Here is a 72,089-nt window from a genome sequence, read left to right as displayed (position 1 = left end):
CTCTTCACCCCTACTCTCCAACCCCCCTCACCCCAACTCCTCTTTCACCCGTACTCTCCAACCCCCCTCACCCCCAACTCCTCTTTCACCCCTACTACCCAACCCACCTCACCCCAACTCCTCTTCACCCCTACTCTCCAACCCCCCTCACCCCAACTCCTCTTTCACCCATACTCTCCAACCCCCCTCACCCCAACTCCTCTTTCACCCCTACTCCCCAACCCACCTCACCCCAACTCCTCTTCACCCCTACTCTCCAACCACCTCACCCCAACTCCTCTTTCACCCCCTACTCTCCAACCCCCCTCACCCCAACTCCTCTTTCACCCCTACTCTCCAACCCCCCTCACCCAACTCCTCTTTCACCCCTACTCTCCAGCCCCTCACCCCAACTGCTCTTTCACCCCTACTCTCCAACCCCCTCACCCCAACTCCTCTTTCACCTCTACTCTCCAACCCCCCTCACCCCAACTCCTCTTTCACCCCTACTCTCCAAACCCCCTCTCCCGAACTCCTCTTTCACCCCTACTCTCCACCCCCCTCACCCCAACTCCTCTTTCACCCCAACTCTCCAACCCCCTCACCCCAACTCCTCTTTCACCCCTACTCTCCAACCCCCCTCACCCCAACTCCTCTTTCACCCCTACTCTCCAAACCCCTCTCACCCCAACTCCTCTTTCACCCCTACTCTCCAACCCCCTTACCCCAAATCCGCTTTCACCCCTACTCTCCAACCCCCCTCACCCAAACTCCTCCTTCACCCCTACTCTCCAACCCCCCTCACCCCAACTCCTCTTTCACCCCTACCCTCCAAAACCCCCTCACCCCAACTCCTCTTTCACCCCTACTCTCCAACCCCCTCACCCCAACTCCTCTATCACCCCTACTCTCCATCCCCCTTGCCCCAACTCCTCTTTCACCCCAAATCTCCAACCCCCTCACCCCAACTCCTCTTTCACCCTTACACTCCAACCCCCCTCACCCCAACTCCTCTTTCACCCCAACTCTCCAACCCCCGCACCCAAACTCCTCTTTCACCCCTATCTCCAACCCCCCTCACCCCAACTCCTCTTTCACCCCAGCTCTCCAACCCCCGCAACTCAACTCCTCTTTCACCCCTACTCTCCAACACCCTCACCCGAACTCCTCTTTCACCCCTACTCTCCAACCCCCCTCTCCCCAACTCCTCTTTCACCCCTAATCTCCAACCCCCTCACCCCAACTCCTCTTTCACCCCTACTCTCCAGCCCCCTCACCCAAACTCCTCTTTCACCCCAACTCTCCAACCCCCTCACCCCGACTCATCTGTCAACCCTACTCTTCAACGCCCCCTCACCCCAACTCCTCTTTCACCCCTACTCTCCAACTGCCCTCACCCCAACTCCTCTTTCACACCTGCTCTCCAACCCCCTCACTCCAACTCCTCTTTCACCCCTACTCTCCAACCCCCCTCACCCCAACTCCTCTTTCACCCCTACTCTCCAAACCCCTCTCACCCCAACTCCTCTTTCACCCCTACTCTCCAACCCCCTCACCCAAACTCCTCTTTCACCCCGACTCTCCAAACCCCTCACCCCAACTCCTCTTTCACCCCGACTCTCCAAACCCCTCACCCCAATTCCTCTATCACCAATACACTCCAACCCCCCTCACCCCAACTCCTCTTTCACCCCTACTCTCCAACCCCTCACCCCAACTCCTCTTTCACCCCTACTCTCCAACCCCCCTCACCCCAACTCCTCCTTCACCCCTACTCTCCAACCCCCTCACCCCAAATCCTCTTTCACCCCTACCCTCCAAAACCCCCTCACCCCAACTCCTCTTTCACCCCTACACTCAACCCCCTCACCCCAACTCCTCTTTCACCCCCTACTCTCCAACCCCCTCAACCCCAACTCCTCTATCACCCCTACTCTCCAACCCCCTCACCCCAACTCCTCTTTCACCCCAACTCTCCAACCCCCGCACCCCAACTCCTCTTTCACCCCTACACTCCAACCCCCCTCACCCCAACTCCTCTTTCACCCCAACTCTCCAACCCCCGCACCCCAACTCCTCTTTCACCCCCTACTCTGCAACCCCCCTCACCCCAACTCCTCTTTCACCCCAGCTCTCCAACCCCCGCACCTCAACTCCTCTTTCACCCCTTCTCTCCAAACCCCTCACCCCAACTCCTGTTTCACCCCAACTCTCCAACCCCCTCACCCCAACTCCTCTTTCACCTCAACTCTCCAACCCCCTCACCCCAACTCCTTTTCAACCCTAATCTCCAAACCCCCTCACCCCAACTCCACTTTCACCCCTACTCTCCAACCCCCGTACCCCAACTTCTCTTTCACCCCAACTCTCCAACCCCTGCACCCCAACTCCTCTTTCACCCCTACTCTCCAACCCCCTCACCCCAACTCCTCTTTCACCCCGACTCTCCAAACCCTCACCCCAACTCCTCTTTCATCCCTACTCTCCAACCCCACTCACCCCAACTCCTCTTTCACCCCTACTCTCCAACCCCCCTCACTCCAACTCCTCTTTCACCCCAACTCTCCAGCCCCCCTCACCCCAACTCCTCTTTCATCCCTAATCTCCAACCCCCCTCACCCCAACTCCTCTTTCACCCCTACTGTCCAACCCCCCTCACCCCAAATCCTCTTTCACCCCCTACTCGCCAACCCCCCTCACCCCAACTCCTCTTTCACTCCTACTCGCCAACCCCCTCACCCCAACTCCTCTTTCACCCCTACTCCCCAACCCACCTCACCCCAACTCCTCTTCACCCCTACTCTCCAACTCCCCTCACCCCAACTCCTCTTTCACCCATACTCTCCAACCCCCCTCACCCCAACTCCTCTTTCACCCCTACTCCCCAACCCACCTCACCCCAACTCTTCACCCCTACTCTCCAACCACCTCACCCCAACTCCTCTTTCACCCCCTACTCTCCAACCCCCCTCACCCCAACTCCTCTTTCACCCCTACTCTCCAACCCCCCTCACCCCAAATCCTCTTTCACCCCCTACTCGCCAACCCCCCTCACCCCAACTCCTCTTTCACTCCTACTCGCCAACCCCCTCACCCCAACTCCTCTTTCACCCCTACTCCCCAACCCACCTCACCCCAACTCCTCTTCACCCCTACTCTCCAACTCCCCTCACCCCAACTCCTCTTTCACCCATACTCTCCAACCCCCCTCACCCCAACTCCTCTTTCACCCCTACTCCCCAACCCACCTCACCCCAACTCCTCTTCACCCCCTACTCTCCAACCACCTCACCCCAACTCCTCTTTCACCCCTACTCTCCAACCCCCCTCACCCCAACTCCTCTTTCACCCCTACTCTCCAACCCCCCTCACCCCAACTCCTCTTTCACCCCTACTCTCCAACCCCTCACCCCAACTGCTCTTTCACCCCTGCTCTCCAACCCCCCTCACCCCAACTCCTCTTTCACCTCTACTCTCCAACCCCCCTCACCCCAACTCCTCTTTCACCCCTACTCTCCAAACCCCCCTCACCCCAACTCCTCTTTCACCCCCTACTCTCCAACCCCCTCACCCCAACTCCTCTTTCACCCCTACTCTCCAACCCCCCTCACCCCAACTCCTCTTTCACCCCTACTCTCCAAACCCCTCTCACCCCAACTCCTCTTTCACCCCTACTCTCCAACCCCCTTACCCCAACTCGGCTTTCACCCCTACTCTCCAACCCCCCTCACCCAAACTCCTCCTTCACCCCTACTCTCCAACCCCCTCACCCCAACTCCTCTTTCATCCCTACCCTCCAAAACCCCCTCACCCCAACTCCTCTTTCACCCCTACTCTCCAACCCCCTCACCCCAACTCCTCTATCACCCCTACTCTCCATCCCCCTTGCCCCAACTCCTCTTTCACCCCAACTCTCCAACCCCCTCACCCCAACTCCTCTTTCACCCTTACACTCCAACCCCCCTCACCCCAACTCCTCTTTCACCCCAACTCTCCAACCCCCGCACCCCAACTCCTGTTTCACCCCTACTCTCCAACCCCCCTCACCCCAACTCCTCTTTCACCCCAGCTCTCCAACCCCCGCAACTCAACTCCTCTTTCACCCCTACTCTCCACCACCCTCACCCCAACTCCTCTTTCACCCCTACTCTCCAACCCCCCTCTCCCCAACTCCTCTTTCACCCCTAATCTCCAACCCCCTCACCCCAACTCCTCTTTCACCCCTACTCTCCAACCCCCTCACCCAAACTCCTCTTTCACCCCAACTCTCCAACCCCCTCACCCCGACTCCTCTATCAACCCTACTCTTCAACGCCCCCTCACCCCAACTCCTCTTTCACCCCTACTCTCCAACTGCCCTCACCCCAACTCCTCTTTCACACCTACTCTCCAACCCCCTCACTCCAACTCCTCTTTCACCCCTACTCTCCAACCCCCCTCACCCCAACTCCTCTTTCACCTCTACTCTCCAAACCCCTCTCGCCCCAACTCCTCTTTCACCCCTACTCTCCAACCCCCTCACCCAAACTCCTCTTTCACCCCGACTCTCCAAACCCCTCAGCCCAACTCCTCTTTCACCCCGACTCTCCAAAACCCCCTCACCCCAACTCCTCTTTCACCCCTACTCTCCAACCCCCTCACCCCAACTCCTCTTTCACCCCTACTCTCCAACCCCCCTCTCTCCAACCCCCTCACCCCAACTCCTCTTTCACCCCTACCCTCCAAAACCCCCTCACCCCAACTCCTCTTTCACCCCTACACTCCAACCCCCTCACCACAACTCCTCTTTCAACCCTACTCTCCAACCCCCTCACCCCAACTCCTCTATCACCCCTACTCTCCAACCCCCTCACCCCAACTCCTCTTTCACCCCAACTCTCCAACCCCCGCACCCCAACTCCTCTTTCACCCCTACACTCCAACCCCCCTCACCCCAACTCCTCTTTCACCCCAACTCTCCAACCCCCGCACCCCAACTCCTCTTTCACCCCTACTCTGCAAACCCCTCACCCCAACTCCTCTTTCACCCCAGCTCTCCAACCCCCGCACCTCAACTCCTCTTTCACCCCTACTCTCCAAACACCTCACCTCAACTCCTGTTTCACCCCAACTCTCCAACCCCCTCACCCCAACTCCTCTTTCACCTCAACTCTCCAACCCCCTCACCCCAACTTCTTTTCAACCCTAATCTCCAAACCCCCTCACCCCAACTCCACTTTCACCCCTACTCTCCAACCCCCGTACCCCAACTTCTCTTTCACCCCAACTCTCCAACCCCTGCACCCCAACTCCTCTTTCACCCCTACTCTCCAACCCCCTGAACCCAACTCCTCTTTCACCCCAACTCTCCAACCCCCTCACCCCAACTCATCTTTCACCCCTACACTCCAACCCCCCTCACCCCAACTCCTCTTTCACCCCTACTCTCCAAACCCCTCACCCCAACTCCTCTTTCACCACTACTCTCCAACCCCCTCACCCCAACTGATCTTTCACCCCTACACTCCAACCCCCTCACCCCAACTCCTCTTTCACCCCTACTCTTCAAAACCCCTCACCCCAACTCCTCTTTCACCACTACTCTCCAACCCCCTCACCACAAATCCTCTTTCACACCAACTCTCCATCCCCCTCACCCCAACTCCTCTTTAACCCCTACTCTCCAACCCTCCTCACCCAAACTCCTCTTTCACCCCTACTCTCCAAAACCCTCACCCCAACTCCTCTTTCACCCCAACTCTCCAACCCCCTCACCCCAACTCCTCTTTCACACTACCCTCCAAACCCCTCAGCCCAACTCCTCTTTCATCCCTACTCTCCAAAACCCTCACCCCAACTCCTCTATCACCCCTACTCTTCAAAACCCCTCACCCCAACTCCTCTTTCACCCCTACTCTCCAACCCCCCTCACCCCAACTCCTCTTTCTCCCCAACTCTCCAACCCCCTCACCCCAACTCCTCTTTCACCCCAACTCTCCAACCCCCCTCACCCCAACTCCTCTTTCACCACGACTCTTCAAAACCCCTCACCCCAACTCCTCTTTCACCCCTACTCTCCAACCCCCCTCACCCCAACTCCTCTTTCACCCCTACTCTCCAAACCCCCTCACCCCAACTCCTCTTTCACCCCTACTCTCCAACCCCCCTCACCCCAACTCCTCTTTCATCCCTACTCTCCAACCCTCCTCACCCAAACTCCTCTTTCACCCCTACGCTCCAAAACCCCTCACCCCAACTCCTCTTTCACCCCTGCTCTCCAACCCCACTCACCCCAACTCCTCTTTCACCCCTACTCTCCAACCCCATTCACCCCAACTCCTCTTTCACCTCAACTCTCCAACCCCCTCACCCCAACTCCTCTTTCACCCCAAATCTCCAACCCCCTCACCCCAACTCCTGTTTCACCCCAACTCTCCAACCCCCTCACCCCAACTCCTGTTTCACCCCAACTCTCCAAACCCCTCACCCCAACTCATCTTTCACCCCTACACTTCAACCCCCTCACCCCAACTCCTCTTTCACCCCTACTCTCCAACCCCCCTCACCCCAACTCCTCTTTCACCCCTACTCTCCAACCCCCTCACCCCAACTCCTCTTTCACCCCTACTCCCCAACCCACCTCACTCCAACTCCTCTTTCACTCCTACTCTCCAACCTCCACACCCCAACTCCTCTTTCACCCCTACTCTCCAACCCCCTCTCCCCAACTATTCTTTCACCCCTACTCTCCAACCCCGCTCACCCCAACGCCTCTTTCACCCCTGCTCTCCAACCCCCTCACCCCAACTCCTCTTTCACCCCTACTCTCCAACCCCCTCAGCCCAACTACTCTTTCACCCCTACTCTCCAACCCCGCTCACCCCAACTCTTCTTTCACCCCTACTCTCGAAACCCCTCACCCCAACTCCTCTTTCACCCCTACTCTCCAACCCCCTCACCCCAACTACTCTTTCACCCCTACTCTCCAACCCCGCTCACCCCAACTCCTCTTTCACCCCTACTCTCCAACCCCCCTCACCCTAACTCCTCTTTCACCCCTACTCTCCAACCCCCTCACCCCAACTCCTCTTTCACCCCAACTCTCCAACCCCCCTCACCCCAACTCCTCTTTCATCCCTAATCTCCAACACCCCTCACCCCAACTCCTGTTTCACCCCTACTCTCCAACCCCCCTCAACACAACTCCTCTTTCACCCCCTACTCGCCAACCCCGCTCACCCCAACTCCTCTTTCACCCCTACTCTCCAACCCCCCTCACCCTAACTCCTCTTTCACCCCTACTCTCCAACCCCCTCACCCCAACTCCTCTTTCACCCCAACTCTCCAACCCCCCTCACCCCAACTCCTCTTTCATCCCTAATCTCCAACACCCCTCACCCCAACTCCTGTTTCACCCCTACTCTCCAACCCCCCTCACCCCAACTACTCTTTCACCCCTACTCCCCAACCCACCTCACCCCAACTCCTCTTCACCCCTACTCACCAACCCCCCTCACCCCAACTCCTCTTCACCCCTACTCTCCAACCCCCCTCACCCCAACTCCTCTTTCACCCGTACTCTCCAACCCCCCTCACCCCAACTCCTCTTTCATCCCTACTCCCCAACCCACCTCACCCCAACTCCTCTTCACCCCTACTCTCCAACCCCCCTCACCCCAACTCCTCTTTCAGCCCCTACTCTCCAACCCCCCTCACCCCAACTCCTCTTTCACCCCTACTCTCCAACCCCTCACCCCAACTGCTCTTTCACCCCGACTCTCCAACCACCCTCACCCAAACTCCTCTTTCACCCCTACTCTCCAACCCCCCTCACCCCAACTCCTCTTTCACCCCTACTCTCCAACCCCCCTCACCCCAACTCCTCTTTCACCCCTACTCTCCATCCCCTCACCCCAACTCCTCTTTGACCCCTACTCTCCAACCCCCCTCACCCCAACTCCTCTTTCACCTCTGCTCTCCAACCCCCTCATCCCAACTCCTCTTTCACCCCTACTCTTCAACGCCCCCTCACCCCAACTCCTCTTTCACCCCTACTCTCCACCCCCCTCACCCAAACTCCTCTTTCACCCCGACTCTCCAAACCCCTCACCCCAACTCCTCTTTCACCCCGACTCTCCAAACCCCTCACCCCAATTCCTCTATCACCGATACACTCCAACCCCCCTCACCCCAAATCCTCTTTCACCCCTACTCTCCAACCCTCTCACCCCAACTCCTCTTTCACCCCTACTCTCCAAACCCCCCTCACCCCAACTCCTCTTTCACCCCTACTCTCCAACCCCCCTCACCCCAACTCCTCTTTCACCCCTACTCTCCAAACGCCCCTCACCCCAACTCCTCTTTCACCCCTACTCTCCAACCCCCCTCACCCCAACTCCTCTTTCACCCCTACTCTCCAACCCCCTCACCCCAACTGCTCTTTCACCCCTACTCTCCAACCCCCTCACCCCAACTCCTCTTTCACACCTACTCTCCAAACCCCTCTCACCCCAACTCCTCTTTCACCCCTACTCTCCAACCCCCTCACCCCAACTCCTCTTTCACCCCTACTCTCCAACCCCCCTCACCCCAACTGCTCCTTCACCCCTACTCTCCAACCCCCTCACCCCAACTCCTCTTTCACCCCTACCCTCCAAAACCCCCTCACCCCAACTCCTCTTTCACCCCAACTCTCCAACCCCCGCACCCCAACTCCTCTTTCACCCCTACTCTCCAACCCCCCTCACCCCAACTCCTCTTTCACCCGAGCTCTCCAACCCCCGCAACTCAACTCCTCTTTCACCCCTACTCTCCAAACCCCTCATCCCAACTCCTGTTTCACCCCTACTCTCCAACACCCTCACCCCAACTCCTCTTTCACCCCTACTCTCCAAACCCCCTCTCCCCAACTCCTCTTTCACCCCTAATCTCCAACCCCCTCACCCCAACACCTCTTTCACCCCTACTCTCCAACCCCCCTCACCCAAACTCCTCTTTCACACCAACTCTCCAACCCCCTCACCCCAACTCCTCTATCAACCCTACTCTTCAACGCCCCCTCACCCCAACTCCTCTTTCACCCCTACTCTCCAACCGCCCTCACCCCAACTCCTCTTTCACACCTATTCTCCAACCCCCTCACTCCAACCCCCCTCACCCCAACTCCTCTTTCACCCCAACTCTCCAAACCCCTCTCGCCCCAACTCCTCTTTCACCCCTCCTCTCCAACCCCCTCACCCAAACTCCTCTTTCACCCCGACTCTCCAAACCCCACACCCCATCTCCTCTTTCAACCCGACTCTCCAAACCCCTCACCCCAATTCCTCTATCACCAATACACTCCAACCCCCCTCACCCCAACTCCTCTTTCACCCCTACTCTCCAACCCCCTCACCCCAACTCCTCTATCACCCATACTCTCCAACCCCCCTCACCCCAACTCCTCTTTCACCCCTACTCTCCAACCCCCCTCACCCCAACTCCTCTTTCATCCCTAATCTCCAACCCCCTCACCCCAACTCCTCTTTCACCCCTACTCTCCAACCCCCCTCACCCAAACTCCTCTTTCACCCCGACTCTCCAAACCCCTCAGCCCAACTCCTCTTTCACCCCGACTCTCCAAAACCCCCTCACCCCAACTCCTCTTTCACCCCTACTCTCCAACCCCCTCACCCCAACTCCTCTTTCACCCCTACTCTCCAACCCCCCTCTCTCCAACCCCCTCACCCCAACTCCTCTTTCACCCCTACCCTCCAAAACCCCCTCACCCCAACTCCTCTTTCACCCCTACACTCCAACCCCCTCACCACAACTCCTCTTTCAACCCTACTCTCCAACGCCCTCACCCCAACTCCTCTATCACCCCTACTCTCCAACCCCCTCACCCCAACTCCTCTTTCACCCCAACTCTCCAACCCCCGCACCCCAACTCCTCTTTCACCCCTACACTCCAACCCCCCTCACCCCAACTCCTCTTTCACCCCAACTCTCCAACCCCCGCACCCCAACTCCTCTTTCTCCCCTACTCTGCAACCCCCCTCACCCCAACTCCTCTTTCACCCCAGCTCTCCAACCCCCGCACCTCAACTCCTCTTTCACCCCTACTCTCCAAACACCTCACCTCAACTCCTGTTTCACCCCAACTCTCCAACCCCCTCACCCCAACTCCTCTTTCACCTCAACTCTCCAACCCCCTCACCCCAACTTCTTTTCAACCCTAATCTCCAAACCCCCTCACCCCAACTCCACTTTCACCCCTACTCTCCAACCCCCGTACCCCAACTTCTCTTTCACCCCAACTCTCCAACCCCTGCACCCCAACTCCTCTTTCACCCCTACTCTCCAACCCCCTGAACCCAACTCCTCTTTCACCCCAACTCTCCAACCCCCTCACCCCAACTCATCTTTCACCCCTACACTCCAACCCCCCTCACCCCAACTCCTCTTTCACCCCTACTCTCCAAACCCCTCACCCCAACTCCTCTTTCACCACTACTCTCCAACCCCCTCACCCCAACTGATCTTTCACCCCTACACTCCAACCCCCTCACCCCAACTCCTCTTTCACCCCTACTCTTCAAAACCCCTCACCCCAACTCCTCTTTCACCACTACTCTCCAACCCCCTCACCACAAATCCTCTTTCACACCAACTCTCCATCCCCCTCACCCCAACTCCTCTTTAACCCCTACTCTCCAACCCTCCTCACCCAAACTCCTCTTTCACCCCTACTCTCCAAAACCCTCACCCCAACTCCTCTTTCACCCCAACTCTCCAACCCCCTCACCCCAACTCCTCTTTCACACTACCCTCCAAACCCCTCAGCCCAACTCCTCTTTCATCCCTACTCTCCAAAACCCTCACCCCAACTCCTCTATCACCCCTACTCTTCAAAACCCCTCACCCCAACTCCTCTTTCACCCCTACTCTCCAACCCCCCTCACCCCAACTCCTCTTTCTCCCCAACTCTCCAACCCCCTCACCCCAACTCCTCTTTCACCCCAACTCTCCAACCCCCCTCACCCCAACTCCTCTTTCACCACGACTCTTCAAAACCCCTCACCCCAACTCCTCTTTCACCCCTACTCTCCAACCCCCCTCACCCCAACTCCTCTTTCACCCCTACTCTCCAAACCCCCTCACCCCAACTCCTCTTTCACCCCTACTCTCCAACCCCCCTCACCCCAACTCCTCTTCATCCTACTCTCCAACCCTCCTCACCCAAACTCCTCTTCACCCCTACGCTCCAAAACCCCTCACCCCAACTCCTCTTTCACCCCTGCCTCCAACCCCACTCACCCCAACTCCTCTTTCACCCCTACTCTCCAACCCCATTCACCCCAACTCCTCTTCACCTCACTCTCCAACCCCCTCACCCAACTCCTCTTTCACCCCAAATCTCCAACCCCCTCACACCCAACTCCTGTTTCACCCCAACTCTCCAACCCCCTCACCCCAACTCCTGTTTCACCCCAACTCTCCAACCCCTCACCCCAACTCATCTTCACCCTACACTTCAACCCCCTCACCCCAACTCCTCTTTCACCCCTACTCTCCAACCCCCCTCACCCAACTCCTCTTTCACCCCTACTCTCCAACCCCCTCACCCCCAACTCCTCTTTCACCCCTACTCCCCAACCCACCTCACCCCAACTCCTCTTTCACTCCTACTCTCCACCTCCACACCCCAACTCCTCTTTCACCCCTACTCTCCAACCCCCTCTCCCCAACTATTCTTTCACCCCACTACTCTCCAACCCCGCTCACCCCAACGCCTCTTTCACCCCTGCTCTCCAACCCCCTCACCCCAACTCCTCTTTCACCCCTACTCTCCAACCCCCTCAGCCCAACTACTCTTCACCCCTACTCTCCAACCCCGCTCACACCCAACTCTTCTTTCACCCCTACTCTCGAAACCCCTCACCCCAACTCCTCTTTCACCCCTACTCTCCAACCCCCTCACCCCAACTACTCTTCACCCCTACTCTCCAACCCCGCTCACACCCAACTCCCTCTTCACACCCCTACTCTCCAACCCCCCTCACCCTAACTCCTCTTTCACCCCTACTCTCCAACCCCCTCACCCCAACTCCTCTTTCACCCCAACTCTCCAACCCCCCTCACCCCAACTCCTCTTTCATACCCTAATCTCCAACACCCCTCACCCCAACTCCTGTTCACCACTACTCTCCAACCCCCCTCAACACAACTCCTCTTTCACCCCCTACTCGCCAACCCCCCTCACCCAACTCCTCTTCACTCCTACTCGCCAACCCCCTCACCCCAACTACTCTTTCACCCCTACTCCCCAACCCACCTCACCCCAACTCCTCTTCACCCCTACTCACCAACCCCCCTCACCCCAACTCCTCTTCACCCCTACTCTCCAACACCCTCACCCCAACTCCTCTTTCACCCGTACTCTCCAACCCCCCTCACCCCAACTCCTCTTCATCCCTACTCCCAACCCACCTCACCCCAACTCCTCTTCACCCCTACTCTCCAACCCCCCTCACCCCAACTCCTCTTTCACCCCCTACTCTCCAACCCCCCTCACCCCAACTCCTCTTTCACCCCCTACTCTCCAACCCCCATCACCCCAACTCCTCTTCACCCCCTACTCTCCAACCCCTCACCCCAACTGCTCTTTCACCCCGACTCTCCAACCCCCCTCACCCAAACTCCTCTTTCACCCCTACTCTCCAACCCCCCTCACCCCAACTCCTCTTTCACCCCTACTCTCCAACCCCCCTCACCCCAACTCCTCTTTCACCCCTACTCTCCATCCCTCACCCCAACTCCTCTTGACCCCTACTCTCCAACCCCCCTCACCCCAACTCCTCTTTCACCCCTACTCTCCAACCCCCTCACCCCAACTCCTCTTCACAACCTCTGCTCTCCAACCCCCTCATCCCAACTCCTCTTTCACCCCTACTCTTCAACCCCCCTCACCCCAACTCCTCTTTCACCCCTACTCTCCACCCCCCTCACCCAAACTCCTCTTTCACCCCGACTCTCCAAACCCCTCACCCCAACTCCTCTTTCACCCCACTCTCCAAACCCCTCACCCCAATCCTCTATCACCGATACACTCCAACCCCCCTCACCCCCAAATCCTCTTCACCCCTACTCTCCAACCCTCTCACCCCAACTCCTCTTTCACCCCTACTCTCCAAACCGCCCTCACCCCAACTCCTCTTTCACCCTACTCTCCAACCCCCCTCACCCCAACTCCTCTTCACCCCTACTCTCCAAACCCCCTCACCCCAACTCCTCTTCACCCCTACTCTCCAACCCCCCTCACCCCAACTCCTCTTTCACCCCTACTCTCCAACCCCCTCACCCCAACTGCTCTTCACCCCTACTCTCCAACCCCCCTCACCCCAACTCCTCTTTCACACCTACTCTCCAAACCCCTCTCACCCAACTCCTCTTTCACCCCTACTCTCCAACCCCCTCACCCAACTCCTCTTTCACCCCTACTCTCCAACCCCCCTCACCCCAACTGCTCCTTCACCCCTACTCTCCAACCCCCTCACCCCAACTCCTCTTTCACCCCTACCCTCCAAAACCCCCTCACCCCAACTCCTCTTTCACCCTACACTCCAACCCCCTCACCACAACTCCTCTTCAACCCTACTCTCCAACCCCCTCACCCCAACTCCTCTATCACCCCTACTCTCCAACCCCCTCACCCCAACTCCTCTTTCACCCCAACTCTCCAACCCCCGCACCCCAACTCCTCTTTCACCCCTACACTCCAATCCCCCTCACCCCAACTCCTCTTCACCCCAACTCTCCAACCCCCGCACCCCAACTCCTCTTTCACCCCTACTCTCCAACCCCCCTCACCCCAACTCCTCTTTCACCCAGCTCTCCAACCCCCGCAACTCAACTCCTCTTTCACCCCTACTCTCCAAACCCCTCATCCCAACTCCTGTTCACCCCTACCTCCAACCCCCCTCAACACAACTCCTCTTCACCCCCTACTCGCCAACCCCCCTCACCCCAACTCCTCTTTCACTCCTACTCGCCAACCCCCTCACCCCAACTACTCTTCACCCCTACTCCCCAACCCACCTCACCCCAACTCCTCTTCACCCCTACTCACCAACCCCCCTCACCCCAACTCCTCTTCACCCCTACTCTCCAACCCCCCTCACCCCAACTCCTCTTTCACCCATACTCTCCAACCCCCCTCACCCCAACTCCTCTTCATCCCTACACCCCAACCCACCTCACCCCACTCCTCTTCACCCCTACTCTCCAACCCCCCTCACCCCAACTCCTCTTCAGCCCCTACTCTCCAACCCCCCTCACCCCAACTCCTCTTTCACCCCTACTCTCCAACCCCCATCACCCCAACTCCTCTTTCACCCCTACTCTCCAACCCCTCACCCCAACTGCTCTTCACCCCGACTCTCCAACCCCCCTCACCCAAACTCCTCTTCACCCCTACTCTCCAACCCCCCTCACCCCAACTCCTCTTCACCCCTACTCTCCAACCCCCCTCACCCCCAACTCCTCTTCACCCCTACTCTCCATCCCCTCACCCCAACTCCTCTTGACCCCTACTCTCCAACCCCCCTCACCCCAACTCCTCTTTCACCCCTACTCTCCAACCCCCTCACCCCAACTCCTCTTTCACCTCTGCTCTCCAACCCCCTCATCCCAACTCCTCTTTCACCCCTACTCTTCAACACCCCCTCACCCCAACTCCTCTTTCACCCCTACTCTCCACCCCCCTCACCCAAACTCCTCTTTCACCCCGACTCTCCAAACCCCTCACCCCAACTCCTCTTTCACCCCGACTCTCCAAACCCCTCACCCCAATTCCTCTATCACCGATACACTCCAACCCCCCTCACCCCAAATCCTCTTTCACCCCTACTCTCCAACCCTCTCACCCCAACTCCTCTTCACCCCTACTCTCCAAACCCCCCTCACCCCAACTCCTCTTCACCCCTACTCTCCAACCCCCCTCACCCCAACTCCTCTTTCACCCCTACTCTCCAAACGCCCCTCACCCCAACTCCTCTTTCACCCCTACTCTCCAACCCCCCTCACCCCAACCCCTCTTTCACCCCTACTCTCCAACCCCCTCACCCCAACTGCTCTTTCACCCCTACCTCCAACCCCCTCACCCCAACTCCTCTTTCACACCTACTCTCCAAACCCCTCTCACCCCAACTCCTCTTTCACCCCTACTCTCCAACCCCCTCACCCCAACTCCTCTTTCACCCCTACTCTCCAACCCCCCCTCACCCCAACTGCTCCTTCACCCCTACTCTCCAACCCCCTCACCCCAACTCCTCTTCACCCCTACCCTCCAAAACCCCCTCACCCCAACTCCTCTTTCACCCCTACACTCCAACCCCCTCACCACAACTCCTCTTTCAACCCTACTCTCCAACCCCCTCACCCCAACTCCTCTATCACCCCTACTCTCCAACCCCCTCACCCCAACTCCTCTTCACCCCAACTCTCCAACCCCCGCACCCCAACTCCTCTTTCACCCCTACACTCCAATCCCCCTCACCCCAACTCCTCTTTCACCCCAACTCTCCAACCCCCGCACCCCAACTCCTCTTTCACCCCTACTCTCCAACCCCCCTCACCCCAACTCCTCTTCACCCGAGCTCTCCAACCCCCGCAACTCAACTCCTCTTTCACCCCTACTCTCCAAACCCCTCATCCCAACTCCTGTTTCACCCCTACTCTCCAACACCCTCACCCCAACTCCTCTTTCACCCCTACTCTCCAAACCCCCTCTCCCCAACTCCTCTTTCACCCCCTAATCTCCAACCCCCTCACCCCAACACCTCTTCACCCCTACTCTCCAACCCCCCTCACCCAAACTCCTCTTTCACACCAACTCTCCAACCCCCTCACCCCAACTCCTCTATCAACCCTACTCTTCAACGCCCCCTCACCCCAACTCCTCTTTCACCCCTACTCTCCAACCGCCCTCACCCCAACTCCTCTTTCACACCTATTCTCCAACCCCCTCACTCCAACCCCCCTCACCCCAACTCCTCTTTCACCCCAACTCTCCAAACCCCTCTCGCCCCAACTCCTCTTTCACCCCTCCTCTCCAACCCCCTCACCCAAACTCCTCTTTCACCCCGACTCTCCAAACCCCTCACCCCATCTCCTCTTTCAACCCGACTCTCCAAACCCCTCACCCCAATTCCTCTATCACCAATACACTCCAACCCCCCTCACCCCAACTCCTCTTTCACCCCTACTCTCCAACCCCCTCACCCCAACTCCTCTATCACCCATACTCTCCAACCCCCCTCACCCCAACTCCTCTTTCACCCCTACTCTCCAACCCCCCTCACCCCAACTCCTCTTTCATCCCTAATCTCCAACCCCCTCACCCCAACTCCTCTTTCACCCCTACTGTCCAACCCCCCTCACCCCAACTCCTCTTTCACCCCCTACTCGCCAACCCCCCTCACCCCAACTCCTCTTACACTCCTACTCGCCAACCCCCTCACCCCAACTCCTCTTTCACCCCTACTCCCCAACCCACCTCACCCCAACTCCTCTTCACCCCTACTCTCCAACCCCCCTCACTCCAACTCCTCTTTCACCCATACTCTCCAACCCCCCTCACCCCAACTCCTCTTTCACCCCAACTCCCCAACCCACCTCACCCCAACTCCTCTTCACCCCTACTCTCCAAACCCCCTCACCCCAACTCCTCTTTCACCCGTACTCTCCAACCCCCCTCACCCCAACTCCTCTTTCACCCCTACTCACCAACCCACCTCACCCCAACTCCTCTTCACCCCTACTCTCCAACCCCCTCACCCCAACTCCTCTTTCACCCCCTACTCTCCAACCCCCCTCACCCCAACTCCTCTTTTACCCCTACTCTCCAAACCCCCCTCACCCCAACTCCTCTTTCACCCCTACTCTCCAACCCCCCTCACCCCAACTCCTCTTTCACCCCTACTCTCCAACCCCCTCACCCCAACTCCTCTTTCACCCCTACTCTCCAACCCCCCTCACCCCAACTCCTCTTTCACCCCTACTCTCCAAACCCCTCTCACCCCAACTCCTCCTTCACCCCTACTCTCCAACCCCCTTACCCCAACTCCGCTTTCACCCCTACTCTCCAACCCCCCTCACCCAAACTCCTCCTTCACCCCTACTCTCCAACCCCCTCACCCCAACTCCTCTTTCACCCCTACCCTCCAAAACCCCCTCACCCCAACTCCTCTTTCACCCCTACTCTCCAACCCCCTCACCCCAACTCCTCTATCACCCCTACTCTCCATCCCCCTCACCCCAACTCCTCTTTCACCCCAACTCTCCAACCCCCTCACCCCAACTCCTCTTTCACCCCTACACTCCAACCCCCCTCACCCCAACTCCTCTTTCACCCCAACTCTCCAACCCCCGCACCCCAACTCCTCTTTCACCCCTACTCTCCAACCCCCTCACCCAAACTCCTCTTTCACCCCGACTCTCCAAACCCCTCACCCCAACTCCTCTTTCACCCCGACTCTCCAAACCCCTCACCCCAATTCCTCTATCACCAATACACTCCAACACCCCTCACACCAACTCCTCTTTCACCCCTACTCTCCAACCCCCTCACCCCAACTCCTCTTTCACCCCTACTCTCCATACCCCCCTCACCCCAACTCCTCTTTCACCCCAACTCTTCAACCCCCTCACCCCAACTCCTCTTTCACCCCTACTCTCCAACCCCCTCACCCCAACTCCTCTTTCACCCCTACTCTCCAACACCCCTCACCCCAACTCCTCCTTCACCCCTACTCTCCAACCCCCTCACCCCAACTCCTCTTTCACCCCTGCCCTCCAAAACCCCCTCACCCCAACTCCTCTTTCACCCCTACACTCCAACCCCCTCACCACAACTCCTCTTTCAACCCTACTCTCCAACCCCCTCACCCCAACTCCTCTATCACCCCTACTCTCCAACCCCCTCACCCCAACTCCTCTTTCAACACAACTCTCCAACCCCCGCACCCCAACTCCTCTTTCACCCCTACACTCCAACCCCCCTCACCCCAACTCCTCTTTCACCCCAACTCTCCAACCACCGCACCCCAACACCTCTTTCACCCCTACTCTCCAACCCCTCTCACCCCAACTCCTCTTTCACCCCAGCTCTTCAACCCCCGCACCTCAACTCCTCTTTCACCCCTACTCTCCAAACCCCTCACCCCAACTCCTGTTTCACCCCAACTCTCCAACCCCCTCACCCCAACTATTCTTTCACCTCAACTCTCCAACCCCCTCACCCCAACTCCTTTTTCACCCCTAATCTCCAAACCCCCTCACCCCAACTCCACTTTCACCCCTACTCTCCAACCCCCGTACCCGAACTTCTCTTTCACCCCAACTCTCCAACCCCTGCACCCCAACTCCTCTTTCACCCCTACTCTCCAACACCCTGAACCCAACTCCTCTTTCACCCCAACTCTCCAACCCCCTCACCCCAACTCATCTTTCACCCCTACTCTCCAACCCCTCACCCTACCCTCCAAAACCCCCTCACCCCAACTCCTCTTTCACCCCTACACTCCAACCCCCTCACCACAACTCCTCTTTCAACCCTACTCTCCAACCCCCTCACCCCAACTCCTCTATCACCCCTACTCTCCAACCCCCTCACCCCAACTCCTCTTTCACCCCAACTCTCCAACCCCCGCACCCAAACTCCTCTTTCACCCCTACACTCCAACCCCCCTCACCCCAACTCCTCTTTCACCCCAACTCTCCAACCCCCGCACCCCAACTCCTCTTTCACCCCTACTCTCCAACCCCCCTCACCCTAACTCCTCTTTCACCCGAGCTCTCCAACCCCCGCAACTCAACTCCTCTTTCACCCCTACTCTCCAAACCCCTCACCCCAACTCCTGTTTCACCCCTACTCTCCAACACCCTCACCCCAACTCCTCTTTCACCCCTACTCTCCAACCTCCCTCTCCCCAACTCCTCTTTCACCCCGAATCTCCAACCCCCTCACCCCAACTCCTCTTTCACCCCTGCTCTCCAACCCCCTCACCCAAACTCCTCTTTCACCCCAACTCTCCAACCCCCTCACCCCAACTCCTCTATCAACCCTACTCTTCAACGCTCCCTCACCCCAACTCTTCTTTCACCCCTACTCTCCAACCGCCCTCACCCCAACTCCTCTTTCACACCTATTCTCCAACCCCCTCACTCCAACTCCTCTTTCACCCCTACTCTCCAGCCCCCCTCACCCCAACTCCTCTTTCACCCCTACTCTCCTAACCCCTCTCGCCCCAACTCCTCTTTCACCCCTACTCTCCAACCCCCTCACCCAAACTCCTCTTTCACCCCGACTCTCCAAACCCCTCACCCCAACTCCTCTTTCACCCCGACTCTCCAAACCCCTCCCCCCCATTCCTCTATCACCAATACACTCCAACCCCCTCACCCCAACTCCTCTTTCACCCCTACTCTCCAACCCCCTCACCCCAACTCCTCTTTCACCCCTACTCTCCAACCCCCCTCACCCCAACTCCTCTTTCACCCCTACTCTCCAACCCCCCTCACTCCAACTCCTCTTTCACCCCAACTCTCCAGCCCCCCTCACCCCAACTCCTCTTTCATCCCTAATCTCCAACCCCCCTCACCCCAACTCCTCTTTCACCCCTACTGTCCAACCCCCCTCACCCCAAATCCTCTTTCACCCCCTACTCGCCAACCCCCCTCACCCCAACTCCTCTTTCACTCCGACTCGCCAACCCCCTCACCCCAACTCCTCTTTCACCCCTACTCCCCAACCCACCTCACCCCAACTCCTCTTCACCCCTACTCTCCAACCCCCCTCACCCCAACTCCTCTTTCACCCGTACTCTCCAACCCCCCTCACCCCAACTCCTCTTTCACCCCTACTCCCCAACCCACCTCACCCCAACTCCTCTTCACCCCTACTCTCCAACCCCCCTCACCCCAACTCCTCTTTCACCCATACTCTCCAACCCCCCTCACCCCAACTCCTCTTTCACCCCTACTCCCCAACCCACCTCACCCCAACTCCTCTTCACCCCTACTCTCCAACCACCTCACCCAACTCCTCTTTCACCCCCTACTCTCCAACCCCCCTCACCCCAACTCCTCTTTCACCCCTACTCTCCAACCCCCCTCACCCCAACTCCTCTTTCACCCCTACTCTCCAACCCCTCACCCCAACTGCTCTTTCACCCCTACTCTCCAACCCCCTCACCCCAACTCCTCTTTCACCTCTACTCTCCAACCCCCCTCACCCCAACTCCTCTTTCACCCCTACTCTCCAAACCCCCCTCTCCCGAACTCCTCTTTCACCCCTACTCTCCAACCCCCCTCACCCCAACTCCTCTTTCACCCCAACTCTCCAACCCCCTCACCCCAACTCCTCTTTCACCCCTACTCTCCAACCCCCCTCACCCCAACTCCTCTTTCACCCCTACTCTCCAAACCCCTCTCACCCCAACTCCTCTTTCACCCCTACTCTCCAACCCCCTTACCCCAAATCCGCTTTCACCCCTACTCTCCAACCCCCCTCACCCAAACTCCTCCTTCACCCCTACTCTCCAACCCCCTCACCCCAACTCCTCTTTCACCCCTACCCTCCAAAACCCCCTCACCCCAACTCCTCTTTCACCCCTACTCTCCAACCCCCTCACCCCAACTCCTCTATCACCCCTACTCTCCATCCCCCTTGCCCCAACTCCTCTTTCACCCCAACTCTCCAACCCCCTCACCCCAACTCCTCTTTCACCCTTACACTCCAACCCCCCTCACCCCAACTCCTCTTTCACCCCAACTCTCCAACCCCCGCACCCAAACTCCTCTTTCACCCCTATCTCCAACCCCCCTCACCCCAACTCCTCTTACACCCCAGCTCTCCAACCCCCGCAACTCAACTCCTCTTTCACCCCTACTCTCCAACACCCTCACCCGAACTCCTCTTTCACCCCTACTCTCCAACCCCCCTCTCCCCAACTCCTCTTTCACCCCTAATCTCCAACCCCCTCACCCCAACTCCTCTTCCACCCCTACTCTCCAACCCCCTCACCCAAACTCCTCTTTCACCCCAACTCTCCAACCCCCTCACCCCGACTCATCTGTCAACCCTACTCTTCAACGCCCCCTCACCCCAACTCCTCTTTCACCCCTACTCTCCAACTGCCCTCACCCCAACTCCTCTTTCACACCTGCTCTCCAACCCCCTCACTCCAACTCCTCTTTCACCCCTACTCTCCAACCCCCCTCACCCCAACTCCTCTTTCACCCCTACTCTCCAAACCCCTCTCACCCCAACTCCTCTTTCACCCCTACTCTCCAACCCCCTCACCCAAACTCCTCTTTCACCCCGACTCTCCAAACCCCTCACCCCAACTCCTCTTTCACCCCGACTCTCCAAACCCCTCACCCCAATTCCTCTATCACCAATACACTCCAACCCCCCTCACCCCAACTCCTCTTTCACCCCTACTCTCCAACCCCTCACCCCAACTCCTCTTTCACCCCTACTCTCCAACCCCCCTCACCCCAACTCCTCCTTCACCCCTACTCTCCAACCCCCTCACCCCAAATCCTCTTTCACCCCTACCCTCCAAAACCCCCTCACCCCAACTCCTCTTTCACCCCTACACTCCAACCCCCTCACCCCAACTCCTCTTTCACCCCTACTCTCCAACCCCCTCACCCCAACTCCTCTATCACCCCTACTCTCCAACCCCCTCACCCCAACTCCTCTTTCACCCCAACTCTCCAACCCCCGCACCCCAACTCCTCTTTCACCACTACACTCCAACCCCCCTCACCCCAACTCCTCTTTCACCCCAACTCTCCAACCCCCGCACCCCAACTCCTCTTTCACCCCTACTCTGCAACCCCCCTCACCCCAACTCCTCTTTCACCCCAGCTCTCCAACCCACGCACCTCAACTCCTCTTTCACCCCTTCTCTCCAAACCCCTCACCCCAACTCCTGTTTCACCCCAACTCTCCAACCCCCTCACCCCAACTCCTCTTTCACCTCAACTCTCCAACCCCCTCACCCCAACTCCTTTTCAACCCTAATCTCCAAACCCCCTCACCCCAACTCCACTTTCACCCCTACTCTCCAACCCCCGTACCCCAACTTCTCTTTCACCCCAACTCTCCAACCCCTGCACCCCAACTCCTCTTTCACCCCTACTCTCCAACCCCCTCACCCCAACTCCTCTTTCACCCCGACTCTCCAAACCCCTCACCCCAACTCCTCTTTCACCCCTACTCTCCAACCCCACTCACCCCAACTCCTCTTTCACCCCTACTCTCCAACCCCCCTCACTCCAACTCCTCTTTCACCCCAACTCTCCAGCCCCCCTCACCCCAACTCCTCTTTCATCCCTAATCTCCAACCCCCCTCACCCCAACTCCTCTTTCACCCCTACTGTCCAACCCCCCTCACCCCAAATCCTCTTTCACCCCCTACTCGCCAACCCCCCTCACCCCAACTCCTCTTTCACTCCTACTCGCCAACCCCCTCACCCCAACTCCTCTTTCACCCCTACTCCCCAACCCACCTCACCCCAACTCCTCTTCACCCCTACTCTCCAACTCCCCTCACCCCAACTCCTCTTTCACCCATACTCTCCAACCCCCCTCACCCCAACTCCTCTTTCACCCCTACTCCCCAACCCACCTCACCCCAACTCCTCTTCACCCCTACTCTCCAACCACCTCACCCCAACTCCTCTTTCACCCCCTACTCTCCAACCCCCCTCACCCCAACTCCTCTTTCACCCCTACTCTCCAACCCCCCTCACCCCAAATCCTCTTTCACCCCCTACTCGCCAACCCCCCTCACCCCAACTCCTCTTTCACTCCTACTCGCCAACCCCCTCACCCCAACTCCTCTTTCACCCCTACTCCCCAACCCACCTCACCCCAACTCCTCTTCACCCCTACTCTCCAACTCCCCTCACCCCAACTCCTCTTTCACCCATACTCTCCAACCCCCCTCACCCCAACTCCTCTTTCACCCCTACTCCCCAACCCACCTCACCCCAACTCCTCTTCACCCCTACTCTCCAACCACCTCACCCCAACTCCTCTTTCACCCCCTACTCTCCAACCCCCCTCACCCCAACTCCTCTTTCACCCCTACTCTCCAACCCCCCTCACCCCAACTCCTCTTTCACCCCTACTCTCCAACCCCTCACCCCAACTGCTCTTTCACCCCTGCTCTCCAACCCCCCTCACCCCAACTCCTCTTTCACCTCTACTCTCCAACCCCCCTCACCCCAACTCCTCTTTCACCCCTACTCTCCAAACCCCCCTCACCCCAACTCCTCTTTCACCCCTACTCTCCAACCCCCTCACCCCAACTCCTCTTTCACCCCTACTCTCCAACCCCCCTCACCCCAACTCCTCTTTCACCCCTACTCTCCAAACCCCTCTCACCCCAACTCCTCTTTCACCCCTACTCTCCAACCCCCTTACCCCAACTCGGCTTTCACCCCTACTCTCCAACCCCCCTCACCCAAACTCCTCCTTCACCCCTACTCTCCAACCCCCTCACCCCAACTCCTCTTTCACCCCTACCCTCCAAAACCCCCTCACCCCAACTCCTCTTTCACCCCTACTCTCCAACCCCCTCACCCCAACTCCTCTATCACCCCTACTCTCCATCCCCCTTGCCCCAACTCCTCTTTCACCCCAACTCTCCAACCCCCTCACCCCAACTCCTCTTTCACCCTTACACTCCAACCCCCCTCACCCCAACTCCTCTTTCACCCCAACTCTCCAACCCCCGCACCCCAACTCCTGTTTCACCCCTACTCTCCAACCCCCCTCACCCCAACTCCTCTTTCACCCCAGCTCTCCAACCCCCGCAACTCAACTCCTCTTTCACCCCTACTCTCCAACACCCTCACCCCAACTCCTCTTTCACCCCTACTCTCCAACTCCCCTCTCCCCAACTCCTCTTTCACCCCTAATCTCCAACCCCCTCACCCCAACTCCTCTTTCACCCCTACTCTCCAACCCCCTCACCCAAACTCCTCTTTCACCCCAACTCTCCAACCCCCTCACCCCAACTCCTCTTTCACCCCTACTCTCCAACCCCCCTCTCTCCAACCCCCTCACCCCAACTCCTCTTTCACCCCTACCCTCCAAAACCCCCTCACCCCAACTCCTCTTTCACCCCTACACTCCAACCCCCTCACCACAACTCCTCTTTCAACCCTACTCTCCAACCCCCTCACCCCAACTCCTCTATCACCCCTACTCTCCAACCCCCTCACCCCAACTCCTCTTTCACCCCAACTCTCCAACCCCCGCACCCCAACTCCTCTTTCACCCCTACACTCCAACCCCCCTCACCCCAACTCCTCTTTCACCCCCAACTCTCCAACCCCCGCACCCCAACTCCTCTTTCACCCCTACTCTGCAACCCCCCTCACCCCAACTCCTCTTTCACCCCAGCTCTCCAACCCCCGCACCTCAACTCCTCTTTCACCCCTACTCTCCAAACACCTCACCCCAACTCCTGTTTCACCCCAACTCTCCAACCCCCTCACCCCAACTCCTCTTTCACCTCAACTCTCCAACCCCCCTCACCCCAACTTCTTTTCAACCCTAATCTCCAAACCCCCTCACCCCAACTCCACTTTCACCCCTACTCTCCAACCCCCGTACCCCAACTTCTCTTTCACCCCAACTCTCCAACCCCTGCACCCCAACTCCTCTTTCACCCCTACTCTCCAACCCCCTGAACCCAACTCCTCTTTCACCCCAACTCTCCAACCCCCTCACCCCAACTCATCTTTCACCCCTACACTCCAACCCCCCTCACCCCAACTCCTCTTTCACCCCTACTCTCCAAACCCCTCACCCCAACTCCTCTTTCACCACTACTCTCCAACCCCCTCACCCCAACTGATCTTTCACCCCTACACTCCAACCCGCTCACCCCAACTCCTCTTTCACCCCTACTCTTCAAAACCCCTCACCCCAACTCCTCTTTCACCACTACTCTCCAACCCCCTCACCACAAATCCTCTTTCACCCCAACTCTCCATCCCCCTCACCCCAACTCCTCTTTAACCCCTACTCTCCAACCCTCCTCACCCAAACTCCTCTTTCACCCCTACTCTCCAAAACCCTCACCCCAACTCCTCTTTCACCCCAACTCTCCAACCCCCTCACCCCAACTCCTCTTTCACACTACCCTCCAAACCCCTCAGCCCAACTCCTCTTTCATCCCTACTCTCCAAAACCCTCACCCCAACTCCTCTATCACCCCTACTCTTCAAAACCCCTCACCCCAACTCCTCTTTCACCCCTACTCTCCAACCCCCCTCACCCCAACTCCTCTTTCTCCCCAACTCTCCAACCCCCTCACCCCAACTCCTCTTTCACCCCAACTCTCCAACCCCCCTCACCCCAACTCCTCTTTCACCACGACTCTTCAAAACCCCTCACCCCAACTCCTCTTTCACCCCTACTCTCCAACCCCCCTCACCCCAACTCCTCTTTCACCCCTACTCTCCAAACCCCCTCACCCCAACTCCTCTTTCACCCCTACTCTCCAACCCCCCTCACCCCAACTCCTCTTTCATCCCTACTCTCCAACCCTGCTCACCCAAACTCCTCTTTCACCCCTACGCTCCAAAACCCCTCACCCCAACTCCTCTTTCACCCCTGCTCTCCAACCCCACTCACCCCAACTCCTCTTTCACCCCTACTCTCCAACCCCATTCACCCCAACTCCTCTTTCACCTCAACTCTCCAACCCCCTCACCCCAACTCCTCTTTCACCCCAAATCTCCAACCCCCTCACCCCAACTCCTGTTTCACCCCAACTCTCCAATCCCCTCACCCCAACTCCTGTTTCACCCCAACTCTCCAAACCCCTCACCCCAACTCATCTTTCACCCCTACACTTCAACCCCCTCACCCCAACTCCTCTTACACCCCTACTCTCCAACTCCCCTCACCCCAACTCCTCTTTCACCCCTACTCTCCAACCCCCTCACCCCAACACCTCTTTCACCCCTACTCTCCAACCCCCTCACCCCAACTCCTCTTTCACCCCTACTCTCCAACCCCCTCACCCCAACTCCTGTTTCACCCCAACTCTCCAACCCCCTCACCCCAACTCCTCTTTCACCCCTACTCTCCAAACCCTCACCCCAACTCCTCTTTCACCCCAACTCTCCAACCCCCCTCACCCCAACTCCTCTTTCACCACTACTCTTCAAAACCCCTCACCCCAACTCCTCTTTCACCCCTACTCTCCAACCCCCCTCACCCCAACTCCTCTTTCACCCCTACTCTCCAAACCCCCTCACCCCAACTCCTCTTTCACCCCTACTCTCCAACCCGCCTCACCCCAACTCCTCTTTCACCCCTACTCTCCAACCCCCTCACCCCAACTCCTCTTTCACCCCTACTCTCCAATCCCCCTCACCCCATCTCCTCTATCAACCCTACTCTTCAATGCCCCCTCACCCCAACTCCTCTTTCACCCCTACTCTCCAACCCCCTCACCCCAACTCCTCTTTCACCCCTACTCTCCAACCCCCTCACCCCAACTCCTCTTTCACCCCAACTGTCCAACCCCCGCACCCCAACTCCTCTTTCACCCCACTCTCCAACCCCCCTCACCCCAACTCCTCTTTCACCCCAACTCTTCAACCCCCTCACCCCAACTCCTCTTTCACCCCTACTCTCCAACACCCCTCACCCCAACTCCTCTTTCACCCCAGCTCTCCAACCCCCGCACCTCAACTCCTCTTTCACCCCTACTCTCCAACCCCCTCACCCCAACTCCTGTTTCACCCCAACTCTCCAACCCCCTCACCCCAACTCCTCTTCCACCTCAACTCTCCAACCCCCGCACCCCAACTCCTCTTTCATCCCTACTCTCCAACCCCCCTCACCTCAACTCCTCTTTCACCCCAACTCTCCAACCCCCGTACCCCAACTTCTATTTCACCCCAACTCTCCAACCCCTGCACCCCAACTCCTCTTTCACCCCAGCTCTCCAACCCCCTCACCCCAACTCCTCTTTCACCCCTACACTCCAACCCCCTCACCCCAACTCCTCTTTCACCCCAACTCTCCAACCCCCTCACCCCAACTCATCTTTCACCCCTACACTCCAACCACCTCACCCCAACTCCTCTTTCACCCCTACTCTCCAAACCCCTCACCCCAACTCCTCTTTCACCCCAACTCTCCAACCCCCTCACCCCAACTCATCTTTCACCCCTACACTCCAACCACCTCACCCCAACTCCTCTTTCACCCCTACTCTCCAAACCCCTCACCCCAACTCCTCTTTCACACTACTCTCCAACCCCCCTCACCCCATCTCCTCTTTCACCCCTACTCTCCAAAACCCTCACCCCAACTCCTCTTTCACCCCTACTCTTCAAAACCCCTCACCCCAACTCCACTTTCACCCCAACTCTCCAACCCCCTCACCCCAACTCATCTTTCACCTCCACACTCCAACCCCCTCACCCCAACTCCTCTTTCACCCCTACTCTCCAACCCACTCACCGCAACTCTTCTTTCACCCCTGCTCTCCAACCCCTCTCACCCCAACTCCTCTTTCACCCCTACTCTTCAAAACCCCTCACCCCAACTCCTCTTTCACCCCTACTCTCCAACCCCCCTCACCCCAACTCCTCTTTCACCCCTACTCTCCAACCCCCCTCACCCCAACTCCTCTTTCACCCCTACTCCCCAACCCCCCTCACCCCAAATCCTTTCACCCCTACTCTCCAAAACCCCTCACCCCAACTCCTCTTTCACCCCTGCTCTCCAACCCCCTCACCCCAACTCTTTCACCCCTACTCTCCAACCCCCTCACCCCAACTCCTCTTTCACACTACTCTCCAACCCCCCTCACCCCAAATCCTCTTTCATCCCAAATCTCCAACCCCCTCACCTCAACTCCTCTTTAACCCCTACTCTCCAACCCTCCTCACCCAAACTCCTCTTTCACCCCTCCTCTCCAAAACCCCTCACCCCAACTCCTCCTTCACCCCTACTCTCCAACCCCCTCACCCCAACTCCTCTTTCACCCCTACCCTCCAAAACCCCCTCACCCCAACTCCTCTTTCACCCCTACACTCCAACCCCCTCACCACAACTCCTCTTTCAACCCTACTCTCCAACCCCCTCACCCCAACTCCTCTATCACCCCTACTCTCCAACCCCCTCACCCCAACTCCTCTATCACCCCAACTCTCCAACCCCCGCACCCCAACTCCTCTTTCACCCCTACACTCCAACCCCCCTCACCCCAACTCCTCTTTCACCCCAACTCTCCAACCCCCGCACCCCAACTCCTCTTTCACCCCTACTCTGCAACCCCCCTCACCCCAACTCCTCTTTCACCCCAGCTCTCCAACACCCGCACCTCAACTCCTCTTTCACCACTACTCTCCAAACCCCTCACCCCAACTCCTGTTTCACCCCAACTCTCCAACCCCCTCACCCCAAATCCTCTTTCACCTCAACTCTCCAACCCCCTCACCCCAACTCCTTTTCAACCCTAATCTCCAAAACCCCTCACCCCAACTCCACTTTCACCCCTACTCTCCAACCTCCGTACCCCAACTTCTCTTTCACCCCAACTCTCCAACCCCTGCACCCCAACTCCTCTTTCACCCCTACTCTCCAACCCCCTGAACCAAACTCCTCTTTCACCCCAACTCTCCAACCCCCTCACCCCAACTCATCTTTCACCCCTACACTCCAACCCCCCTCACCCCAACTCCTCTTTCACCACTACTCTCCAACCCCCTCACCCCAACTGATCTTTCACCCCTACACTCCAACCCCCTCACCCCAACTCCTCTTTCACCACTACTCTCCAACTCCCTCACCCCAAATCCTCTTTCACCCCAACTCTCCAACCCCCTCACCCCAACTCCTCTTTAACCCCTACTCTCCAACCCTCCTCACCCAAACTCCTCTTTCACCCTACTCTCCAAAACCCTCACCCCAACTCCTCTTTCACCCCAACTCTCCAACCCCCTCACCCCAACTCCTCTTTCACACTACCCTCCAACCCCCCTCAGCCCAACTCCTCTTTCATCCCTACTCTCCAAAACCCTCACCCCAACTCCTCTATCACCCCTACTCTTCAAATCCCCTCACCCCAACTCCTCTTTCACCCCTACTCTCCAACCCCCCTCACCCCAACTCCTCTTTCTCCCCAACTCTCCAACCCCCCTCAGCCCAACTCCTCTTTCATCCCTACTCTCCAAAACCCTCACCCCAACTCCTCTATCACCCCTACTCTTCAAATCCCCTCACCCCAACTCCTCTTTCACCCCTACTCTCCAACCCCCCTCACCCCAACTCCGCTTTCTCCCCAACTCTCCAACCCCCTCACCCCAACTCCTCTTTCACCCCAACTCTCCAACCCCCCTCACCCCAACTCCTCTTTCACCACTACTCTTCAAAACCCCTCACCCCAACTCCTCTTTCACCCCTACTCTCCAACCCCCCTCACCCCAACTCCTCTTTCACCCCTACTCTCCAACCCCCCTCACCACAACTCCTCTTTCACCCCTACTCTCCAACCCCCCTCACCCCAACTCCTCTTTCACCCCTACTCTCCAACCCCCTCACCCCAACTCCTCTTTCACCCCTACTCTCCAATCCCCCTCACCCCATCTCCTCTATCAACCCTACTCTTCAACGCCCCCTCACCCCAACTCCTCTTTCACCCCTACTCTCCAACCCCCTCACCCCAACTCCTCTTTCACCCCTACTCTCCAACCCCCCTCACCCGAACTCCTCTTTCACCCCTACTCTCCAACCCCCTCACCCAAACTCCTCTTTCACCCCGACTCTCCAAACCACTCACCCCAACTCCTCTTTCACCCCTACTCTCCAACCCCCCTCACCCCAACTCCTTTTTCACCCCTGCTCTCCAACCCCCTCACCCAAACTCCTCTTTCACCCCAACTCTCCAAACCCCTCACCCCAACTCCTCCTTCACCCCTACTCTCCAACCCCCCTCACCCCAACTCCTTTTTCACCCCTACGCTCCAACCCCCCTCACCCCAACTCCTCTTTCACCCCTACTCTCCAACCCCTCACCCCAACTGCTCTTTCACCCCTACTCTCCAACCCCCCTCACCCTAACTCCTCTTTCACCTCTACTCTCTAACCCCCCTCACCCCAACTCCTCTTTCACCCCTACTCTCCAAACCCCCCTCACCCCAACTCCTCTTTCAACCCTACTCTCCAACCCCCCTCACCCCAACTCCTCTTTCACCCCTACTCTCCAACCCCCTCACCCCAACTCCTCTTTCACCCCTACTCTCCAACCCCCCTCACCCCAACTCCTCTTTCACCCCTACTCTCCAAACCCCTCTCACCCCAACTCCTCTTTCACCCCTACTCTCCAACCCCCTTACCCCAACGCCGCTTTCACCCCTACTCTCCAACCCCCCTCACCCAAACTCCTCCTTCACCCCTACTCTCCAACCCCCTCACCCCAACTCCTCTTTCACCCCTACCCTCCAAAACCCCCTCACCCCAACTTCTCTTTCACCCCTACTCTCCAACCCCCTCACCCCAACTCCTCTATCACCCCTACTCTCCATCCCCCTCACCCCAACTCCTCTTTCACTCCAACTCTCCAACCCCCTCACCCCAACTCCTCTTTCACCCCTACACTCCAACCCCCCTCACCCCAACTCCTCTTTCACCCCAACTCTCCAACCCCCGCACCCCAACTCCTCTTTCACCCCTACTCTCCAACCCCCCTCACCCCAACTCCTCTTTCACCCCAGCTCTCCAACCCCGGCAACTCAACTCCTCTTTCACCCCTACTCTCCAACACCCTCACCCCAACTCCTCTTTCACCCCTACTCTCCAACCCCCCTCTCCCCAACTCCTCTTTCACCCCTAATCTCCAACCCCCTCACCCCAACTCCTCTTTCACCCCAACTCTCCAACCCCCCTCACCCAAACTCCTCTTTCACCCCAACTCTCCAACCCCCTCACCCCGACTGCTCTATCAACCCTACTCTTCAACGCCCCCTCACCCCAACTCCTCTTTCACCCCTACTCTCCAACTGCCCTCACCCCAACTCCTCTTTCACACCTACTCTCCAACCCCCTCACTCCAACTCCTCTTTCACCCCTACTCTCCAACCCCCCTCACCCCAACTCCTCTTTCACCACTACTCTCCAAACCCCTCTCGCCCCAACTCCTCTTTCACCCCTACTCTCCAACCCCCTCACCCAAACTCCTCTTTCACCCCGACTCTCCAAACCCCTCACCCCAACTCCTCTTTCACCCCGACTCTCCAAACCCCTCACCCCAATTCCTCTATCACCAATACACTCCAACCCCCCTCACCCCAACTCCTCTTTCACCCCTACTCTCCAACCCCCTCACCCCAACTCCTCTTTCACCCCTACTCTCCAACCCCCTCACCCCAACTCCTCTTTCACCCCTACTCTCCAACCCCCTCACCCCAACTCCTCTTTCACCCCTACTCTCCAACCCCCCTCACCCCAACTCCTATTTCACCCCTACTCTCCAACCCCCCTCACCCGAACTCCTCTTTCACCCCTACTCTCCAACCCCCTCACCCAAACTCCTCTTTCACCCCGACTCTCCAAACCACTCACCCCAACTCCTCTTTCACCCCTACTCTCCCACCCCCCTCACCCCAACTCCTTTTTCACCCCTACTCTCCAACCCCCTCACCCAAACTCCTCTTTCACCCCAACTCTCCAAACCCCTCACCCCAACTTCTCTTTCACCCCTACTCTCCAACCCCCTCACCCCAACTCCTCTATCACCCCTACTCTCCAAACCCCTCTCGCCCCAACTCCTCTTTCACCCCTACTCTCCAACCCCCCTCACCCCAACTCCTTTTTCACCCCTACGCTCCAACCCCCCTCACCCCAACTCCTCTTTCACCCCTACTCTCCAACCCCTCACCCCAACTGCTCTTTCACCCCTACTCTCCAACCCCCCTCACCCTAACTCCTCTTTCACCTCTACTCTCCAACCCCCCTCACCCCAACTCCTCTTTCACCCCTACTCTCCAAACCCCCCTCACCCCAACTCCTCTTTCACCCCTACTCTCCAACCCCCCTCACCCCAACTCCTCTTTCACCCCTACTCTCCAACCCCCTCACCCCAACTCCTCTTTCACCCCTACTCTCCAACCCCCCTCACCCCAACTCCTCTTTCACCCCTACTCTCCAAACCCCTCTCACCCCAACTCCTCTTTCACCCCTACTCTCCAACCCCCTTACCCGAACGCCGCTTTCACCCCAACTCTCCAACCCCCCTCACCCAAACTCCTCCTTCACCCCTACTCTCCAACCCCCTCACCCCAACTCCTCTTTCACCCCTACCCTCCAAAACCCCCTCACCCCAACTTCTCTTTCACCCCTACTCTCCAAACCCCTCACCCCAACTCCTCTTTCACACTACTCTCCAATCCCCCTCACCCCATCTCCTCTTTCACCCCTACTCTCCAAAACCCTCACCCCAACTCCTCTTTCACCCCTACTCTTCAAAACCCCTCACCCCAACTCCTCTTTCACCACTACTCTCCAACCCTCCTCACCCAACCTCCTCTTTCACCCCAACTCTCCAACCCCCTCACCCCAACTCCTCTTTCACCCCAACTCTCCAACCCCCTCACCCCAACTCATCTTTCACCCCGACACTCCAACCCCCTCACCCCAACTCCTCTTTCACCCCTACTCTCCACCCCCCTCACCGCAACTCTTCTTTCACCCCTACTCTCCAACCCCCTCACCCCAACTCCTGTTTCACCCCAACTCTCCAACCCCCTCACCCCAAATCCTCTTTCACCCCTACTCTCCAAACCCTCACCCCAACTCCTCTTTCACCCCTACTCTCCAACCCCCTCACCCCAACTCCTCTTTCACCCCTACTCTCCAACCCCCTCACCCCAACTCCTCTTTCACCCCAACTGTCCAACCCCAGCACCCCAACTCCTCTTTCACCCCTGCTCTCCAACCCCCTCACCCCAACTCTTTCACCCCTACTCTCCAACCCCCTCACCCCAACTCCTCTTTCACACTACTCTCCAACCCCCCTCACCCCAAATCCTCTTTCATCCCAAATCTCCAAACCCCTCACCTCAACTCCTCTTTAACCCCTACTCTCCAACCCTCCTCACCCAAACTCCTCTTTCACCCCTACTCTCCAAAACCCCTCACCCCAACTCCTCTTTCACCCCTGCTCTCCAACCCCCTCACCCCAACTCTTTCACCCCTACTCTCCAACCCCCTCACCCCAACTCCTCTTTCTCACCTACTCTCCAACCCCCCTCACCCCAACTCCTCTTTCACCCCTCCTCTCCAAACCCCCTCACCTCAACTCCTCTTTCACCCCTACTCTCCAACCCCCTCACCATAACTCCTCTTTCACCCCTACTCTCCAACCCCCCTCACCCCAACTCCTCTTTCATCCCTACTCTCCAACCCCCCTCACCACAACTCCTCTTTCACCCCAACTGTCCAACCCCCGCACCCCTACTCCTCTTTCACCCCTACTCTCCAACCCCCCTCACCCCAACTCCTCTTTCACCCCAACTCTTCAACCCCCTCACCCCAACTCCTCTTTCACCCCTACTCTCCAACCCCCCTCACCCCAACTCCTCTTTCACCCCAGCTCTCCAACCCCCGCACCTCAACTCCTCTTTCACCCCTACTCTCCAACCCCCTCACCCCAACTCCTGTTTCACCCCAACTCTCCAACCCCCTCACCCCAACTCCTCTTCCACCTCAACTCTCCAACCCCTGCACCCCAACTCCTCTTTCATCCCTACTCTCCAACCCCCCTCACCTCAACTCCTCTTTCATCCCTACTCTCCAACCCCCCTCACCTCAACTCCTCTTTCACCCCAACTCTCCAACCCCCGTACCCCAACTTCTATTTCACCCCAACTCTCCAACCCCTGCACCCCAACTCCTCTTTCACCCCAGCTCTCCAACCCCCTCACCCCATCTCGTCTTTCACCCCTACACTCCAACACCCTCACCCCAACTCCTCTTTCACCCCAACTCTCCAACCCCCTCACCCCAACTCATCTTTCACCCCTACACTCCAACCACCTCACACCAACTCCTCTTTCACCCCTACTCTCCAAACCCCTCACCCCAACTCCTCTTTCACACTACACTCCAACCCCCCTCACCCCATCTCCTCTTTCACCCCTACTCTCCAAAACCCTCACCCCAACTCCTCTTTCACCCCTACTCTTCAAAACCCCTCACCCCAACTCCTCTTTCACCACGACTCTCCAACCCTCCTCACCCAACCTCCTCTTTCACCCCAACTCTCCAACCCCCTCACCCCAACTCCTCTTTCACCCCAACTCTCCAACCCCCTCACCCCAACTCATCTTTCACCCCTACACTCCAACCCCCTCACCCCAACTCCTCTTTCACCCCTACTCTCCAACCCCCTCACCGCAGCTCTTCTTTCACCCCTGCTCTCCAACCCCTCTCACCCCAACTCCTCTTTCACCCATACTCTTCAAAACCACTCACCCCAACTCCTCTTTCACCCCTACTCTCCAACCCCCCTCACCCCAACTCCTCTTTCACCCCTACTCTCCAACCCCCCTCACCCCAACTCCTCTTTCACCCCTACTCCCCAACCCCCCTCACCCCAACTCCTTTCACCCCTACTCTCCAAAACCCCTCACCCCAACTCCTCTTTCACCCCTGCTCTCCAACCCCCTCACCCCAACTCTTTCACCCCTACTCTCCAACGCCCTCACCCCAAATCCTCTTTCACACTACTCTCCAACCCCCCTCACCCCAAATCCTCTTTCATCCCAAATCTCCAACCCCCTCACCTCAACTCCTCTTTAACCCCTACTCTCCAACCCTCCTCACCCAAACTCCTCTTTCACCCCTACTCTCCAAAACCCCTCACTCCAACTCCTCTTTCACCCCTGCTCTCCAACCCCCTCACCCCAACACTTTCACCCCTACTCTCCAACCGCCTCACCCCAACTCCTCTTTCACACCTACTCTCCAACCTCCCTCACCCCAACTCCTCTTTCACCCCTACTCTCCAACCCCCCTCACCCCAACTCCTCTTTCACCCCTACTCTCCAACCCCCTCACCCCAACTCCTCTTTCACCCCTACTCTCCAACCCCCCTCACCCCAACTCCTCTTTCATCCCTACACTCCAACCCCCCTCACCCCAATTCCTCTTTCACCCCAACTCTCCAACCCCCGCACCCCAACTCGTCTTTCATCCCTACTCTACAAACCTCCTCACCCCAACTCCTCTTTCACCTCAACTATCCAACCCCCCTCACCCCAACTCCGCTTTCACCCCTACTCTCCAACCCCCTCAGCCCAACTCCTCTTTCACCCCTACTCTCCAACCCTCCTCACCCAAACTCCTCTTTCACCCCTACGCTCCAAAACCCCTCACCCCAACTCCTCTTTCACCCCTGCTCTCCAACCCCACTCACCCCAACTCCTCTTTCACCCCTACTCTCCAACCCCACTCACCCCAACTCCTCTTTCACCTCAACTCTCCAACCCCCTGACCCCAACTCCTCTTTCACCCCAAATCTCCAACCCCCTCACCCCAACTCCTGCTTCACCCCAACTCTCCAACCCCCTCACCCCAACTCCTGTTTCACCCCAACTCTCCAAACCCCTCACCCCAACTCATCTTTCACCCCTACACTCCAACTCCCTCACCCCAACTCCTCTTACACCCCTACTCTCCAACTCCCCTCACCCCAACTCCTCTTTCACCCCTACTCTCCAACCCCCTCACCCCAACACCTCTTTCACCCCTACTCTCCAACACCCTCACCCCAACTCCTCTTTCACCCCTACTCTCCAACCCCCTCACCCCAACTCCTGTTTCACCCCAACTCTCCAACCCCCTCACCCCAACTCCTCTTTCACCGCTACGCTCCAAACCCTCACCCCAACTCCTCTTTCACCCCTACTCTCCAACCCCCTCACCCCAACTCCTCTTTCACCCTACTCTCCAACCCCCTCACCCCAACTCCTCTTTCACCCCAACTGTCCAACCCCCGCACCCCAACTCCTCTTTCACCCCTACTCTCCAACTCCCCTCACCCCAACTCCTCTTTCACCCCAACTCTTCAACCCCCTCACCCCAACTCCTCTTTCACCCCTACTCTCCAACCCCCCTGACGCCAACTCCTCTTTCACCCCAGCTCTCCAACCCCCGCACCTCAACTCCTCTTTCACCCCTACTCTCCAACCCCCTCACCCCAACTCCTGTTTCACCCCAACTCTCCAACCCCCTCACCCCAACTCCTCTTCCACCTCAACTCTCCAACCCCCGCACCCCAACTCCTCTTTCATCCCTACTCTCCAACCCTCCTCACCTCAACTCCTCTTTCATCCCTACTCTCCAACCCCCCTCACCTCAACTCCTCTTTCACCCCAACTCTCCAAGCCCTGTACCCCAACTTCTATTTCACCCCAACTCTCCAACCCCTGCACCCCAACTCTTCTTTCACCCCAGCTCTCCAACCCCCTCACCCCAACTCCTCTTTCACCCCTACACTCCAACCCCCTCACCCCAACTCATCTTTCACCCCTACACTCCAACCACCTCACCCCAACTCCTCTTTCACCCCTACTCTCCAAAACCCTCACCCCAACTCCTCTTTCACACTACTCTCCAACCCCCCTCACCCCATCTCCTCTTTCACCCCTACTCTCCAAAACCCTCACCGCAATTCCTCTTTCACCCCTACTCTTCAAAACCCCTCACCCCAACTCCTCTTTCACCACTACTCTCCAACCCTCCTCACCCAACCTCCTCTTTCACCCCAACTCTCCAACCCCCCCACCCCAACTCCTCTTTCACCCCAACTCTCCAACCCCCTCACCCCAACTCATCTTTCACCCCTACACTCCAACCCCCTCACCCCAACTCCTCTTTCACCCCTACTCTCCAACCCCCTCACCGCAACTCTTCTTTCACCCCTGCTCTCCAACCCCTCTCACCCCAACTCCTCTTTCACACATACTCTTCAAAACCCCTCACCCCAACTCCTCTTTCACCCCTACTCTCCAACCCCCCTCACCCCAACACCTCTTTCACCCCTACTCTCCAACCGCCTCACCCCAACTCCTCTTTCACCCCTACTCTCCAACCCCCCTCACCCCAACTCCTCTTTCATCCCTACTCTCCAACCCCCCTCACCCCAACTCCCCTTTCACCCCAACTCTCCAACCCCCGCACCCCAACTCGTCTTTCATCCCTTCTCTACAAACCTCCTCACCCCAACTCCTCTTTCACCACTACTCTCCAACCCTCCTCACCCAACCTCCTCTTTCACCCCAACTCTCCAACCCCCCCACCCCAACTCCTCTTTCACCCCAACTCTCCAACCCCCTCACCCCAACTCATCTTTCACCCCTACACTCCAACCCCCTCACCCCAACTCCTCTTTCACCCCTACTCTCCAACCCCCTCACCGCAACTCTTCTTTCACCCCTGCTCTCCAACCCCTCTCACCCCAACTCCTCTTTCACACATACTCTTCAAAACCCCTCACCCCAACTCCTCTTTCACCCCTACTCTCCAACCCCCCTCACCCCAACTCCTCTTTCACCCCTACTCTCCAACCGCCTCACCCCAACTCCTCTTTCACCCCTACTCTCCAACCCCCCTCACCCCAACTCCTCTTTCATCCCTACTCTCCAACCCCCCTCACCCCAACTCCCCTTTCACCCCAACTCTCCAACCCCCGCACCCCAACTCCGCTTTCACCCCGACTCTCCAACCCCCTCACCCCAACTCCTCTTTCACCTCAACTATCCAACCCCCCTCACCCCAACTCCGCTTTCACCCCGACTCTCCAACCCCCTCAGCGCAACTCCTCTTTCACCCCTACTCTCCAACCCTCCTCACCCAAACTCCTCTTTCACCCCTACGCTCCAAAACCCCTCAACCCAACTCCTCTTTCACCCCTGCTCTCCTACCCCCTCACCCCAACTCTTTCACCCCTACTCTCCAACCCCCTCACCCCAACTCCTCTTTCACCCCTACTCTCCAACCCCACTCACCCCAACTCCTCTTTCACCTCAACTCTCCAACCCCCTCACCCCAACTCCTCTTTCACCCCAAATCTCCAACCCCCTCACCCCAACTCCTGTTTCACCCCAACTCTCCAACCCCCTCACCCCAACTCCTGTTTCACCCCAACTCTCCAAACCCCTCACCCCAACTCATCTTTCACCCCTACACTCCAACTCCCTCACCCCAACTCCTCTTTCACCCCTACTCTCCAACCCCCTCACCCCAACTCCTGTTTCACCCCAACTCTCCAACCCCCTCACCCCAACTCCTCTTTCACCCCTACTCTCCAAACCCTCACCCCAACTCCTCTTTCACCCCTACTCTCCAACACCCCTCACCCCAACTCCTCTTTCCCCCTACTCTCCAACCCCCATCACCCCAACTCCTCTTTCACCACAACTCTCCAACCCCCCTCACCCCAACTCCTCTTTCACCCCTACTCTCCAACACCCTCACCGCAACTCCTCTTTCAACCCTACTCTCCAACCCCCTCACCCCAACTCCTTTCACCCCTACTCTCCAACCCCCTCACCCCAACTCCTTTCACCCCTACCCTCCAACCCCCCCACCCCAACTCCTCTTTCACCCCTACTCTCCAACCCCCCTCACCCCAACTCCTCTTTCACCCCTACTCTCCAATCCCCTCACCCCAACTCCTCTTTCACCCCTACTCTCCAAACCCCCTCACCCCAACTCCTTTCACCCCTACTCTCCAACCCCCTCACCCCAACTCCTCTTTCACCCCTACTCTCCAAACCCCCTCACCCCAACTCCTCTTTCACCCCTACTCTCCAACCCCCTCACCCCAACTCCTCTTTCACCCATACTCTCCAACCCCCCTCACCCCAACTCCTCTTTCACCCCTACTCTCCAACTCCCCTCACCCCAACTCCTCTTTCACCCCTACTCTCCAACTCCCCTCACCCCAACTCCTCTTTCACCCCTACTCTCCAACCCACTCACCCCAACTCATCTTTCACCCCTCCTCTCCAACCCCCCTCACCCCAACTCCTCTTTCACCCCTACTCTTCAAAACCCCTCACCCCAACTCCTCTTTCACCCCTACTCTCCAACCACCTCACCCCAAATCCTCTTTCACCCCAACTCGCCAACCCCCTCACCCCAACTCCTCTTTCACCCCTACTCTCGAACCCTCCTCACTCAAACTCCTCTTTCACCCCTACTCTCCAAAACCCCTCACCCCAACTCCTCTTTCACCCCTACTCTCCAACCCACTCACCCCAACTCCTCTTTCACCCCAGCTCTCCAACCCCCGCACCTCAACTCCTCTTTCACCCCTACTCTCCAACCCCGTCACCCCAACTCCTCTTTCACCCCAACTCTCCAAACCCCTCAACCCAACTCCTCTTTCACCCCTACACTCCAACCCCCTCACTCCAACTCCTCTTTCACCCCTACTCTCCAAAACCCTCACCCCAACTCCTCGTTCACCCCTACTCTCCAACCCCCCTCACCCCAACTCCTCTTTCACCCCTACTCTCCAACCCCTTCACCCCAATTCCTCTTTCACCCCTACTCTCCAACCCCCTCACCCCAACTCGTCTTTCACCCCTACTCTCCAACCCCCTCACCCCAACTCCTGTTTCACCCCAACTCTCCAACCCCCCTCACCCCAACTACTCTTTCACCCCTACTCTCCAACCCCCCTCACCCCAACTCCTCTTTCACCCCAACGCTCCAACCCCCCTCACCCCAACTCCTCTTTCACCCCTATTCTCCAACCCCCTCACCCCAACTCCTCCTTCATCCCTACTCTCCAACCCCCCTCACCTCAACTCCTCTTTCACCCCGACTCTCCAACCCCCGCACCCCAACTCCTGTTTCATCCCTACTCTACAAACCCCCTCACCCCAACTCCTCTTTCACCCCAACTCTCCAAACCCCTCAACCCAACTCCTCTTTCACCCCAACTCTCCAACCCCCCTCACCCCAACTCCTCTTTCACCTCAACTCTCCAACCCACTCATCCCAACTCCTCTTTCACCCCAACTCTACATCCCCCCTCACCCCAACTCCTCTTTCACACCTACTCTCCAACCCCCCTCACCCCAACTCCTCTTTCACCTCAACTCTCCAACCCCCTCACCCCAACTCCTCTTTCACCCCAACTCTCCAACCCCCCTCACCCCAACTCCTCTTTCACCCCTACTCTCCAACCCCCTCACCCCAACTCATCTTTCACCCCTACACTCCATCTCCCTCACCCCAACTGCTCTTTCACCCCTACTCTCCAACCCCCTCACCCCAACTCCTCTTTCACCCCTACTCTCCAACCCCCTCACCCCAACTCCTCTTTCACCCCTACTCTCCAACCCCCTCACCCCAACTCCTCTTTCACCCCTACTCTCCAACCCCCCTCACCCCAACTCCTCTTTCACCCCTACTCTCCAACCCCTTCACCTCAAATCCTCTTTCACCCCAACTCTCCAACCGCCTCACCCCAACTCCTCTTTCACCCCTACTCTCCAACCCTCCTCCCCAAACTCCTCTTTCACCCCTACTCTCCAAAACCCCTCACCCCAACTCCTCTTTCACCCCTGCTCTCCAACCCCCTCACCCCAACTCCTCTTTCACCCCTACTCTCCAACCCCCTCACCCCAACTCCTCTTTCACCCCTACTATCCAACCCCCTCACCCCAAATCCTCTTTCACCCCAACTCGCCAACCCCTCACCCCAACTCCTCCTTCACCCCTACTCTCCAACCCTCCTCACCCAAACTCCTCTTTCACCCCTACTCTCCAAAACCCCTCACCCCAACTCCTCTTTCACCCCTACTCTCCAACCCCGTCACCCCAACTCCTCTTTCACCCCTACTCTTCAGAACCCCTCACCCCAACTCCTTTTTCACCCCGACTCTCCAACCACCTCACCCCAAATCCTCTTTCACCCCAACTCGCCAACCCCCTCACCCCAACTCCTCTTTCACCCCTACTCTCCAACCCTCCTCACCCAAACTCCTCTTTCACCCCTACTCTCCAAAACCCCTCACCCCAACTCCTCTTTCACCCCTACTCTCCAACCCACTCACCCCAACTCCTCTTTCACCCCAGCTCTCCAACCCCCGCACCTCAACTCCTCTTTCACCCCTACTCTCCAACCCCGTCACCCCAACTCCTGTTTCATACCAACTCTCCAACCCCCCCCACCTCAACTCCTCTTTCACCCCAACTCTCCAAACCCCTCAACCCAACTCCTCTTTCACCCCTACACTCCAACCCCCTCACCCCAACTCCTCTTTCACCCCTACTCTCCAAAACCCTCACCCCAACTCCTCTTTCACCCCTACTCTCCAACCCCCCTCACCCCAACTCCTCTTTCACCCCTACTCTCCAACCCCTTCACCCCAATTCCTCTTTCACCCCTACTCTCCAACCCCCTCACCCCAACTCGTCTTTCACCCCTACTCTCCAACCCCCTCACCCCAACTCCTGTTTCACCCCAACTCTCCAACCCCCCTCACCCCAACTACTCTTTCACCCCTACTCTCCAACCCCCCTCACCCCAACTCCTCTTTCACCCCAACGCTCCAACCCCCCTCACCCCAACTCCTCTTTCACCCCTACTCTCCAACCCCCTCACCCCAACTCCTCCTTCATCCCTACTCTCCAACCCCCCTCACCTCAACTCCTCTTTCACCCCTACTCTCCAACCCCCGCACCCCAACTCCTGTTTCATCCCTACTCTACAAACCCCCTCACCCCAACTCCTCTTTCACCCCAACTCTCCAAACCCCTCAACCCAACTCCTCTTTCACCCCTACACTCCAACCCCCTCACCCCAACTCCTCTTTCACCCCTACTCTCCAAAACCCTCACCCCAACTCCTCTTTCACCCCTACTCTCCAACCCCCCTCACCCCAACTCCTCTTTCACCCCTACTCTCCAACCCCTTCACCCCAATTCCTCTTTCACCCCTACTCTCCAACCCCCTCACCCCAACTCGTCTTTCACCCCTACTCTCCAACCCCCTCACCCCAACTCCTGTTTCACCCCAACTCTCCAACCCCCCTCACCCCAACTACTCTTTCACCCCTACTCTCCAACCCCCCTCACCCCAACTTCTCTTTCACCCCAACGCTCCAACCCCCCTCACCCCAACTCCTCTTTCACCCCTACTCTCCAACCCCCTCACCCCAACTCCTCCTTCATCCCTACTCTCCAACCCCCCTCACCTCAACTCCTCTTTCACCCCTACTCTCCAACCCCCGCACCCCAACTCCTGTTTCATCCCTACTCTACAAACCCCCTCACCCCAACTCCTCTTTCACCCCAACTCTCCAAACCCCTCAACCCAACTCCTCTTTCACCCCAACTCTCCAACCCCCCTCACCCCAACTCCTCTTTCATCTCAACTCTCCAACCCCCTCACCCCAACTCCTCTTTCACCCCAACTCTACATCCCCCCTCACCCCAACTCCTCTTTCACCCCTACTCTCCAACCCACTCACCCCAACTCCTCTTTCACCCCAGCTCTCCAACCCCCACACCTCAACTCCTCTTTCACCCCTACTCTCCAAAACCCTCACCCCAACTCCTCTTTCACCCCAACTCTCCAACCCCCCTCACCCCAACTCCTCTTTCATCTCAACTCTCCAACCCCCTCACCCCAACTCCTCTTTCACCCCAACTCTACATCCCCCCTCACCCCAACTCCTCTTTCACACCTACTCTCCAACCCCCCTCACCACAACTCCTCTTTCACCTCAACTCTCCAACCCCCTCACCCCAACTCCTCTTACACCCCAACTCTCCAACCCCCCTCACCCCAACTCCTCTTTCACCCCTACTCTCCAACCCCCTCACCCCAACTCATCTTTCACCCCTACACTCCATCTCCCTCACCCCAACTCCTCTTTCACCACTACTCTCCAACCCCCTCACCCCAACTCCTCTTTCACCCCTACTCTCCAACCCCCTCACCCCAACTCCTCTTTCAACCCTACTCTCCAACCCCCTCACCCCAAATCCTCTTTCACCCCTACTCTCCAACCCCCCTCACCCCAACTCCTCTTTCACCCCTACTCTCCAACCCCGTCACCCCAACTCCTGTTTCATCCCAACTCTCCAACCCCCCTCACCTCAACTCCTCTTTCACCCCAACTCTCCAAACCCCTCAACCCAACTCCTCTTTCACCCCTACACTCCAACCCCCTCACCCCAACTCCTCTTTCACCCCTACTCTCCAAAACCCTCACCCCAACTCCTCTTTCACCCCTACTCTCCAACCCCCCTCACCCGAACTCCTCTTTCACCCCTACTCTCCAACCCCTTCACCCCAATTCCTCTTTCACCCCTACTCTCCAACCCCCTCACCCCAACTCGTCTTTCACCCCTACTCTCCAACCCCCTCACCCCAACTCCTGTTTCACCCCAACTCTCCAACCCCCCTCACCCCAACTACTCTTTCACCCCTACTCTCCAACCCCCCTCACCCCAACTCCTCTTTCACCCCAACGCTCCAACCCCCCTCACCCCAACTCCTCTTTCACCCCTATTCTCCAACCCCCTCACCCCAACTCCTCCTTCATCCCTACTCTCCAACCCCCCTCACCTCAACTCCTCTTTCACCCCGACTCTCCAACCCCCGCACCCCAAATCCTGTTTCATCCCTACTCTACAAACCCCCTCACCCCAACTCCTCTTTCACCCCAACTCTCCAAACCCCTCAACCCAACTCCTCTTTCACCCCAACTCTCCAACCCCCCTCACCCCAACTCCTCTTTCACCTCAACTCTCCAACCCACTCATCCCAACTCCTCTTTCACCCCAACTCTGCATCCCCCCTCACCCCAACTCCTCTTTCACACCTACTCTCCAACCCCCCTCACCCCAACTCCTCTTTCACCTCAACTCTCCAACCCCCTCACCCCAACTCCTCTTTCACCCCAACTCTCCAACCCCCCTCACCCCAACTCCTCTTTCACCCCTACTCTCCAACCCCCTCACCCCAACTCATCTTTCACCCCTACACTCTATCTCCCTCACCCCAACTCCTCTTTCACCCCTACTCTCCAACCCCCTCACCCCAACTCCTCTTTCACCCCAACTCTCCAACCCCCCTCACCCCAACTCCTCTTTCATCTCAACTCTCCAACCCCCTCACCCCAACTCCTCTTTCACCCCAACTCTACATCCCCCCTCACCCCAACTCCTCTTTCACACCTACTCTCCAACCCCCCTCACCACAACTCCTCTTTCACCTCAACTCTCCAACCCCCTCACCCCAACTCCTCTTACACCCCAACTCTCCAACCCCCCTCACCCCAACTCCTCTTTCACCCCTACTCTCCAACCCCCTCACCCCAACTCATCTTTCACCCCTACACTCCATCTCCCTCACCCCAACTCCTCTTTCACCACTACTCTCCAACCCCCTCACCCCAACTCCTCTTTCACCCCTACTCTCCAACCCCCTCACCCCAACTCCTCTTTCAACCCTACTCTCCAACCCCCTCACCCCAAATCCTCTTTCACCCCTACTCTCAACCCCCCTCACCCCAACTCCTCTTTCACCCCTACTCTCCAACCCCGTCACCCCAACTCCTGTTTCATCCCAACTCTCCAACCCCCCTCACCTCAACTCCTCTTTCACCCCAACTCTCCAAACCCCTCAACCCAACTCCTCTTTCACCCCTACACTCCAACCCCCTCACCCCAACTCCTCTTTCACCCCTACTCTCCAAAACCCTCACCCCAACTCCTCTTTCACCCCTACTCTCCAACCCCCCTCACCCGAACTCCTCTTTCACCCCTACTCTCCAACCCCTTCACCCCAATTCCTCTTTCACCCCTACTCTCCAACCCCCTCACCCCAACTCGTCTTTCACCCCTACTCTCCAACCCCCTCACCCCAACTCCTGTTTCACCCCAACTCTCCAACCCCCCTCACCCCAACTACTCTTTCACCCCTACTCTCCAACCCCCCTCACCCCAACTCCTCTTTCACCCCAACGCTCCAACCCCCCTCACCCCAACTCCTCTTTCACCCCTATTCTCCAACCCCCTCACCCCAACTCCTCCTTCATCCCTACTCTCCAACCCCCCTCACCTCAACTCCTCTTTCACCCCGACTCTCCAACCCCCGCACCCCAAATCCTGTTTCATCCCTACTCTACAAACCCCCTCACCCCAACTCCTCTTTCACCCCAACTCTCCAAACCCCTCAACCCAACTCCTCTTTCACCCCAACTCTCCAACCCCCCTCACCCCAACTCCTCTTTCACCTCAACTCTCCAACCCACTCATCCCAACTCCTCTTTCACCCCAACTCTACATCCCCCCTCACCCCAACTCCTCTTTCACACCTACTCTCCAACCCCCCTCACCCCAACTCCTCTTTCACCTCAACTCTCCAACCCCCTCACCCCAACTCCTCTTTCACCCCTACTCTCCAACCCCCCTCACCCCAACTCCTCTTTCACCCCTACTCTCCAACCCCCTCACCCCAACTCATCTTTCACCCCTACACTCTATCTCCCTCACCCCAACTCCTCTTTCACCCCTACTCTCCAACCCCCTCACCCCAACTCCTCTTTCACCCCTACTCTCCAACCCCCTCACCCCAACTCCTCTTTCAACCCTACTCTCCAACCCCCTCACCCCAAATCCTCTTTCACCCCTACTCTCCAACCCCCCTCACCCCAACTCCTCTTTCACCCCTACTCTCCAACCCCTTCACCTCAAATCCTCTTTCACCCCAACTCTCCAACCGCCTCACCCCAACTCCTCTTTCACCCCTACTCTGCAACCCTCCTCCCCAAACTCCTCTTTCACCCCTACTCTCCAAAACCCCTCACCCCAACTCCTCTTTCACCCCTGCTCTCCAACCCCCTCACCCCAACTCCTCTTTCACCCCTACTCTCCAACCCCCTCACCCCAACTCCTCTTTCACCCCTACTCTCCAACACCCTCACCCCAACTCCTCTTTCACCCCAGCACCTCAACTCCTCTTTCACCCCTACTCTCCAACCCCCTCACCCCAACTCCTGTTTCACCCCAACTCTCCAACCCCCTCACCCCAACTCCTCTTTCACCCCTACTCTCCAACCCCCCTCACCTCAACTCCTCTTTCACCCCTACTCTCCAAAACCCTCACCCCAACTCCTCTTTCACCCCTACACTCCATCTCCCTCACCCCAACTCCTCTTTCACCCCTACTCTCCAACCCCCTCACCCCAACTCCTCTTTCACCCCTACTCTCCAACCCCCTCACCCCAACTCCTCTTTCAACCCTACTCTCCAACCCCCTCACCCCAAATCCTCTTTCACCCCTACTCTCCAACCCCCCTCACCCCAACTCCTCTTTCACCCCTACTCTCCAACCCCTTCACCTCAAATCCTCTTTCACCCCAACTCTCCAACCGCCTCACCCCAACTCCTCTTTCACCCCTACTCTCCAACCCTCCTCCCCAAACTCCTCTTTCACCCCTACTCTCCAAAACCCCTCACCCCAACTCCTCTTTCACCCCTGCTCTCCAACCCCCTCACCCCAACTCCTCTTTCACCCCTACTCTCCAACCCCCTCACCCCAACTCCTCTTTCACCCCTACTCTCCAACACCCTCACCCCAACTCCTCTTTCACCCCAGCACCTCAACTCCTCTTTCACCCCTACTCTCCAACCCCCTCACCCCAACTCCTGTTTCACCCCAACTCTCCAACCCCCTCACCCCAACTCCTCTTTCACCCCTACTCTCCAACCCCCCTCACCTCAACTCCTCTTTCACCCCTACTCTCCAAAACCCTCACCCCAACTCCTCTTTCACCCCTACTCTTCAAAACCCCTCACCCCAACTCCTCTTTCACCCCTACTATCCAACCCCCTCACCCCAAATCCTCTTTCACCCCAACTCGCCAACCCCTCACCCCAACTCCTCCTTCCCCCCTACTCTCCAACCCTCCTCACCCAAACTCCTCTTTCACCCCTACTCTCCAAAACCCCTCACCCCAACTCCTCTTTCACCCCTACTCTCCAACCCCGTCACCCCAACTCCTCTTTCACCCCTACTCTTCAGAACCCCTCACCCCAACTCCTTTTTCACCCCGACTCTCCAACCACCTCACCCCAAATCCTCTTTCACCCCAACTCGCCAACCCCCTCACCCCAACTCCTCTTTCACCCCTACTCTCCAACCCTCCTCACCCAAACTCCTCTTTCACCCCTACTCTCCAAAACCCCTCACCCCAACTCCTCTTTCACCCCGACTCTCCAACCCACTCACCCCAACTCCTCTTTCACCCCAGCTCTCCAACCCCCGCACCTCAACTCCTCTTTCACCCCTACTCTCCAAACCCGTCACCCCAACTCCTGTTTCATACCAACTCTCCAACCCCCCCCACCTCAACTCCTCTTTCACCCCAACTCTCCAAACCCCTCAACCCAACTCCTCTTTCACCCCTACACTCCAACCCCCTCACCCCAACTCCTCTTTCACCCCTACTCTCCAAAACCCTCACCCCAACTCCTCTTTCACCCCTACTCTCCAACCCCCCTCACCCCAACTCCTCTTTCACCCCTACTCTCCAACCCCTTCACCCCAATTCCTCTTTCACCCCTACTCTCCAACCCCCTCACCCCAACTCGTCTTTCACCCCTACTCTCCAACCCCCTCACCCCAACTCCTGTTTCACCCCAACTCTCCAACCCCCCTCACCCCAACTACTCTTTCACCCCTACTCTCCAACCCCCCTCACCCCAACTCCTCTTTCACCCCAACGCTCCAACCCCCCTCACCCCAACTCCTCTTTCACCCCTACTCTCCAACCCCCTCACCCCAACTCCTCCTTCATCCCTACTCTCCAACCCCCCTCACCTCAACTCCTCTTTCACCCCTACTCTCCAACCCCCGCACCCCAACTCCTGTTTCATCCCTGCTCTACAAACCCCCTCACCCCAACTCCTCTTTCACCCCAACTCTCCAAACCCCTCAACCCAACTCCTCTTTCACCCCAACTCTCCAACCCCCCTCACCCCAACTCCTCTTTCATCTCAACTCTCCAACCCCCTCACCCCAACTCCTCTTTCACCCCAACTCTACATCCCCCCTCACCCCAACTCCTCTTTCACACCTACTCTCCAACCCCCCTCACCACAACTCCTCTTTCACCTCAACTCTCCAACCCCCTCACCCCAACTCCTCTTACACCCCAACTCTCCAACCCCCCTCACCCCAACTCCTCTTTCACCCCTACTCTCCAACCCCCTCACCCCAACTCATCTTTCACCCCGACACTCCATCTCCCTCACCCCAACTCCTCTTTCACCACTACTCTCCAACCCCCTCACCCCAACTCCTCTTTCACCCCTACTCTCCAACCCCCTCACCCCAACTCCTCTTTCAACCCTACTCTCCAACCCCCTCACCCCAAATCCTCTTTCACCCCTACTCTCCAACCCCCCTCACCCCAACTCCTCTTTCACCCCTACTCTCCAACCCCTTCACCCCAAATCCTCTTTCAACCCAACTCTCCAACCGCCTCACCCCAACTCCTCTTTCACCCCTACTCTCCAACCCTCCTCCCCCAAACTCCTCTTTCACCCCTACTCTCCAAATCCCCTCACCCCAACTCCTCTTTCACCCCTGCTCTCCAACCCCCTCACCCCAACTCCTCTTTCACCCCTACTCTCCAACCCCCTCACCCCAACTCCTCTTTCACCCCAGCTCTCCAACCCCCGCACCTCAACTCCTCTTTCACCCCTACTCTCCAACCCCCTCACCCCAACTCCTGTTTCACCCCAACTCTCCAACCCCCTCACCCCAACTCCTCTTTCACACCTACTCTCCAACCCCCCTCACCCCAACTCCTCTTTCACCCCTACTCTCCAAAACCCTCACCCCAACTCCTCTTTCACCCCTACTCTTCAAATCCCCTCACCCCAACTCCTCTTTCACCCCTACTATCCAACCACCTCACCCCAAATCCTCTTTCACCCCAACTCGCCAACCCCTCACCCCAACTCCTCCTTCACCCCTACTCTCCAACCCTCCTCACCCAAACTCCTCTTTCACCCCTACTCTCCAAAACCCCTCACCCCAACTCCTCTTTCACCCCTACTCTCCAACCCCGTCACCCCAACTCCTGTTTCATCCCAACTCTTCAACCCCCCTCACCTCAACTCCTCTTTCACCCCAACTCTCCAACCCCCATACCCCAACTCCTCTTTCACCCCAACTCTCCAACCTCCGCACCCCAACTCCTCTTTCACCCCTGCTCTCCAACCCCCTCACACCAACTCCTGTTTCATCCCTACTCTTCAAACCCTCACCCCAACTCCTCTTTCAACCCTGCTCTCCAACCCCCTCACACCAACTCCTGTTTCAGCCCTACTCTTCAAACCCTCACCCCAACTCCTCTTTCACCCCAACTCTCCAAACCCCTCAACCCAACTCCTGTTTCACCCCAACTCTCCAACCCCCTCACCCCAACTCATCTTTCACCCCTACACTCCAACCCCCTCACCCCAACTCCTCTTTCACCCCTACTCTCTAACCCCCTCACCCCAACTCCTCTTTCACACTGCCCTCCAACCCCCCTCAGCCCAACTCCTCTTTCACCCCTACTCTCCAAAACCCTCACCCCAACTCCTCTTTCACCCCTACTCTTCAAAACCCCTCACCCCAACTCCTCTTTCACCCCTACTCTCCAACCCCCCTCACCCCAACTCCTCTTTCACCCCGACTCTCCAACCCCCTCACCCCAACTCCTCTTTCACCCCTACTCTCCAACCCCTTCACCCCAATTCCTCTTTCACCCCTACTCTCCAACCCCCTCACCCCAACTCGTCTTTCACCCCTACTCTCCAACCCCCTCACCCCAACTCCTGTTTCACCCCAACTCTCCAACCCCCCTCACTCCAACTCCTCTTTCACCCCTACTCTCCAACACCCCTCACCCCTACTCCTCTTTCACCCCAACGCTCCAACCCCCCTCACCCCAACTCCTCTTTCACCCCTACTCTCCAACCCCCTCACCCCAACTCCTCTTTCACCCCAACTCTCAAACCCCCGCACCCCAACTCCTGTTTCATCCCTACTCTACAAACTCCCTCACCCCAACTCCTCTTTCACCTCAACTCTCCAACCCACTCATCCCAACTCCTCTTTCACCCCAACTCTACATCCCCCCTCACCCCAACTCCTCTTTCACACCTACTCTCCAACCCCCCTCACCCCAACTCCTCTTTCACCTCAACTCTCCAACCCCCTCACCCCAACTCCTCTTTCACCCCAACTCTCCAACCCCCCTCACCCCAACTCCTCTTTCACCCCTACTCTCCAACCCCCTCACCCCAACTCATCTTTCACCCCTACACTCCATCTCCCTCACCCCAACTCCTCTTTCACCCCTACTCTCCAACCCCCTCACCCCAACTCCTCTTTCACCCCTGCTCTCCAATCCCCTCACCCCAACTCCTCTTTCAACCCTACTCTCCAACCCCCTCACCCCAAATCCTCTTTCACCCCTACTCTCCAACCCCCCTCACCCCAACTCCTCTTTCACCCCTACTCTCCAACCCCTTCAACTCAAATCCTCTTTCACCCCAACTCTCCAACCGCCTCACCCCAACTCCTCTTTCACCCCTACTCTCCAACCCCCTCACCCCAACTCCTCTTTCAACCCTACTCTCCAACCCCCTCACCCCAACTCCTCTTTCACCCCGACTCTCCAACCCCCCTCACCCCAACTCCTCTTTCACCCCTACTCTCCAACCCCCATACCCCAACTCCTCTTTCACCCCAACTCTCCAACCTCCGCACCCCAACTCCTCTTTCACCCCTGCTCTCCAACCCCCTCACACCAACTCCTGTTTCATCCCTACTCTTCAAACCCTCACCCCAACTCCTCTTTCAACCCTGCTCTCCAACCCCCTCACACCAACTCCTGTTTCAGCCCTACTCTTCAAACCCTCACCCCAACTCCTCTTTCACCCCAGCTCTCCAAACCCCTCAACCCAACTCCTGTTTCACCCCAACTCTCCAACCCCCTCACCCCAACTCATCTTTCACCCCTACACTCCAACCCCCTCACCCCAACTCCTCTTTCACCCCTACTCTCCAACCCCCTCACCCCAACTCCTCTTTCACCCCTAATCTCCAACACCCTCACCCCAACTCCTCTTTCACCCCAGCTCTCCAACCCCCGCACCTCAACTCCTCTTTCACCCCTACTCTCCAACCCCCTCACCCCAACTCCTGTTTCACCCCAACTCTCCAACCCCCTCACCCCAACTCCTCTTTCACCCCTACTCTCCAAAACCCTCACCCCAACTCCTCTTTCACCCCTACTCTTCAAAACCCCTCACCCCAACTCCTCTTTCACCCCTACTATCCAACCCCCTCACCCCAAATCCTCTTTCACCCCAACTCGCCAACACCTCACCCCAACTCCTCCTTCACCCCTACTCTCCAACCCTCCTCACCCAAACTCCTCTTTCACCCCTACTCTCCAAAACCCCTCACCTCAACTCCTCTTTCACCGCTACTCTCCAACCCCGTCACCCCAACTCCTGTTTCATCCCAACTCTCCTACCCCCCTCACCTCAACTCCTCTTTCACCCCAACTCTCCAACCCCCATACCCCAACTCCTCTTTCACCCCAACTCTCCAACCTCCGCACCCCAACTCCTCTTTCACCCCTGCTCTCCAACCCCCTCACACCAACTCCTGTTTCATCCCTACTCTTCAAACCCTCACCCCAACTCCTCTTTCACCCCTGCTCTCCAACCCCCTCACACCAACTCCTGTTTCAGCCCTACTCTTCAAACCCTCACCCCAACTCCTCTTTCACCCCTACTCTCCAACCCCGTCACCCCAACTCCTCTTTCACCCCTACTCTTCAGAACCCCTCACCCCAACTCCTTTTTCACCCCAACTCGCCAACCCCCTCACCCCAACTCCTCTTTCACCCCTACTCTCCAACCCTCCTCACCCAAACTCCTCTTTCACCCCTACTCTCCAAAACCCCTCACCCCAACTCCTCTTTCACCCCTACTCTCCAACCCACTCACCCCAACTCCTCTTTCACCCCAGCTCTCCAACCCCCGCACCTCAACTCCTCTTTCACCCCTACTCTCCAACCCCGTCACCCCAACTCCTGTTTCATACCAACTCTCCAACCCCCCCCACCTCAACTCCTCTTTCACCCCAACTCTCCAAATCCCTCAACCCAACTCCTCTTTCACCCCTACACTCCAACCCCCTCACCCCAACTCCTCTTTCAACCCTGCTCTCCAAAACCCTCACCCCAACTCCTCTTTCACCCCTACTCTCCAACCCCCCTCACCCCAACTCCTCTTTCACCCCTACTCTCCAACCCCTTCACCCCAATTCCTCTTTCACCCCTACTCTCCAACCCCCTCACCCCAACTCGTCTTTCACCCCTACTCTCCAACCCCCTCACCCCAACTCCTGTTTCACCCCAACTCTCCAACCCCCCTCACCCCAACTACTCTTTCACCCCTACTCTCCAACCCCCCTCACCCCAACTCCTCTTTCACCCCAACGCTCCAACCCCCCTCACCCCAACTCCTCTTTCACCCCTACTCTCCAACCCCCTCACCCCAACTCCTCCTTCATCCCTACTCTCCAACCCCCCTCACCTCAACTCCTCTTTCACCCCTACTCTCCAACCCCCGCACCCCAACTCCTGTTTCATCCCTACTCTACAAACCCCCTCACCCCAACTCCTCTTTCACCCCAACTCTCCAAACCCCTCAACCCAACTCCTCTTTCACCCCAACTCTCCAACCCCCCTCACCCCAACTCCTCTTTCACCTCAACTCTCCAACCCCCTCACCCCAACTCCTCTTTCACCCCAACTCTACATCCCCCCTCACCCCAACTCCTCTTTCACACCTACTCTCCAACCCCCCTCACCACAACTCCTCTTTCACCTCAACTCTCCAACCCCCTCACCCCAACTCCTCTTACACCCCAACTCTCCAACCCCCCTCACCCCAACTCCTCTTTCACCCCTACTCTCCAACCCCCTCACCCCAACTCATCTTTCACCCCTACACTCCATCTCCCTCACCCCAACTCCTCTTTCACCACTACTCTCCAACCCTCTCACCCCAACTCCTCTTTCACCCCTACTCTCCAACCCCCTCACCCCAACTCCTCTTTCAACCCTACTCTCCAACCCCCTCACCCCAAATCCTCTTTCACCCCTACTCTCCAACCCCCCTCACCCCAACTCCTCTTTCACCCCTACTCTCCAACCCCTTCACCCCAAATCCTCTTTCACCCCAACTCTCCAACCGCCTCACCCCAACTCCTCTTTCACCCCTACTCTCCAACCCCCTCACCCCAACTCCTGTTTCACCCCAACTCTCCAACCCCCTCACCCCAACTCCTCTTTCGCACCTACTCTCCAACCCCCCTCACCCCAACTCCTCTTTCACCCCTACTCTCCAAAACCCTCACCCCAACTCCTCTTTCACCCCTACTCTTCAAAACCCCTCACCCCAACTCCTCTTTCACCCCTACTATCCAACCCCCTCACCCCAAATCCTCTTTCACCCCAACTCGCCAACCCCTCACCCCAACTCCTCCTTCACCCCTACTCTCCAACCCTCCTCACCCAAACTCCTCTTTCACCCCTACTCTCCAAAACCCCTCACCCCAACTCCTCTTTCACCCCTACTCTCCAACCCCGACACCCCAACTCCTGTTTCATCCCAACTCTCCAACCCCCCTCACCTCAACTCCTCTTTCACCCCAACTCTCCAACCCCCATACCCCAACTCCTCTTTCACCCCAACTCTCCAACCTCCGCACCCCAACTCCTCTTTCACCCCTGCTCTCCAACCCCCTCACACCAACTCCTGTTTCATCCCTACTCTTCAAACCCTCACCCCAACTCCTCTTTCAACCCTGCTCTCCAACCCCCTCACACCAACTCCTGTTTCAGCCCTACTCTTCAAACCCTCACCCCAACTCCTCTTTCACCCCAACTCTCCAAACCCCTCAACCCAACTCCTGTTTCACCCCAACTCTCCAACCCCCTCACCCCAACTCATCTTTCACCCCTACACTCCAACCCCCTCACCCCAACTCCTCTTTCACCCCTACTCTCTAACCCCCTCACCCCAACTCCTCTTTCACACTGCCCTCCGACCCCCCTCAGCCCAACTCCTCTTTCACCCCTACTCTCCAAAACCCTCACCCCAACTCCTCTTTCACCCCTACTCTTCAAAACCCCTCACCCCAACTCCTCTTTCACCCCTACTCTCCAACCCCCATCACCCCAACTCCTCTTTCACCCCGACTCTCCAACCCCCTCACCCCAACTCCTCTTTCACCCCTACTCTCCAACCACTTCACCCCAATTCCTCTTTCACCCCTACTCTCCAACCCCCTCACCCCAACTCGTCTTTCACCCCTACTCTCCAACCCCCTCACCCCAACTCCTGTTTCACCCCAACTCTCCAACCCCCCTCACTCCAACTCCTCTTTCACCCCTACTCTCCAACACCCCTCACCCCTACTCCTCTTTCACCCCAACGCTCCAACCCCCCTCACCCCAACTCCTCTTTCACCCCTACTCTCCAACCCCCTCACCCCAACTCCTCTTTCACCCCAACTCTCCAACCCCCGCACCCCAACTCCTGTTTCATCCCTACTCTACAAACTCCCTCACCCCAACTCCTCTTTCACCTCAACTCTCCAAACCACTCAACCCAACTCCTCTTTCACCCCAACTCTCCAACCCCCTCACCCCAACTCCTCTTTCACCCCAACTCTCCAACCCCCTCACCCCAACTCCTCATTCACCCCTACTCTCCAACCCCCTCACCCCAAATCATCTTTCACCCCTACACTCCAACTCCCTCACCCCAACTCCTCTTTCACCCCTACTCTCCAACTCCCTCACCCCAACTCCTCTTTCACCCCTACTCTCCAAAACCCTCACCCCAACTCCTCGTTCACCCCTACTGTTCAAAACCCCTCACCCCTACTCCTCTTTCACCCCTACTCTCCAACCCCCTCACCCCAAATCCTCTTTCACCCCAACTCTCCAACCCCCTCACCCCAACTCCTTTTTAACCCCTACTCTCCAACCCTCCTCCCCCAAACTCCTCTTTCACCCCTACTCTCCAAAACCCCTCACCCCAACTCCTCTTTCACCCCTGCTCTCCAACCCCCTCACCCCAACTCCTCTTTCACCCCTACTCTCCAACCCCTCACCCCAACTCCTCTTTCACCCCTACTCTCCAACACCCTCACCCCAACTCCTCTTTCACCCCAGCTCTCCAAACCCCGCACCTCAACTCCTCTTTCACCCCTACTCTCCAACCCCCTCACCCCAACTCCTGTTTCACCCCAACTCTCCAACCCCCTCACCCCAACTCCTCTTTCACCCCTACTCTCCAAACACCATCACCCCAACTCCTCTTTCACCCCTACTCTCCAACCCCCTCACCCCAACTCCTCTTTGATCCCTACTCTCCAACCCCCCTCACCTCAACTCCTCTTTCACCCCAACTCTCCAACCCCCTCACACCAACTCCTGTTTCATCCCTACGCTTCAAACCCCCTCACCCCAACTCCTCTTCCACCCCAACTCTCCAAACCCCTCAACCCAACTCCTCTTTCACCCCAACTCTCCAACCCCCTCACCCCAACTCCTCTTTCACCCCAACTCTCCAACCCCCTCACCCCAACTCATCTTTCACCCCAACACTCCAACCCCCTCACCCCAACTCCTCTTTCACCCCTACTCTCCAACCCCCTCACCCAACTCCTCTTTCACCCTTACTCTGCAACCCCCCTCACCCCAACTCCTCTTTCACCCCTACTCTCCAAAACCCTCACCCCAACTCCTCTTTCACCCCTACTCTTCAAAACCCCTCACCCCAACTCCTCTTTCACCACTACTCTCCAACCCCCTCACCCCAAATCCTCTTTCACCCCAACTCTCCATCCCCCTCACCCCAACTCCTCTTTAACCCCTACTCTCCAACCCTCCTCACCCAAACTCCTCTTTCACCCCTACTCTCCAAAGCCCCTCACCCCAACTCCTCTTCCACCCCAACTCTCCAAACCCCTCAACCCAACTCCTCTTTCACCCCTACTCTCCAACCCCCTCACCCCAACTCCTCTTTCACCCCTACTCTCCAACCCCCTCACCCCAACTCCTCTTTCACCTCAACTATCCAACCCCCCTAACCCCAACTCCGCTTTCACCCCGACTCTCCAACCCCCTCACCCCAACTCCTCTTTCACCCCTACTCTCCAACCCCCTCACCCCAACTCCTGTTTCACCCCAACTCTCCAACCCCCTCACCCCAACTGCTCTTTCACCCCTACTCTCCAACACCCTCACCCCAACTCCTCTTTCACCCCTACTCTCCAACCCCCTCACTCCAACTCCTTTCACCCCTACTCTCCAACCCCCTCACCCCAACTCCTTTCACCCCTACTCTCCAACCCCCTCACCCGAACTCCTCTTTCACCCCAACTCTCCAACTCCCGCACCCCAACTCCTCCATCACCCCTACTCTCCAACCCCCCTCACCCCAACTCCTCTTTCACCCCAACTCTCCAACCCCCTCACCCCAACTCCTCTTTCACCTCAACTCTCCAACCCCCTCACCCCAACTCCTCTTTCACCCCTACTCTCCAACCCGCTCACCCCAACTCCTCTTTCATCCCTACTCTCCAACCCCCCTCACCTCAACTCCTCCTTCACCCCAACTCTCCAACCCCCGCACCCCAACTCCTCTTTCACCCCAACTCTCCAACCCCTGCACACCAACTCCTCTTTCACCTCAACTCTCCAACCCCCCTCACCCCAACTCCTCTTTCACCCCTACTCTCCAAACCCCTCAACCCAACTCCTCTTTCACCCCAACTCTCCAACCCCCTCACCCCACCTCCTCTTTCACCCCAACTCTCCAACCCCCTCACCCCAACTTATCTTTCACCCCTACACTCTAACTCCCTCACCCCAACTCCTCTTTCACCCCTACTCTCCAACTCCCCTCACCCCAACTCCTCTTTCACCCCTACTCTCCAACCCCCTCACCCCAACTCCTGTTTCACCCCAACTCTCCAACCCCCTCACCCCAGCTCCTCTTTCACCCCTACTCTCCAACCCCCCTCACCCCAACTCCTCTTTCACCCCTACTCTCCAACCCCCTCACCCCAACTCCTCTTTCACCCCTACTCTCCAACACCCTCACCCCAACTCCTCTTTCACCCCTACTCTCCAACCCCCTCACCCCAACTCCTTTCACCCCTACTCTCCAACCCCCTCACCCCAACTCCTTTCACCCCTACTCTCCAACCCCCTCACCACAACTCCTCTTTCACCCCAACTCTCCAACCCCCTCACCCCAACTCCTCTTCCACCCCTATTCTCCAAACCCCCTCACCCCAACTCCTCTTTCACCCCTACTCTCCAAACCCCTCACCCCAACTCCTCTTTGATCCCTACTCTCCAACCCCCCTCACCTCAACTCCTCTTTCACCCCAACTCTCCAACCCCCTCACACCAACTCCTGTTTCATCCCTACTCTTCAAACCCCCTCACCCCAAATCCTCTCTCACCTCAACTCTCCAACCCCCCTCACCCCAACTCCTCTTCCACCCCAACTCTCCAAACCCCTCAACCCAACTCCTCTTTCACCCCAACTCTCCAACCCCCTCACCCCAACTCCTCCTTCACCCCAACTCTCCAACCCCCTCACCCCAACTCATCTTTCACCCCTACACTCCAACCCCCTCACCCCAACTCCTCTTCACCCCTACTCTCCAACCCCCTCACCCCAACTCCTCTTTCACACTACTCTCCAACCCCCCTCACCCCAACTCCTCTTTCACCCCTACTCTTCAAAACCCCTCACCCAAACTCCTCTTTCACCACTACTCTCCAACCCCCTCACCCCAAATCCTCTTTCACCCCAACTCTCCAACCCCCTCACCCCAACTCCTCTTTAACCCCTACTCTCCAACCCTCCTCACCCAAACTCCTCTTTCACCCCTACTCTCCAAAACCCCTCACCCCAACTCCTCTTCCACCCCAACTCTCCAAACCCCTCAACCCAACTCCTCTTTCACCCCTACTCTCCAACCCCCTCACCCCAACTCCTCTTTCACCCCTACTCTCCAACCCCCTCACCCCAACTCCTCTTTCACCCCTACTCTCCAACCCCCCTCACCCCAACTCCTCTTTCACCCCTACTCTCCAACCCCCTCACCCCAACTCCGCTTTCACCCTGACTCTCCATCCCGCTCACCCCAACTCCTCTTTCACCCCTACTCTCCAACCCCTTCACCCCAACTCCTCTTTCACCCCTACTCTCCAACCCCCTCACCCCAACTCCTCTTTCACCCCTACTCTCCAACCCCCGCACCCCAACTGCTGTTTCACCCCAACTCTCCAACACCCTCACCCCAACTCCTCTTTCACCCCTACTCTCCAACCCTCCTCACCCCAACTCCTCTTTCACCCCTACTCTCCAACCCCCCTCACTCCAACTCCTTTCACCCCTGCTCTCCAACCCCCTCACCCCAACTCCTTTCACCCCTACTCTCCAACCCCCTCACCCCTACTCCTCTTTCACCCCAACTCTCCAACTCCCTCAGTCCAACTCCTCCTTCACCCCTACTCTCCAACCCCCCTCACCCCAACTCCTCTTTCACCCCAGCTCTCCAACCCCCACACCTCAAATCCTCTTTCACCCGTACTCTCCAACCCCCTCACCCCAACTCCTGTTTCACCCCAACTCTCCAACCCCCCTCACCCCAACTCTTCTTTCACCCCTACTCTCCAACCCCCTCACCCCAACTCCGCTTTCACCCCGACTCTCCAACCCCCTCACCCCAACTCCTCTTTCACCCCTACTCTCCAACCCCTTCACCCCAACTCCTCTTTCACCCCTACTCTCCAACCCCCTCACCCCAACTCCTCTTTCACCCCTACTCTCCAACCCCCTCACCCCAACTCCTGTTTCACCCCAACTCTCCAACACCCTCACCCCAACTCCTCTTTCACCCCTACTCTCCAACCCCCCTCACCCCAACTCCTCTTTCACCCCTACTCTCCAATCCCCCTCACTCAAACTCCATTCACCACTACTCTCCAACCCCCTCACCCCAACTCCTTTCACCCCTACTCTCCAACCCCCTCACCCCAACTCCTCTTTCACCCCAACTCTCCAACTCCCGCACCCCAACTCCTCCTTCACCCCTACTCTCCAACCCCCCTCACCCCAACTCCTCTTTCACCCCAGCTCTCCAACCACCACACCTCAAATCCTCTTTCACCCGTACTCTCCAAACCCCTCACCCCAACTCCCGTTTCACCCCAACTCTCCAACCCCCCTCACCCCAACTCCTCTATCACCTCAACTCTCCAACCCCCGCACCCCAACTCCTCTTTCACACCTACTCTCCAACCCCCCTCACCCCAACTCCTCTTTCACCCCTTCTCTCCAACCTGCTCACCCCAACTCCTCTTTCATCCCTACTCTCCAACCCCCGCACCCCAACTCCTCTTTCACCCCAACTCTCCAACCCCTGCACACCAACTCCTGTTTCATTCCTACTCTACAAACCCCCTCACCTCAACTCCTCCTTCACCCCAACTCTCCAACCCCCGCACCCCAGCTCTCCAACCCCTGCACACCAACTCCTGTTTCATTCCTACACTACAAACCCCCTCACCCCAACTCCTCTTTCACCCCAACTCTCCAAACCCCTCAACCCAACTCCTCTTTCACCCCAACTCTCCAACCCCCTCACCCCAACTCCTCTTTCACCCCAACTCTCCAACCCCCTCACCCCAACTCATCTTTCACCCCTGCACTCCAACTCCCTCAACCCAACTCCTCTTTCACCCCAACTCTCCAACCCCCTCACCCCAACTCCTCTTTCACCCCAACTCTCCAACCCCCTCACCCCAACTCATCTTTCACCCCTGCACTCCAACTCCCTCACCCCAACTCCTCTTTCACCCCTACTCGCCAACCCCCTCACCCCAACTCCTCTTTCACCGCTACTCTCCAACCCCCCTCACCCGAACTCCTCTTTCACCCCTACTCTCCAACTCCCCTCACCCCAACTCCTCTTTCACCCCTACTCTCCAACCCCCTCACCCCAAGTCCTGTTTCACCCCAACTCTCCAACCCCCTCACCCCAGCTCCTCTTTCACCCCTACTCTCCAACCCCCCTCACCCCAACTCCTCTTTCACCCCTCCTCTCCAACACCCTCACCCCAACTCCTCTTTCACCCCTACTCTCCAACCCCCTCACCCCAACTCCTATTTTACCCCTACTCTCCAACACCCCTCACCCGAACTCCTCTTTCCCCCTACTCTCCAACCCCCCTCACCCCAACTCCTCTTTCACCCCTACTCTCCAACCCCCCTCACCCCAACTCCTCTTTCACCCCTCCTCTCCAACACCCTCACCCCAACTCCTCTTTCACCCCTACTCTCCAACCCCCTCACCCCAACTCCTTTCACCCCTACTCTCCAACCCCCTCACCCCAACTCCTTTCACCCCTACTCTCCAACCCCCTCACCCCAACTCCTCTTTCACCCCTACTCTCCAACCCCTTCACCCCAACTCCTCTTTCACCCCTACTCTCCAACCCCCTCACCCCAACTCCTCTTTCACCCCTACTCTCCAACCCCCGCACCCCAACTGCTGTTTCACCCCAACTCTCCAACACCCTCACCCCAACTCCTCTTTCACCCCTACTCTCCAACCCTCCTCACCCCAACTCCTCTTTCACCCCTACTCTCCAACCCCCCTCACTCCAACTCCTTTCACCCCTACTCTCCAACCCCCTCACCCCAACTCCTTTCACCCCTACTCTCCAACCCCCTCACCCCTACTCCTCTTTCACCCCAACTCTCCAACTCCCTCAGTCCAACTCCTCCTTCACCCCTACTCTCCAACCCCCCTCACCCCAACTCCTCTTTCACCCCAGCTCTCCAACCCCCACACCTCAAATCCTCTTTCACCCGTACTCTCCAACCCCCTCACCCCAACTCCTGTTTCACCCCAACTCTCCAACCCCCCTCACCCCAACTCTTCTTTCACCCCTACTCTCCAACCCCCTCACCCCAACTCCGCTTTCACCCCGACTCTCCAACCCCCTCACCCCAACTCCTCTTTCACCCCTACTCTCCAACCCCTTCACCCCAACTCCTCTTTCACCCCTACTCTCCAACCCCCTCACCCCAACTCCTCTTTCACCCCTACTCTCCAACCCCCTCACCCCAACTCCTGTTTCACCCCAACTCTCCAACACCCTCACCCCAACTCCTCTTTCACCCCTACTCTCCAACCCCCCTCACCCCAACTCCTCTTTCACCCCTACTCTCCAATCCCCCTCACTCAAACTCCATTCACCACTACTCTCCAACCCCCTCACCCCAACTCCTTTCACCCCTACTCTCCAACCCCCTCACCCCAACTCCTCTTTCACCCCAACTCTCCAACTCCCGCACCCCAACTCCTCCTTCACCCCTACTCTCCAACCCCCCTCACCCCAACTCCTCTTTCACCCCAGCTCTCCAACCACCACACCTCAAATCCTCTTTCACCCGTACTCTCCAACCCCCTCACCCCAACTCCCGTTTCACCCCAACTCTCCAACCCCCCTCACCCCAACTCCTCTATCACCTCAACTCTCCAACCCCCGCACCCCAACTCCTCTTTCACACCTACTCTCCAACCCCCCTCACCCCAACTCCTCTTTCACCCCTTCTCTCCAACCCGCTCACCCCAACTCCTCTTTCATCCCTACTCTCCAACCCCCGCACCCCAACTCCTCTTTCACCCCAACTCTCCAACCCCTGCACACCAACTCCTGTTTCATTCCTACTCTACAAACCCCCTCACCTCAACTCCTCCTTCACCCCAACTCTCCAACCCCCGCACCCCAGCTCTCCAACCCCTGCACACCAACTCCTGTTTCATTCCTACACTACAAACCCCCTCACCCCAACTCCTCTTTCACCCCAACTCTCCAAACCCCTCAACCCAACTCCTCTTTCACCCCAACTCTCCAACCCCCTCACCCCAACTCCTCTTTCACCCCAACTCTCCAACCCCCTCACCCCAACTCATCTTTCACCCCTGCACTCCAACTCCCTCAACCCAACTCCTCTTTCACCCCAACTCTCCAACCCCCTCACCCCAACTCCTCTTTCACCCCAACTCTCCAACCCCCTCACCCCAACTCATCTTTCACCCCTGCACTCCAACTCCCTCACCCCAACTCCTCTTTCACCCCTACTCGCCAACCCCCTCACCCCAACTCCTCTTTCACCGCTACTCTCCAACCCCCCTCACCCGAACTCCTCTTTCACCCCTACTCTCCAACTCCCCTCACCCCAACTCCTCTTTCACCCCTACTCTCCAACCCCCTCACCCCAAGTCCTGTTTCACCCCAACTCTCCAACCCCCTCACCCCAGCTCCTCTTTCACCCCTACTCTCCAACCCCCCTCACCCCAACTCCTCTTTCACCCCTCCTCTCCAACACCCTCACCCCAACTCCTCTTTCACCCCTACTCTCCAACCCCCTCACCCCAACTCCTATTTCACCCCTACTCTCCAACACCCCTCACCCGAACTCCTCTTTCCCCCTACTCTCCAACCCCCCTCACCCCAACTCCTCTTTCACCCCTACTCTCCAACCCCCCTCACCCCAACTCCTCTTTCACCCCTCCTCTCCAACACCCTCACCCCAACTCCTCTTTCACCCCTACTCTCCAATCCCCTCACCCCAACTCCTTTCACCCCTACTCTCCAACCCCCTCACCCCAACTCCTTTCACCCCTACTCTCCAACCCCCTCACCCCAACTCCTCTTTCACCCCTACTCTCCAACCCCCCTCACCCCAACTCCTCTTTCACCCCTACTCTCCAACCCCCTCACCCCAACTCCTGTTTCACCCCAACTCTCCAAACCCCTCACCCCAACTTCTCTTTCACTTCAACTCTCCAATCCCCGCACCCCAACTCCTCTTTCACCCCTACTCTCCCAACCCCCTCACCCCAACTCCTCTTTCACCCCTACTCTCCAACCCCCTCACCCCAACTCCTCTTTCACCCCTACTCTCCAACCCCCCTCACCTCAACTCCTCTTTCACCCCAACTCTCCAACCCCCGCACCCCAACTCCTCTTTCGGCCCAGCTCTCCAACCCCCGCACCCCAACTCCTCTTTCACCCCTACTCTCCAACCCCCTCACCCCAACTCCTCTTTCACCTCAACTCTCCAACCCCCCTCACCTCAACTCCTCTTTCACCTGTACTCTCCAACCCCCCTCACCCCAACTCCTCTTTCACCCCTACTCTCCAACACCCTCACCCCAACTCCTCTTTCACCCCTACTCTCCAACCCCCTCACCCCAACTCCTTTCACCCCTACTCTCCAACCCCCTCACCCCATCTCCTTTCACCCCTACTCTCCAACCCCCTCACCCCAACTCCTCTTTCACCCCTACTCTCCAACCCCCCTCACCCCAACTCCTCTTTCACCCCTACTCTCCAACCCCCTCACCCCAACTCCTGTTTCACCCCAACTCTCCAACCCCCTCACCCCAACTTCTCTTTCACCTCAACTCTCCAATCCCCGCACCCCAACTCCTCTTTCACCCCTACTCTCCCAACCCCCTCACCCCAACTCCTCTTTCACCCCTACTCTCCAACCCCCTCACCCCAACTCCTCTTTCACCCCTACTCTCCAACCCCCCTCACCTCAACTCCTCTTTCACCCCAACTCTCCAACCCCCGCACCCCAACTCCTCTTTCGGCCCAGCTCTCCAACCCCCGCACCCCAACTCCTCTTTCACCCCTACTCTCCAACCCCCTCACCCCAACTCCTCTTTCACCTCAACTCTCCAACCCCCCTCACCTCAACTCCTCTTTCACCCGTACTCTCCAACCCCCCTCACCTCAACTCCTCTTTCACCCCAACTCTCCAAACCCCTCAACCCAACTCCTCTTTCACCCCTACTCTCCAACCCCCCGCACCCCAACTCCTCTTTCACCCCAACTCTCCAACCCCCTCACCCCAACTCCTCTTTCACCCCTACTCTCCAACCCCCTCACCCCAAATTCTCTTTCACCCCTACTCTCCAAAACCCTCAACCCAACTCCTCTTTCACCCCTACTCTCCAACCCCCTCACCCCAAATCCTCTTTCACCCCAACTCTCCAACCCCCTCACCCCAAATCCTCTTTCACCCCTACTCTCCAACCCTCCTCACCCAAACTCCTCTTTCACCCCTACTCTCCAAAATCCCTCACCCCATCTCCTCTTTCACCCCTGCTCTCCAACCCCCTCACCCCAACTCCTCTTTCACCCCTACTCTCCAACACCCTCACCCCATCTCCTCTTTCACTCCTACTCTCCAACCCCCCTCACCCCAAGTCGTCTTTCACCCCTACTCACCAACCCCCTCACCCCAACTCCTCTTTCACCCCTGCTCTCCAACCCCCTCACCCCAACTCCTCTTTCACCCCTACTCTCCAACCCCCTCACCCTGATGCGCCATCAATTACTCAAAAGACTGAGGTTGAGCGAGTAACAATCAGGCTTTTATTAACTAAAGAATGAAGGTCTTGTCTCGAGTGGTCGACCCGTCCAGAATACTAAGGGACTGGGAGGTAGTCACTTATATACCTGGAATAGTGGGAGGAGTCAGCCGATACATGTCCAGACCTGTACCTAGTGGAATACATATACAGACACAGACAGGTATAACAGTGGTTTACCACATTCAGCCCTTGTTTAAAAATGAGTCTGGCGGGGTGAAGTGTATTTAAAAGTTCGTGTATTGGAGTCTCTCCGGAGGTCTTTTCTGCCGCTGTGATCGACGTGGCGACAGCAGGGGTTGTGGAGCTTTCGGCGTCGCGTCCCGTGTAGGCTGGGGCCCTGGAGTGTAGTCCTCGTGGATGACGGTCCAAGGCGAGCCGGCTGCTGGGGTTGGATATCGGGTCGTGGGGGGGCGGTGGTAATGGGTAGTGGGTTACAGCGGTCCCCGAGGGTGCGAGGTCTCGTATGGAGACTGTGTCGTAGTGGGTTACAGCGGTCCCCGAGGGTGCGAGTTCTCGTATGGAGACTGTGTCCTCCCGCCCGTCCAGGTACGCAATGTAAGCGTACTGGGGGTTGGCGTGGAGGAGGCCGACCCTCTCGACCAGGGGGTCCGTTTTATTGGCCCTCACGTGTCTTCTCAGTAGTACCGGCCCTGGGGACGTCAGCCATGGCAGTAACGATGTCCCCGATGTGGACTTCCTTGGGAAGACAAACATTTTCTCGTGAGGGGTGGCATTGGTGGCAGTGCAGAGCAGTGACCGAATCGAGTGGAGCGCATCGGGGAGCACCTCCTGCCAGCGGGAGGTCGGAAGGCCCCTAGACTTTAAGGCTAGTAGGGCGGCCTTCCAAACTGTTGCATTCTCTCTTTCCACCTGTCCGTTCCCCCGGGGGTTGTAACTGGTGGTCCTGCTTGTGGCTATACCCCTAGCGAGCAGGTACTGGCGGAGTTCGTCGCTCATAAACGATGAGCCCCGGTCGCTATGGATATAGCTGGGGAAACCGAACAGGGTGAAGAGGCTGTTCAGAGATTTAATGACCGTGGCACTGGTCATGTCCGGGCAGGGGATAGCGAACGGGAAACGGGAGTACTCGTCAATGATGTTGAGGAAGTACACATTGCGGTCGGAGGAGGGGAGAGGCCCTTTGAAATCGACGCTCAGGCGTTCGAAAGGGCGAGTGGCTTTTATCAGGTGGGCTCTGTCTGGTCTATAAAAGTGTGGTTTGCACTCAGCGCAGACTTGGCAGTTCTTGGTCATGGTCCTGACCTCCTCGATGGAGTAAGGCAGGTTGCGGGCCTTGATGAAGTGGAAGAACCTGGTGACCCCTGGGTGGCAGAGGTCATTGTGGAGGGTCCTCAGCCTATCGATCTGCGCGCTGGCGCAGGTGCCACGCGATAGGGCATCTGGGGGTTCATTGAGCTTCCCAGGCCGGTACAAGATCTCGTAATTGTAGGTGGAAAGTTCGATTCTCCACCTCAAGATCCTGTCATTTTTGATTTTGCCCCTCTGCTTGTTGTTGAACATAAAAGCAACTGAACGCTGGTCAGTGAGCAGGGTAAATCGTTTTCCGGCCAGGTAGTGCCTCCAATGACGCACAGCCTCCACGATAGCCTGGGCCTCCTTCTCGACCGCGGAGTGTCTGGTCTCCGGGCCCTGGAGGGTTCGTGAGAAGAATGCCACAGGTCTCCCCGCCTGATTAAGGGTGGCGGCCAGAGTGAAGTCGGACGCATCGCTTTCCACCTGGAAGGGGATGGATTCGTCCACTGCGTGCATGGTGGCTTTGGCAATGTCTTCCTTGATACGGTGGAAGGCTAAGCGGGCCTCTGCCGTCACGGGAAAAGAGGTGGACTTGATCAGCGGACGGGCTTTGTCTGCATAGTAGGGGACCCACTGAGCGTAGTAGGAAAAAAACCCGAGGCACCTCTTCAGAGCTTTTAGGCAGTGGGGCAGTGGGAGTTCCATAAGGGGACACGTCCGGTCCAGGTCGGGACCGATGACCCCGTGTTCCACAACACAGCCAAGGATGGCGAGGCGGTCTGTGCGGAATATGCACTTCTCCTTGTTATATGTCAGGTTCAGGAGTTGGGCGGTGCGGAGGAATTTCTCGAGGTTTGCGTCATGGTCCTGCAAGTCATGGCCGCAGATGGTCACATTATCTAGGTAAGGGAAAGTGGCCTGCAGCTCGTTTTGATCGACCATCCGGTCCATCTCCCTTTGGAAGACGGAGACCCCATTGGTAACGCCGAAGGGAACCCTAAGGAAGTGATAGAGGGGGCCGTTTGCCTCAAAAGCAGTATACTGGCGGTCTTCAGGGCTGATGGGGAGCTGGTGGTACGCTGATTTCAGGTCAATGGTCGAAAAGACGCGGTGCTGCGCGATCTGGTTGACCATGTCAGCTATGCGGGGGAGTGGGTAGGCGTCCAGCAGGGTGTAGCGGTATATTGTTTGGCTGTAGTCGATGACCACGCGTTGTTTCTCGCCGGTCTTAACGACCACAACCTGGGCTCACCAGGGGCTGGAGCTGCCCTCAATAATCCCCTCCTTCAGGAGCCGTTCCACTTCGGTTTTGATGAAAACCCTGTCCCCGGCACTGTATCGCCTGCTCTTTGTGGCGATGGGCTTACAGTCGGGGGTGAGGTTAGCAAACAGTGGGGGGGGTGGGACTCTGAGTGTGGAGAGGTTGCATCTGGTGCGCGGCGGGCAATTTGGAGGCTGCTGGCTGTGGACTGTGAGTGGGGGGAGGGGGCCATCGTACGCCATCGTAACGCTTTTGAGGTGGCACTGGAAATCCAACCCCAGTAGAACGGCAGCGCAGAGGTCGGGCAGGACCAGGAGTTTAAAATTATTGAACACAGTCCCGTCTACAACTAGTGTCACCATGCAGTAGCCGCCAATGTCCGCTGACTGGGACTCCGAGGCCATAGAAATCCGCTGGTGCGCAGGCAGGACTGGGAGAGAGCAACACCGCACTGTGTCGGGGTGGATGAAGCTCTCTGTGCTCCCGGAGTCAAAAAGGCAGTTTATTGCATGGCCGTTTACCTTAACGTCACCCCTACTCTCCAACCCCCTCACCCCAACTCCTCTTTCACCTCTACTCTCCAACCCCCTCACCCCAACTCCTGTTTCACCCCAACTCTCCAACCCCTCACCCCAACTCCTCTTTCACCCCTGCTCTCCAACCCCCCTCACCCCAACTCCTCTTTCACCCCTACTCTCAACCCCCTCACCCCAACACATCTTTCACCCCAACTCTCCAACCCCTCACCCCAACTCCTCTTACACCCCTACTCTCCAACCAGCCTCACCCCAACTCCTCTTTCACCCCACTCTCCAACCCCCCTCACCCCAACTTCTTTCACCCCTGATCTCCAACCCCCTCACCCCAACTCCTCTTTCACCCCTACTCTCCAACCTCCCTCACCCCAACTCCTCCTTCACCCCAACTCTCCAACCCCCCTCACCCCAACTCCTCCTTCACCCCTACTCTCCAACCCCCTCACCCCAACTCCACTTTCACACCTACTCTTCAACCTCCCTCACCCCAACTCCTCCTTCACCCCTACTCTCCAACCCCCACACCCCAACTCCTCTTTCACCCCTACTCTCCAACCTCCCTCACCCCAACTCCTCTTTCACCCCTACTCTCCAACCCCCTCACCCCAACTCCTCTGTCACCCCTACTCTCCAACCCCTATCAGCCCAACTCCTCTTTCACCCCTACACTCCAACCCCCTCATCCCAACTCCTCTTTCACCCCTACTCTCCAACCCCCCTCACCCCAACTCCTCTTTCACCCCTACTCTCCAACCCCCCTCACCCCAACTCCTCTTTCACCCCGACTCTCCAAACCCCCTCACCCCAACTCCTCTTTCACCCCTACTCTCCAACCCCTCACCCCAACTCCTCTTTCACCCCAACTCTCCAACCCCTCACCCCAACTCCTTTCACCCCTACTCTCCAACCCCCCTCACCCCAACTTCTCTTTCACCCCTACTCTCCAACCCCTCACCCCAACTCCTTTCACCCCTACTCTCCAACCCCCTCACCCCAACTCCTCTTTCACCCCTACTCTCCAACCCCCTCACCCCAACTCCTCTTGCACCCCTACTCTCCAACCACCCTCACCCCAACTCCTCTTCCACCCCTACCCTCCAACCCCCTCACCCCAACTCCTCTTTCACCCCTACTCTCCAACCCCCTCACCCCAATTCCTCTTTCACCCCTACTCTCCAACCCCTCACCCCAACGCCTCTTTCACCCCTACTCTCCAAACCACCTCACCCCAACTCCTCTTTCTCCCCAACTCTCCAACCCGCTCACCCCAACTCCTCTATCACCCCTACTCTCCAACCCCCTCACCCCAACTCCTCTTTCGTCCCTACTCTCCAACCCCTCACCCCAACTACTCGTTCACCCCCACTCTCCAACCCACTCACCCCAACTCCTCTTTCACCCCTACTGTCCAACACCCCTCACCCCATCTCCTCTTTCACCCCGACTCTCCAACCCCCCTCACCCCAACTACTCTTTCACCCCTACTCTCCAACCCCCTCACCCCAACTCCTCTTTCACCCCTAATCTCCAAGACCCCTCACCCCCACTCCTTTTTCACCCCTACTCTCCAACCCCCTCACCCCAACTCCTCTTTCACCCCTACTCTCCAAGACTCCTCACCCCAACTCCTCTTTCACCCCTAATCTCCAACCCCCTCACCCCAACTCCTCTTTCACTCCAACTCTCCAAGCCCCTCACCCCAACTCCTTTCACCCCTACTCTCCAACCCCTCACCCCAGCTCCTCTTTCACCCCTACTCTCCAACCCCCCTCACCCCAACTCCTCTTTCACCCCTACTCTCCAACCCCCCTCACCCCAACTCCTCTTTCACCCCTACTCTCCAATCGCCCTCAACCCTACTACTCTTTCACCCCTACTCTCCAACACCCCTCACCCCAACTCCTCTTTCACCCCTACTCTCCAACCCCCCTCACCCCAACTCCTCTTTCACCCCTACTCTCCAACCCCCTCACCCCAACTCCTCTTTCACCCCTACTCTCCAACACCCCTCACCCCAACTCCTCTTTCACCCCTACTCTCCAACCCCCTCACCCCAACTCCTCTTTCACCCCTACTCTCCAACCCCCTCACCCCAACTCCTCTTTCACCCCTACTCTCCAACCCCCTCACCCCAACTCCTCTTTCACCCCTACTCTCCAACCACCCTCACCCCAACTCCTCTTTCACCCCTACTCTCCAATCCCCCTCACCCCAACTCCACTTTCACCCCTACTCTCCAACCCCCCTGACCCCAACTCCTCTTTCACCCCTACCCTCCAACCCCCTCACCCCAACTCCTCTTTCACCCCTACTCTCCAACCCCCTCACCCCAATTCCTCTTTCACCCCTACTCTGCAACCCCTCACCCCAACTCCTCTTTCACCTCTACTCTCCAACCCCCTCACCCCAACTCCTCTTTCACCCCTACTCTCCAACACCCCTCACTCCAACTCCTCTTTCACCCCTACTCTCCAACCCCCTCACCCCAACTCCTCTTTCACCCCTACTCTCCAACCCCCTCACCCCAACTCCTCTTTCACCCCTACTCTCCAACCCCCCTCACCCCAACTCCTCTTTCACCCCTACTCTCCAACCCCCTCACCCCAACTCCTCTTTCGCCCCTACTCTCCAACCCCCTCACCCCAACTCCTCTTTCACCCCTACTCTCCAACCCCCCTCACCCCAACTCCTCTTTCACCCATACTCTCCAACCCCCTCACCCCAACTCCTCTTTCACCCCTACTCTCCAACCCCTTCACCCCAATTCCTCTTTCACCCCTACTCTCCAAACCCACTCACCCCAACTCCTCTTTCACCCCAACTCTCCAACCCACTCACCCCAACTCCTCTTTCATCCCTACTCTCCAACCCCCCACACCCCAACTACTCTTTCACCCCTACTCTCCAACTCCCTCACCCCAACTCCTCTTTCACCCCTACTCTCCAAACCCCCTCACCCCAACTCCTCTTTCACCCCTACTCTCCAACGCCGCTCACCCCAACTCCTCTTTTGCCCCTACTCCCCAACCCCCCTCACCCCAAATCCTCTTTCACTCCTACTCTCCAACACCCCTCACCCCAACTCCTCTTTCACCCCTACTCTCCAAACCCTCCTCACCCCAACTACTCTTTTACCCCTACTCTCCAACCCCCTCAACCCAACTCCTCTTTCACCCCTACTCTCCAACCCCCCCTCACCCCAACTCTTCTTTCACCCCTACTCTCCAACCCCCCTCACCCTAACTCCTTTCAACCCTACTCTCCAACCCCCCTCACCCCAACTCCTCTTTCACCCCTACTCTGTAACCCCCCTCACCCCAACTCCTCTTTCACCCCTACTCTCCAACCCCCTCACCCCAACTCCTCTTTCACCCCTACTCTCCAACCCCCTCACCCCAACTCCTCTTTCACCCCTACTCTCCAACCCCCTCATCCCAACACCTCTTTCACTTCTACTCTCCAATCCCCTCACCCCAACTCCTCTTTCACCCCTACTCTCCAACCCCCCTCATCCCAACTCCTCTATTACCCCTACTCTCCAACCCCTCACCCCAGCTCCTCTTTCACCCCTACTCTCCAACCCCCTCACCCCAACTCCTTTCACCCCTACTCTCCAACCCCCCTCAACCCAACTCCTCTTTCACCCCTACTCTCCAACCCCCTCACCCCAACTCCTCTTTCACCCCTACTCTCCAACCCCCCTCACCCCAACTCCTCTTTCACCCCTACTCTCCAACCCCCTCACCCCAACTCCTCTTGCACCCCTACTCTCCAACCCCCTCACCCCAACTCCTCTTTCACCCCTACTCTCCAACCACCCTCACCCCAACTCCTCTTTCACCCCTACTCTCCAATCCCCCTCACCCCTACTCCTCTTTCACCCCTACTCTCCAACCCCCTAACCCCAACTCCTCTTTCACCCCTACTCTCCAACCCCCTCACCCCAATTCCTCTTTCACCCCTACTCTCCAAACCCCCTCACCCCAACTCCTCTTTCTCCCCAACTCGCTCACCCCAACTCCTCTTTCACCCCTACTCTCCAAACCCCCTCACCCCAACTCCTCTTTCACCCCAACTCTCCAACCCCCTCACCCCAACTACTCGTTCACCCCCACTCTCCAACCCACTCACCCGAACTCCTCTTTCACCCCTACTCTCCAACCCCCTCACCCCAACTCCTCTTTCATCCCTACTCTCCAAACCCCCTCACCCCAACTCCTCTTTCACCGCAACTCTCCAAGCCGCTCACCCCAACTCCTCTTTCACCCCTACTCTCCAAACCCCCTCACCCCAGCTCCTCCTTCATCCCTACTCTCCAACCCCCCTCACCCCAACTACTCTTTCACCCCCACTCTCCAACCCCCTCACCCCAACTCCTCTTTCACC

The sequence above is a fragment of the Somniosus microcephalus genome, chromosome 4 (assembly GCF_052327205.1).
Source record: "Somniosus microcephalus isolate GS21.2 chromosome 4, FLI_Smic_1.0, whole genome shotgun sequence".
Classification (NCBI taxonomy): domain Eukaryota; kingdom Metazoa; phylum Chordata; class Chondrichthyes; order Squaliformes; family Somniosidae; genus Somniosus; species Somniosus microcephalus.
The sequence above is the reverse complement of the archived record's forward strand: the minus strand, read 5'-3'. Positions refer to the sequence as shown.